Source organism: Chiroxiphia lanceolata, chromosome 24 (assembly GCF_009829145.1).
Source record: "Chiroxiphia lanceolata isolate bChiLan1 chromosome 24, bChiLan1.pri, whole genome shotgun sequence".
Taxonomy (NCBI): domain Eukaryota; kingdom Metazoa; phylum Chordata; class Aves; order Passeriformes; family Pipridae; genus Chiroxiphia; species Chiroxiphia lanceolata.
This window is the reverse complement of record NC_045660.1, coordinates 4453766-4521512: the sequence shown is the minus strand read 5'-3', so window position 1 is coordinate 4521512 and position 67747 is coordinate 4453766. Positions and strand designations below refer to the sequence as shown.

The window sequence follows — 67747 nt, the reverse complement described above, 5'->3', positions numbered from 1 at the left end:
ACAGAAGGTCCCTCCTCCTGCTTCCCCAGGCACTCCCTGATCACAAGCCACAGGATGTGTTTCTTCTCCCATTTTGCTCAGCTTTATGCAGGAAGAAGCCTGGGGAGGGCAGGACAGGCCAGACAGGGGGGTGCAAACCCGAGGGGCTCCGTGATGCTGCTCTGAGCTGGGGCATGAGGCTCTGTGCTGTGAGAAGTCACCCTGTCCCCCTGCAGGTGCTCCCCTTGTCCCCCCAAACAAAGAAATATTGCAGGTGAAACATCTGTTGTACCAACAGCCAGAGTGATGTGAGGGTTTGACACACAGAGAGAACTCACAGAACCTGTTTGACAGATGCCCTGACAGCCAGGGGTGCTTTAACAGCCTTTACACTGCAAACATGCTCTTTTTCAGTCTTTCAAATCTTCAAAAATAATATTGTAAAATATGAACCAGCCTGGCTGGGCAAGGAGCTGGTGGTGAGAACTCCAGTGCTGCTGTTGCTGCTGTGTGGCCCTTGGGGTGACATTGGACATCTAAGGGTGTCAGGAGACACCCTGCTCTGACCTTGGAAGGATTTAGACACTTGGTGTCATCACAAACCTTCTGTCCCCTGTTCACAAAAGTTCCCACATCCCACCTGCTGCTGAATTAAACACCTTGGCTTGTCCTCAGGTGTCCACGTGGCCTTTGCTCATCTCTGCTCCATCTTTTCCTGCTGGGGGGGCAGAAGGGCTGTTCAGCCCCATTTGTGGTTTGCTGTCTCTAGTAGTGAGAAATACTCCAGAACTGTTCTTGGTTTTACCAGAGAGCCCTTCCTGTGTTCCATGTTCTGTCTCTCTGCTTTAGAGACACTTTGTGTCCACAGGGTGACACAGCCCAGGCAAAGGAGGATCTTTGAGAGGTGGGATGGCTGGAGCAGAGAGAGCCCAGGTGAGAGAAAAAGAGATTTAAGGAACTTGTCCCACATGGGTGAGGGTTTATGCCTGGATATAAAAGCTGTGGTTTCTGTTGAGTGCCCTGGGGAAGTGGATTCTTAATCCTCCTAAGCCCAGACTTTTGGGAAACAATCTGCAGAAAAAGGGGCCCAGTTGAAGTGCTATGTTTATTTTACAATTTATTTTACAATGTTTATTGTAAAATACGTGGATTTGCAGTGGTCCAGCCCTGCAGACACATGCCAAGTGACTCCAGCTGGGGGTCCCTCCTGTTCTCTCCCACTGCCTGGATCAGGAGAGGGCACAGGCTCCAACCCCAGCAGTTGGGTGTGGAGTGTTTGTGTGTTTTCTGATAACACAGACTGCTGATCTTCTCCCCTCATATTTAATTTGCCCTTTCCTCCAGCCCTCTGTCCTTATCAAATGCCTCTTGGCATTGCTTCCCTCCCAGCCTGCAGCTTCCCCCTCTTTTACCAACCCCCTGTTACGAGATACAAGTGCTGAGAGATGTAGTAAAGATGTAGTAAAGATACCCCTGTTGGGTAAGGAGAGCCCTGGGCTTTCTCATGGGCTCATTTTTTTTGTTTTCCATGGTCAGGAATTTATTGTTGATCTTAATCTTAGGCCGGGCAACGTCACCACACAGGGACAGCAAACGCTCTTGAACAATCTGCTGATGGATTTATTTGTCTTCTCATGGGGATTCTGAGGGGCAGGAGGGCTTGGGAGAGGGGAGTTTCCATTGGTGCCTTTCCATCTCTGAAACAGTGGTGGGATGGAACACGTGGGAATGGCAGTTCTGGCTCAAAGGAAGCACTTGAGACTTTCACAGGCCTCTCTCCAGCTCTAATTCCCAGCCCCAGGTTTTACCCTGGTTCCTTGGCATGCTGGGCAGCCACGAGTATCCCTTGCCATTCCTGCCCAGTGGTTCCCAGCTTCGAGTCTTTATGCCCAGTGTGTTCCTCTGGGGGTGAGTTCAGGCACAAAACAAACACAGCCTAAATGTCTCAAGCCCCTGCTTGGGATATGAGGGATCTTTTTCCAGGTCGTGTGTGCTGTGGCTTCTTCCTCCGTGCAGTGGGGATAAGAAATTGCTCCCACATCCCCAGGTGGTGCAGGATTTAATTACTGTTTGTACATGTCTGGGGCCCCTGATCCACTGCTCCAGGCTGTTGCCAACCCACACTCCCCTTCCAGGCACCTCAGAGCCAGTGCCTGTGGAGCTGTGGCAGTGACCCCCCCCTTGGAGCAGGATGGACAGTGGGACACTCTGGGATGACTCTGCTGTCTGATGGGTTTTCATCCATCCCATCAAAGTGGTGTCTCCCAGGCTGGACTCGCCTGGAAGGAGCTTTCTTTGATTTTTGGGAGGTTTGTGTGGCTGAGAGGTCGCAGGCTCTGGAATAACTCTTAGTCCCTGGTTGGGTGGGAAGTCTCAGACTTGCAGCAGGGTGTTATTCCCTTGGAAGACAATCAGTGTTGGAGTGACCTACAGGACAAAGAGGGAAGGGATGCAAACACCAAACCAGGCACTGAGAGAGGAGAGTGCATCCATCAGGGAAGGTGAGAGAGGAAAAGGAACCGGTGTGACAGGACTGTGTGGGGAAGCTGCTGCTGGATTTAAAAGTGCTGTCCCGGGCAGAGCTGATTTCCAGGGACACTGATAAGGCAACACTAAACTCTGTCCTGAGCACAGAACAAATGGATCATTAGCAGTGTCAAAGAATCAAACAGGAGGAGAACTCCCACGTGGTGGAAGTTGTGAGATAAACTCTGTGCCCTCACGCTGCAGGTCCCAAACCTCAGCAGGCAGTGGGCCAGCAGCACATGTTGGGTGCATTATGCACTAATGTGGCTTCTCCTGAAGCCTCTGGCTTTCACAGCGAGCTGTGGGGTGTTCTAGTGATTCCTTAAGGCTGCTCTGAACTTCCAGGGTGGTTTCCAGGTGGTTTTCTCAGCAGAGCTTCGAAGGGACCTTCCCAGAGCTCACAGAAGGGAGACCCACCAGTGTCTGTGGCACTGAAGTCAGACATGCCCTGAGAAAGCTCTGAGGGAGCTGGATTTGTGTGTTAAGGTGCTCTGAACCACGGAGGATCAGAACCAAAATCACCAGCAACACCTTCCCTCCCAGCTCAAGGCTCACGGGTCTGGAGAAGGCCGTTTTCCAAATGTTTCCAAATTAAATCCTCTTGTGGTTTGGGACATAAACACTGCCTGGCCAGAACTGGTGTTGCTTTGCTTGCAGAAACGCACAAAGGTTTGTTTCAGAAAGAAAAAGGGCTTTGTGTGGACGCCTTTGAATTGCCTTTTCCTGTGGGTAATGACCAACAAAGGAAAACCCACATTTAAAATCCAGTTGTCTCTGCTGTGAGTGGTTCTAATGGCAGGGCTGTTGGCAGCACCAGGCCTAAAATCTGGGAGAGCTTCCCAAGTGTGGGTAGGTCTCTCTGTGCCTGCCCAAGATGCAAAGGTTGCATTCACACAGGCACTGAGGGTTTGAGTCTCTGGCAGAAAATGTGTCTCTGTGTGTAGCTGTCACACCCAGAATTCTCCCTCAGCTCCAGGTGTCCAGTTTTGTTCAGAGCACCAACTGAGCATGGATTTTGAGACCCTGAACTAATTAACTTAGAGATTGAAACAAAAAACCATGATGCTTTTTCCCTGGTTTTTTTTTTCCCTTATGTTTCCTATGCTGAGCTGGTGAAATGCCTCCAATCTGTCATATTTAACTGCCTCTGTTTTAACAAAGGATTTGGTCCCAGAGCTGAAGATGACTTTGAGGACAGCTTGGGACACTATTTTCTTGCTTCTCACTCCTTTTTTTCCCCTCCCAAATTCGTCACTTTTCAGCTGTCACTGCCTCAAAAGCAGAACCTCCAGCTTCCAGACAGAAGTTCCTTTTTGCTGAGGGAGAGCAGTGACCATGAAAATTGCAGGATCTGTCCACTCCTTCTTCTCAGATGTCTCTTTGTCTATAGTCATAAATTATCAGCCACTGCCATCTTTTAAATAGATAGTTTCCTGTTCTGCCTCTTGTAGGTTAGATATTATCTCCCCCAGTAAATCATGAGTCAGTGATTAATTCAAGAAGGCCGTTCCCAGGAGCAAATTCTTACAATGTTAAAATTAATACGATGCGAAGCCATTATACTGTGATATAGAAAATAATTATGGCCTGCAAACCAGTTTAATCAACTCAGAACATGCTGGGGCAGGTGCTCAGCCAGAGTGAGTCATTGTAAGAAAGTTCACAGTCTCAGTGTAAGGGCTGTGTGAGCAAACAGGATTATCCCCTGTCAGCTGAGCCTGGTACCTCGACGTGTGTTCTCTGCACACCCAAACTGTGAGGTAAGACACCTCTGCTGATGTTTCAGCTGTATCAAATGACTGTAAAACCATGAATTGCTTCAAGAGCATGCATGCAGCCAGTTAAGATGTCTCAGCTGATGAGTGGCAGCTTATTAAGCTTATTAAGCTGTGTCTTCACCCTGCCTTAAACAGCTCTGCAGAGTCATCAGATACCAGAGAGTGAACAGGCTCTGCCTCAGCACGGGGATGTGTCTGCACTGTCTGAAAGGGGACAAATCACTGGGAAGCAGCTGCTGTGCACAAAGGGAGAAAAACTCCTTGTAAAATAACAAAACCTCCTAAAAGCAGTGACAGATCCAGCAAGACGCCGTGGAAGGGACGAGTAAGTCCACGAGCAGTGTGTGTGTCACTGTGAACCATCTGACGGTGGGTAATTAATAACACTGCGCCTCATTAACAGCTCCTGTGTCTGAGAACACTGAATTGCTGTGGGTTAGAGCTGACAGCACCCCCGTGGAGCCTGGCAGGGGTGGGGAGCAGCAGGCACAGGACAGTTCAGTGCCTTGCACAAGGGTGAATCAGCAGGACTTGAGGAACTGAACCCCAAGGCAGGTCCTCGCTGACAGGAGCTGGCACAGCTCCACGGGCAGGGCCAGCACGTGGGCACAGAGCTGATCCCCAGCTCTGGGGGTGAACCTCAAAGGCAGGACCTGTTAAAGATGTGACTCTGACCTGCCTTGAGCTCCCCCTCTAACCCACCCAGGCAGGGGGGATGTTGTCAGGGCAGGGGAAAGATCCCACCTGGACCATCAATGGTAATGGGATGGCTGCAGTATGTCCCTGCTTTTCATCCTTCACAGGCCAAGACAAACCAATTTTTATAGGAATTACTCTGAGAACAGTAATGCTGGAGCACAACAATGGTCCATCTAGTCCATACATGTTCATATGTATATAAACAATTTTTAAACTTTGCTTACTGTGAGTTCCACAAACGAACTACTATTAATTACTATTTTATTTCCCTACCTGTTGCTCCCAACAGCTTTCATGGTAAATGATCATCCCAGTTTACACATGGAGAATGAACGTTGTTTGTACAATTACTTCCTTCTTTCAAGTTTAAATGTACTGGGGTTTAAGTTTATGCTGATATCCCTCTGGTTTATGTGGTGTGGGAGAAGCTCATTATTTCACTTTTCTCAGTTATCTCACATACACCTTACTTGCCTTCTCTATAAATTAAACATCTTCAATGTTTTCAGTCTTTACAGGGACTCCAATATCTCTTATTTATAAATTAAGTCTATTTGTGCCATTGCCTTTTAGGGTTAGTGTGGCCAGAACTAAACACAACATTCCAGCTGAAGATGTACCAGCACCACCACTGATGGTATTATTGTATTTCCTCTATTGTTCTCCAAGTCACATGAATTTTAGGCTTTGGTTTTAACTGTGTCTTCATAATTTCAAAATTATAATCTTTTAATGCAAATCTCCATGTTGCATGGAAATCTGGATATTTCTGGGCATGAGGAGGATCAAATTTCTCTGTTTACATGGCAGTTTGTACAGACTGGGAGCCAAGGCAGATCTAAAATCTCACTGTAACATCTGAGTTGGGCCTAATTAATTCAGCATGTGGGCAGAAGGCATTATTTGCAGTACCACACCTTTCCTGCCTCTCTTCTCTTCCTGGGCTTTTCAAAAAGAGGACTGGGCAGGATTCTATTTATAGAGCCAAATAAATCCCAGCCTGTCTCTGCTGTGTGGGATACCTCCAGCTTTTCAGACCTGGTCCCATGAAGTGCTGAATGCCCTTGGTAGCCTGTCCTACTTCTGCCAGTCCCAGAAAAAAAAAGCTGGGTTGGAAGGTCTGGGATCATGCAAGGTGAAAGCAGCAGCTTTGCACTAATGTAAATGTGAAATTATTCCAGTTTGGAGGATGGGGAGAACTGGAGTTCCTGATCTTTAAGAGCATCCTGTGGACTTTATTAATTGTCTTGTCTGCCAGTTGCCAAGGGAAAATGTTCTGGAAGGGACTCAGCTCCTGTTCTGAAGGCTTGAGAGCTGGATTCTGGCAGGGATCTGATGCCCCCTCCCCAAAACAGCACGTGTGTGACAGCGAGGGAGGGAGAACAGGATGCCTGGGACTGGAGAACAAGGAAAAGTGCAGTTGAGAGGGGAAAATAAAGTAGTTTGGGCATTACTGCACTCATGGATGAGGGGATTTAACTGTGTGGAAGGTTTTGCAGGATCAACCAGGATGGCGCAGGGTTCAAAGGGGGAAAATGGAAGCCTGCATAGGATGAGCAAGGGCTTGATTAAAAACACCATCCAGGCAGGACCTGTGCTGGTATCCACAGCAGCAGCAGCTCTGGAATGACTTGATCCCCCTCAGGAAACAACGAGGAATGGCAGGGAGAGGAATGGAGGCTCCTGCTCTGCTTGGTCTTGGAAAATTCTGAAGGGAAGAGGAGCTGGGAGTGAGCAGGCAGTGCTCCTGCTGGAGAAGGTGCTGATTTATGGTGACATCACAGGCAAATCACTTCCCAGGCTGTTTTCCTGAGCTGTTCCTGCTGCGTGCACGGACAAGTGGAACAGTGCTAAAAATAATAAACCCCAAATATGTGCCACCTCCATGAAAGCTGGAAGAGCTTTGCAAGGAATCAGATCCTGAGGAACCAGCCTCCAGTTCTCATGTGCATGCACAATTCCTGTGGATTCAGCCCTTCTGGTAAAAATGCCACTTACCAAGCAGGTGGACACGAATAATCCTTTCCACTTTAATTTTTCTTTGTAGGAAAAATTCCTCAGGACAGACCAAAGTTTGAGGTGTGTGATACAAGTGGGAAATTTCTGCAGGGCTGTGCTTCCCTTTAAGCACATGGGACACTCCTGAGGTGCCAAAGTGACAGGGGGAGGTTTCTGGCTGTGGTGTGAGGAGCAGGGATCCTGAGCCAGCTATTCCTTATCAACCCCCAGAAGAAGAACAGCCCCTGCCCCTGGTTGTGGGCTCCCATCCCTGCCATGTGGGAGCCCTGCCACGTGCCTGAGGTTCTCCACCCTGGACAGGAGGCTTGTGCTGAGGGAAGTAAGAGCAGCCCAGTGTGCTGGAACTGGCTGTTAAAATCGCAGCAGGTTTCCACAGCAGCTGATAAAAAACTGCATCTGCAAGCTCCGTTCCCTGGCGTTGCCAGACTTGGCTGCTCCTGCTGACCAGCCTGCTGAGGCTGGGATGCAGCTCCATGCCCAGCCCTGCCCTGCAAGGGGAGTTACTGCTCCGGCAGCACGTTCTTGATTAGCACCTTCCAGGACAGCACGTGTCAGGGAAGCAGCCACAGAGCCCTTCTCCCATCCAGTGCATCCAGCTCTGGGTTTGGCATGTCCATCATCACCTCAGTGCTGCTGGAAGTAATTGGAGATTAGGCATCTACACACCCTTGGAGGTTTTACTTCTTGCTAAAGTGGCTGCACCTCAAAGTGCCCTCAGAACGCCTGGAACTGTGTTTTGGTAACACAAGGGCCACTGTGCTGAGGGGTAAATCCCCCAGAAACAGCTTCCCCCCGTGTCCCCTGGGACCTGTAGGGATGGGAGAAAACAAGGCTAAACTGGCAGAGCTACAAAAGTGGGTCAACTCACCTGTTGGGTGTTCTAGGTCAGGGAGGGAGAAGCAAATAAGCTCCTTATGTTGCCTAAATTACCAGTGGCTGAACTCCATGTCCTGGCACCTATCCCTGACTAAAGGAATGTGCTCTGGAATGGTTCACGCTGGAGAGGACACAGCTTTTGGTGGAGGGAATTAAGTCAGCAGCCCCCAAAAGGTCTGGTGTTAATGGATCCAACCCTTCCCCTCCCCAAGCTGCTGCAGGAACCTTTCTCCAGGGACAAAGCCCACGAAGGAACCAGCCAAGCCCTTGTGTAGCTCGTGGTTTGGCTCCCTGCCCGCTCTGCCCTTCGAGCAGGAAATTCTCAAAGGGAAGGGAGTGCTTTGAGAAGCTGCCTCCAGACTCTGCCTCTTCTCTTTTAGTCACAGCTCAGCACCAGGTCACCTGGAACTGCTGGAAGCTGACCAGGCAGACTCACGGCGCCTGCAGAAGGGACTGAAGCAACTTCTCCACCTTGATCATTTTCCCTCATCTTTTGTCCTTTCCATCCTTGATTGCTGTTGTTCCATCCGGAGATAAAACACTCCTGATATCACTGAGATGGAAGAGACAAGCAAGGGGGAAGAGATCAAAGGAAGGAGAAGAAAGAGAAGATGCCAAAGGCAGAAGAAGAAAGAGGGAAGATGTCAAACACACTTCCTTGATTCACCTGCTTTACATACCCGGTGCAAAGTTTCAGAAATTCTTAATGTACGTGATTTTTGGAGTTCTGGGGTTACCACGTAGTCACCAGACAGCAGGAGGCCGGGGAAGGGCATCCTCCTTCCACCAGCTGAGGAAGTAGCTTGAAAGGTGGATCCAGAAAGCCCAGGAGGCCCTTGGCACCTGTGAGCCTTGGCTGGACTTGAAAAGGAACCCGGGCGAGGGCAGGCTGGGGAATCGCGGGGGTTTGAAAGTGTCTTTCTGCTTCCCTCTGCTGGTCAGACAGAGCCGTGCCCAGGGAATTCCTGAAAATCGGGGATCAGCGGGAAGGAGAGCAAGAGATAGGAGGGGTTACTTTGTGCTGTCAGCGCACAAGCATCAACTCCACCGATTTCTTTGAATGTGCTCCTGAAGAAACGCAACGTGTGCGTGTGTGTGATTGTGTGCGTGTGTGGGTGGGAGATGGGGAGATGGCACAAATGAACAAAAATTATTGAATTACCATTTTTCTCATCCTGTTATCAGCCGTGATTACAAAGTTAACTTAACGACCTTAACTTAGTTGCTGTTCTTGTTACAAACCAGGATCATTGTCAGTGGCAAAAAAACCTCCAAACAAAGGCTTAAACTTCAAACATTTTTGTTACTCACTTGGTTATACTGAAATCTCTTTGACTGAGACTTAAATCCCTTTTTTTCCCCTAGTTTGAGATCACTTTCCTGTGGTGTTTATAAGGACTGGAGGAAATCTTGAAACCCCAAAGGAACAGCCAATGATGACGAGACTCTGAATATGGAGATAAAGGAAAATGCAAATCCAAGCCCAGCTTTCATTTTAAATGGGAGGTGCAAGAGAAAGGCAAATCTAACATTAGCACAGTATTCCAGCCAGGAAATCAGCAGTCACTTCTGCATTTCATTTCCCTGTTTTATTTAAGAAGCAAACTGGGGGGGGGAGTGGGAGGATAAAGAGCCCTTGGAAGCTCTGCTGCTGCTGAATGGGCTGTGACTCAGTGCTCTAAATCACTTTTGCAGATTGTCCTCATTTAGTGAGTCAGGGACTTGAAGAACCACGGGGATGACCCTCCCCAAACTGGAAAGCTGAGGGGAGATGCTGAACACCCCAGATCCTGCCCAGAGAAGCCGTGGCTGTCCCATCCCTGGAAGTGTCCAGGTTGGAACAACCTGGGATAGTGGAAGGTGGATGATCTTTAGTGTCTCTTCTAATCCATGGAAATGTAAGTGGGATTGTGCCCAAGGACAGCACAGGCCTTCAGCTGAGCCCTGCAACTGCAGGGCAGAGGTTTGAGTCACTGCTGGGACAGGGGAGGTGGTGGGACGAGGAGCTGGGCAGTGCCACAGGGCACATTTGATTGCATTTCTTAGTCCCTTGTGCTGATTTGACTCCAAAGAGAGAAATTTAGGACCTGAAACAGCTCTAACCTGCTGTGGATATACACAGTATCAGGTATTATTTAATTTGTTCCATTAATGGACCCTCTGCTGTGCTTTGAGTGAAAAACCTTCATATGGTTGGGGCTTTTACTGCTCAGCTGTGCTCTAAGTGCTGTTTATTTTGGGGACGTGTCACCAAGAGTTGCGTTTGTGCTTCACGTGCCTCGTCCTCCGGGACATCCCCGAGCACCCGTGGGAAGGCAGGAATCCAGTTCAGATCCCGTTCCAGTGTCCCTGCTCAGTGTGGCACCGGGATTTTTAGTTCTAAAACCAGCCCCAGGCGCTCAGGGTCTGCAGGGCAGGGGTTGAAGGGCTGGTTTGACAGAGATGGGACAGGGCAGCCTGAGAGCTGCCAGCACACGGGGTGATGGCTCAGGGGCCAGAGGGGTCAGGTGAAGCCTCAGGAGAAGCCCCAAGCGGAACCGCAGGTGCAGCCCAAGGTGAGGCCCTGGGTGGCGATACCGGAAGTCCGCTCGGGGCCGCGCCCCGCCCAGGTGAGGTGCCGCAGTGAATGCCGGGAAGGGCGCCGCTGGGAGCGGCGGTACCTGAGCGACTGAGGCAGCGCGGGGAGCACCGCGCACACCCCATTGCCCCGCCCCGGTGAGGTGTAGGGTCGCTATCTGCCGGTACCGCCCGGTACCTGCTGGTGCATCCCCGGCCCATCCCCGTCCCCCGGCGGGGCCGGCGCGGAGGGAATGCGGACACCCCGTTGCCGTGACAACCTCCGCCCCCGCTCTCCTCCAATCACCGCGCCCGTTACTTTGGGAACGGAATTAGACGCCCAATCACAGGCGAGCTCTCAGAGCCGCCGCGGCTGATTTAAGGTGGCTCGGCGGAGGAGCTTCGCGCATGCGCCTTAAGGCGGCTGTGGCTGCGCCACTGGACCCACCGCTGTCGCTGTGCCCAAGACGCACGGGAGGGACGGGCCGCACCGGAGGAGGGCGGGAGTCCCCGCCTGTCCCTGCGGCCCTGGACCAGGGAGCTCCCCCGGAGCCCCGGGAGGGGCCCGCGGGGCCTCCCCACCCCAACCGTGCGGCGGAACGCGTCTCCTTCCGCCCCGCACCTCGGAGCTCTGCGCCCATTGGCTGGGCTGGGTCCCGCCCCCGCACGGCAGCCAATCCCCGCGCACAGTTGGGGCCCGGCCGTGGATTGACAGCGCTGGCGGCCAATCGGAGGAGCCGGGCGGGGACCGCCCGCGGCGCTGACTGGGACCCGGAGTTGTGGCCGTGGCCGGGGGCGGCGGGGGAAGGACGGGCCGCACCTGAGGGACAGGTGAGGGACAGGTGAGTGGCGGGGCCGTCCCGCAGTGCCCGGAACTCCGGAGGGTTCGGTGGGGAACAACCCGGGGCTGTGTTGGGCAGGGCGGCCCAGCCCGGGGGTATATGGGGACACCCCCTGCCCGGCCCGGGCTCTGCGCTGTGGGTTCGCTCACACCGTGAGGGGGATTTGCCCCCCACCTCCCCTCACAGAGGGAGTCTTTGCTGTTTCCTGGCCAGGCTGAGGTGCTGCCCCTGTTCCCCCCGCGCTGGAGGCTCGGGGCGGGTTAAAGGCGCCAGGGTGGGCTCAGGGGGGTTGCGGTGCCCAGCCCAGCACCGGGCGGTCTCACTTTCCAGGGTCGCGGGCTGGGATGCTCAGTCTGCAGCATTCCCGGGGGTCTGATGGCCTGAGGACGTGTCACGGGTGGGGATCACCCCCTCTCTGCCTGTAAACCTGCGTCTCCTTCCATACCAGGCAGGGGTGATGCCCGGTGCTCCCTGAGGGAGAAGGAGCCATCACGGTGTGCAGGGAGCTCAGACAGACTCTCTGTGGCGCTTGCCAGACATTTACAATGAGTTTGACTCCGGGGAATTCCGGCTCCGAGGAAATCCGGCTCCCCACTGCTCACAGGGAATGCACTGGGATGACCTCTGGGAGCAGCTCTGTCATCCCCAGCACGTGGGGATGGGGTGACTCATGTAGTGCTGGTCCTCAACAAACCCCAGGGGTACAGGCAGGAAGAGAATGAAAAGCAGCTCTTGCAGGACTTGAGAGACTTTGTGGTGCTGTTAAATGCCAGCTGAGTGTGTCACCCCTGGGGCCCAGCCAGCTCAGAGCTCTTGTAAAGCCAAGTCTGTAGGAGTTTCTGTCCAGGTTTGTAAGAAGACATTTAAAATCTGCTTTCTCTGCTGTGAGTTTGTTTCCAGGGGTGGTTTTTTTTTTCTGTGGCCGAACCTTCAGCAGGATTTCACTGCAGGATTTTGGACCACTGATTTAATTTGATCTAATTCTTTTTTTTTATTATTATTCTTTTTTTTTAGCTTAGTGTCACCTTGGAGGAATATAACCCTGCTGCCCCACTGACTGGTGGAAATAGTGGCCCTTCTGTCTGTTTTATCCCAGTGTGGGCTGGTGGGGAAGGAAAGCACTGACAGGCTGCAGAGAGTTTGTGCTTCACTGAACTGATTGTTGCTTGGCCAAGGAAACAAGGATGGATGGGAAGGAGAGGTACCAAAAGCTGGTTCCAGCGAGGTCCACGTCTCATCTTTAAAGAGAAGTTCCAGCATCAGAGAGGCTGAAAAGCAAACACTCCAAAGAACCAAAATGGAAGGAGGCAACAGCCCAAATCTGCAACTCCAGCAGCTCCCCTTGGCCACAGCAGCAGTTTCTGTGCAGCCACACACAGACTCCTTCTCCTACAAGGTCAGATTCCCACCCCAGTCCATCCCTAGAAGGCCCTGACTGTTGGATTGAGCTGATAATGCTGCTCTGTTTGGGTTATTTTTTGCAGAAAGTGCTCTTGTCTTTGTATCCAGCCACTTCTGGGTGTTACATGCTGTGTATAGTGAGAGAAAGAAAGAGAAAGTCTGTGTGTGCAGAGCAGTCAAAGTGAAGGAAGGGCTGGCAGTTAAAAGATGTGGGTGTCTGAAGGTGTTTAAGTGCAGTAAATTCTGCCAGGTTGTTCTGGTTTGCTGTGTATTCAGGGGCTTGAATTTTAGGTGGGTCAGCCCACAGCCCTGCAGAGCCTGCACTTGGGATGGGATGTGTTCTCCAGCTGGGAACAGGGCTGTTCCCAGCTCAGTTTCCTCTGAGTCTCTGCTTCTGAAGGTGCTCAGAAAACCTCAGCAAGAAGGGTTTTGTTTTTTTTTTTATTTCTGGACAAAGTACTCAGAGCCCACAGTCCTGGGTCCTTGTTGACCCAACTGCTGTTGACCTGTGGCTCTCACAGCCCAGAAAACTCTGATCACACAGTGACATCCTTGTGCCACCTTCACTGTGTGTGGGGGGAGATCTCCCAGGTGGGTTTGGGTGAGTCTTATTTTTGTACATCCCGATGAGGAGATTTTTGTTCCACTTGAGATCTGAAAGTTTCTTGTTTTTACAGTGTACGAGAAAATCAAGGTTCATACATTCACTGTGCAGGGAGGGATGTGAATGTGAGCTGGGTTATCCCAAATCAATCCAAGGGAGGGACTGGACTGTATTTTGGAGACCAGCACTGAGTGAACAGTGCTAAAGACATCTGATGAGATTTAGACAGTTGTTGGGAGCACACAAATGCTGAAAGACCTGGCTTAGCCTGAGGCTCCTCACTCCTACTCCACGTTTCCTTTGTGACTCAACCTGCTTTACATCTTGTTTTATTTCAAATTCCACCTTTATAGATCGTGGGAATTATTGCTGAGCTGGGAATGCCAGTGCAGAAGGAGCTGGGAGTTTGCTGGGAGCTGTTACCTGTGACTTTTGGAATAACTGGTTCATATAAACAGCATAAAATCTGTGACAGTTGAGCTGCCTCATCAGATGGGCTGAATTACTGAGTGAACCAGCAGCTGTTACAAGTGGAGAAGAGCAAAACAGTTTGGAAGCAGAGGTTCCTGATCCATAGTGTGGAATTCCAGGGCAATAAACATCCTCATGAAAGGAGTTTTCTCAAAGGGAATGAGTGACAGGGTCATTGTGTTTGGTTCTATCTTCCTCCCCTTTGAGAAACTGCAAACTAATTGAAGTCTCTTGGAGAAAGTGGCTGTTAGGGGTTTTCACCTGAGTTCACAGCTTTGGGACTGCCCCAGATCAGCAGAAAGGGAGGAAGATAAACAGATTTTATTGGACTAGATGACCTTCAGAGGTCCTTTCCAACCCAAACTAGGCTATGATTCAGGAACACTTTTAAAAGTCTTTCTTCCAGAGTGTGCAAAAAAGCCCTCCCAATCCCTTGGCTGAACTGAATGCCTGTGTGTTCCCTTTGTTTTTACAGGAGAACTTGATTGGGGCATTACTGGCTATTTTTGGGCACCTTGTCAGCAGCATTGCACTCAACCTGCAGGTGAGTGTCCTGAAGCAAATATTCATCCTGCACCAAAAACATCCACCACGACCAACCTGCTTGGCTTCTGTTCCGTTCTCTTTTCCAGAAGTACAGCCACATCAGGCTGGCAGGCTCCAAAGACCCCAGGGCCTACTTCAAAACCAAGACCTGGTGGTGTGGGTTCCTCCTGCTGCTGCTGGGAGAACTGGGAGTGTTTTCCTCCTATGCCTTTGCTCCTCTCTCCCTGATTGTGCCACTCAGTGCAGTGTCTGTCATAGGTAAGGAGGAATCTGGGTGTGTTCCAGTGGCACATTCCTGGTTGATCCCACAACTCACTGTTTCTCTTTCCTTTTTTTTTTCTTTTTTTTTTTTTTATAGCTAGTGCAATCATAGGGATTATATTTATTAAAGAAAAATGGAAGCCCAAGGAATTTTTGAGTAAGTTCTGCAATTCCTTTTCGGTTTTCCTCTCTGTTTGCAAGCCACTGAACACACACAGCATGGCCTCTCAAGAATTATACAGTCATTATTTTATATTATTATTAGAGGGATGACAAGGTCTCCATGGTGTCTGTTGGAATAAAGGTGTCATCTCATCCACTGTTGGTTAAAGATGGGTATTTTTTCTCAGACTTGTGCCAAATCACCTGAATCTCACAGATCTTAGAAATTCAAGGAATTGCAGGATTTGAGGATCCTGGCTGTCCAGGATGAAGCTGCAGCCCTAAATCTGAGGCACAGGGAAATCAGTGTTTGCAGAACTGGGGCATTCATCCCTGCATTTCCTAGGAAAAGGGCTGTGCAGGGCAGGATAAGCCCCACATACAGATTTGTAGCTCTGTTTGTTTAGCAGATCCTCTCTGGGATCTGTTTGTCCCAGCTCCCACACACCCACTGCCCAGGGCCTGATGGCTCTGATATTTTGGAAGTGGGGCACTGAGTCACCCCCAGGAATGTTCAGGGTGGTGTTAATTCCATCCATCCACACCAAACTCCTTAACTCTGCCCTCTCTCTCCTGTCCTGGCTGCAAGGACGTTACGTCCTGTCCTTTGTAGGCTGTGGCTTGGCAGTTGTGGGGACTTACCTGCTGGTGACATTTGGGCCCAACAGCCACGAGAAGATGACAGCAGAAAACATCACCAGGCATTTAGTGAGCTGGCCATTCCTGCTCTACATGGTAAGGTGGCCCAGGAAATGGGGGATGGTTTTCTCAACGTGCCTGATTTGGGAGTTTCCTTTCAAGGATTAGTTTTCCTTATGGTTGCTGCCAATGTTCCCTGTACTCACTGATGAACCTCAGGCACAAGTACCACTTAGAACTCTCCCACTCCTTCTCTGAATTATTCTGTTAGGGCTTCAAAGATATTTAATTTGGAAGTTACTGTGCTTGCAGCTGGGCTTTTTCTACACTGACTTTCTCACTGGAGCCATTACTTTCTCGCTGAAAATCTTATGAAATCTGTTATTTTATATTTGAGAGGAGCCTGGCCATTAACTGAGACTTGTGCTTCAGGGATCACTTACAGAACCTCATCACAGAAAGCAGGCTGAGATCCCTGATGGGAATATTCAGTCAGGATTATTTGATCTGCTGCTTTACCATAAATATAATGTCTAAAGTGTCCCATGTTTCCTGTTCTGCAAGAAGCCACTGAATATCTCATTTAACTGATTCTAAGATCATGCTAAATTTAATCTATAATTGTGGGGGATCCCCATTTTCCTTTGATTTGCCCTATTGTGTAATTCCAGTGTTTGTCTGGCTCAGAATCCCATTTACTGCCAACCCCATCCAATCTGCATTTTTAATATTCTCATTTCTGTCTTTTGTAGCTTGTGGAGATCATTGTTTTCTGCCTGCTGCTGTATTTTTACAAGGAGAAAAATGCAAACTACATTGTAGTTATTCTTCTGCTGGTGGCTTTGCTGGGTAAGTTTATGTGGAGTTGTAAGATCTTTAAACAGTAAACTACAGCAAACTGAGGCATCTCTGGCATTTAGGGGATTATGTTGACCTAATTAATGCCATAAAATGCACCAATCTGCTCCAGAACTGTTACTACAAATGCTGGACATCTTTGCAAATGACCTTTGAACAATTAAGGCTTATTTCCCATAAGGAGGAATAATCTGCCAAGCACAGAAAGTGCAAGTTATTTATTTAATTTTCATTTTAATCTGTGCACACAAAGCACAGTATTCAGTGGATAAGTGGGGCTGGTCCAGTGGAGGAAAGAGAGGATTTGACCTACAAAAGTCTTCTTGGCTCTGGGAAGATCTGCTGTGAGGGTAAGGAAATGAGAAATACTCTGCCCTGCCAGTGTGTCCCTGTTGAAACTGGGAGAGTCTCTGGGCTTGGAGTCAAATATATCCCCAAAATCTACACTGGGATCCTGCAGTGACTTTGGAAAGGGCAGCATTTCACTGGTACCTTTCTCCACATTAATCTGGGTTTGTTTTTAAAGAAACTGTACTCAATTAAACTTTAAAAAGGGTGAATAAAGCAAGGCAGTGACTCAGTCTGACACACTTAAATCTGTGTCTCAGTCCTCAGTGTTTGCTATTTATGCAGCTTCAGTGTCTTTTCTTTTACTCTTTTTTTCTTTTTTTTTTTTTGAACTGTTTGGGGCTGGATTTCAGTCACTGATACCTCAAAGGCTCTGTGAGTTACAGACAAAGCAACTACACTAATTCTGAATGGCTTCTAAAAGAGGGAGAGGAAGGTTCTTTCTGAATCTTGCTTTGAAAACTTCCTTGACTTTTATGAACCAAAACAGATGAAGATTTGTATCCTTCCATCATGTGACAGCACTTGGAAAAGAAACAGTAAATGCTCTGTAGACATGGGAATGGTGATACAGAAAGGTTCAGGGACTTGTTGAAGTTGTTGGGAATAAAAGTGGCAGAGCTGGTGCTAAAAGGGGCAGTTTGCACCCCTTGTTTGGCCTGGAAAAAGGGGGGGTCAGGTTTTTGTAGGTTGTTTGGAGCTTCCTTACCAGTGCTCCAGCTGAGTGGGGTGAACTTCCATGACCTTCCCCAGGTTCCATGACGGTGGTGACTGTGAAGGCTGTGGCAGGGATGATTGTTGTCTCCATCCAAGGGACCCTGCAGCTGGACTCCCCCATATTCTACATCATGTTGGTGTGTATGATTGCCACAGCCATCTACCAGGCCACGTAAGCCCTTCTCTCTTTGTGTGTCTGTCATTGTTCTGGTGCTTTGGGCTGCTTGTTACCCTTCCAAAAAGCTCTGATTAAAACTATCCATTCTTCTCTTCTGCGACCTGTCCTCAAATCCACCTCACAGGAATCTGGGATAATGGTGGGCTTGGCTTTTTCCATGCAGTTTTAATCCCAAATGTGGATATACATCGTCCAAGCATTTGCAAAACAATTTTAGGAATGAAATGGTGGTAAATCAGATCCAGTTATCTGTGCACTGGCTAAAATCAAAGTGTAGAATCAGTGTTGTTGACAATGTGTCTATCTTCAGCTTTTTTTTCTGCCCCTTTGTACTTGCAATAACATAAAAACCCAGTAGCAGCAGGGATAAAAAGCTTCTCAAAATGTGAGTGGCCCTGAGGTCACTCATTCCAAGGGATGCTGCTGCTGCTTTAGTGAGAAAAATGATTAATTCTCTAAATCTATGCATCACTTCTGCAAGGTGTTTCCAAAAAGAGTATCCCTGCAAATGAAGCCATGTTGTCTGTGACTGTGTTGCAGGTTTTTAGCTCAAGCCTCACAGCTCTATGACTCAGCTCAGATTGCCAGTGTTGGCTACATCCTGTCCACAGCAGCAGCAATCTCAGCAGGTAAAGGCACAAACCTTCCCAAAAGAAGGGCCAAAGATTTTGGAAAATAATCCTCACTCCCAGCTGAGGAAGGTGAACACTCAGCGAGATGACGACTTGTATTTTCTTGTCATCTTTGTTTGGTTTTTCCTTCAAAAAACATGAGTTATCCCTTTAGACTGTGTTAAAACTTTCTGTTAAGTGCTGTCACTTTATTAAAACTGCAGGGGATCTTTAGATTTGAGACTATTACTACTCATTCCATGCAGGGTGATGTGTGATCTTAGATGTGCAGTTTAGTACATGGCTCAGTTTTCTCCTGGTTGAATTTTATCCAGATTTTGTTCAAATGTGCCACACAGTGTACAAACCTGTTTGCTTCCTCTGCTCAAAGGTGTTGGGATCTCTCCCCAGTAGTCTTGTTATTGTATCCAGAGTGCAGCTGCTCAAAAGAGGCTTTTTTTCTTTGTGCATTTCTCCAGTTTCAGCCCTTGCCCACGGTAGCAAAGCTTTGTCTGCAGGAACAAAGATGAGCATTTCCAACCCCTGGGGCTCAGACCTGAGGAACAGCCTTTGTAAGGTTTTGTTCTCCTCACTTAAACATATGAGCAAAGCTGGGGGAAACAAACACACAAAAAACCAAAGCCCAGCACTCAAGACAGTGCATTTGTCTGGCAGTGCTGGATTACTCTGTGCACAGAGTAATTTATTCCTCTGCTTGGAATAGAAGGCAATAACTTCCCCCAGAAATTGCACAGTGCTTTTTAATGCCCCTCTTCAGTGTCATGAGAGACTCTGTCCTATTTATTTCCTGTCATGTCCCAGGTTCTCAGATCCATCAGCTTATTTACTTCAGTTAAAAATGCAAAGAGTAGGACCCAGAACATGTGTCCTGCTGACACCCAGGACACCAAGGATGTTTATCTTGAGAGGTTTGAGCTGTATCTTATTGTTTGGGGTGGAGAGTTTGTATCCTGTTGCAGTTAGATCCAGTTACAGCTGTTTTGGGAGCGAAACTCCTTAAAAGATTCATCAATAATTTTGTGTTAAAACAGAAATCAGGCCACCTTTTTATATTTCGAGATCATTAACAAAACAAAGGTGCTGACTATAAAAATAGGGAGCTTGCCTGATGTGGCTTCTGGAGGGATTAGTGCTGGAGGGTGTAACTGGGGGGGGGAAGATGTAATGAATTATTTTCTTTTGAAGGGGCGACTTTTTACTTGGACTTCACGGGTGAAGATGTTCTCCACATATGTATGTTTGCACTGGGGTAAGTGCTTCGAGTTTCCTTGAGAGAAAACTGGACAGTATATTGCTTCATGTGACTCAAACTTTAAAAATACATCTCTATTTTAAAAATATGTCCCTGCTGGAGGTACAAAACTGTCTTGGAGGAGGACAGACTGCAAACACTTTCTCTGGCAGAGCTCAGTGTCGTGTCTGGGTGATGCTGGAAGCTCTAGAAAGGTTGTATAAAACTCAGTGATACACAATTACAGCATTAATCACTAAATCTTTTACTGGCTGTCCTGGAGATCAGCTCAGATGTTGGGTCATATGGGCTGCTTTTCGAGCTACCTGCTCAAGAATCTGGAAGAACTGTAGAATAACTAAAAGAAACCATCTGTGGGGAGTCTGTTTGAGGGTTTGCACCTTCACTGAACTGTGACTGACTTCTGGAGTCTGGTTCTTGGGGCACGTAGATCAGTTAGAACATTTCCTGTGTCTTGATGTAATTAGCTCTCCATAATCAGGGGACATTCTGAAATGGCTTTTAGATAAGGAAAGAAAAAAACAAACACACAATTGGGAGATTATTGTTTTGAACTGCACCTTCCTCTGTGGACCCACTGGAAAAATCCAGATCAGTGGTTGTTACTGTGTTTACCTTTCAAAGGTCAGGCTGCTAAATCCTGGAATTTCATCAAAGGAAACCAAATGTTGATATGCTGCCTTTCCCCTTCAGTTAGTCAAGGTTAATTCATTAATTAACATGAAAAATTTCCCTGTGTTCTGATAAAGAAAAGGGGACATTGTGCTGAGTGCTGGGTGGGTTTCAGTGCTGGTGAAGGGGGCTCAGCTGGGACAGTGCCCTGGAATTCTGACTTTGCAGTTCTTGAACTTCAGCTCTGAATCCTCTCTGGAGCTACAGAGTAGGCACTCTGGAAAAGCAACTTGCAATATTGTGTGCCCTCCCTTTTCAGTCATCTCAGTAATGCTGTCCTTCTCCCTCAGGTGCCTCATAGCATTCCTGGGTGTTTTCCTGATCACAAGAAACAGGAAGAAGCCTGTGCCCTTTGAGCCATACATATCCATGGATGCCATGCCAGGTAACAGCAAAAATCCAGGGGTTCCTCACTCTTTGGAAGTGTTGGGTGCCCAGTGAGAGCTCAGGCTCTGGGCTCTGTTCAGTGTCAGAGGGATCAGAGAGTTGTGGTGTTTTCTGTGTTTTTCCTTCTGGCTTTTTTTGTGCCTCGTGAAGGGTTTGTGCATGTTTTGCACAGAGCAGGCAGGAGATGATGATGTGCCACTGGGGTGCCACTGGGTCCCTGGCACCAGGGGATGTCCTGTCAGAACAGCCTTATCCAGTGGCTGCTCTCCAGGAAGATTTCACTATTTTTGAGCATATGCTTGGGATTGGGATTGGTCCAGCAGGAAGAGCTGGTTATTGGGGAAGGCTGAGATACTGCAAGAGGCAGAGGCTGGGGGGAGCAGGAATTTCCTTTGGGAAGCACAGCTAAACTCTCTGGTGAGCTGTATGAGAGAGATGCAGCACTTGATGGATAACTGACTGCCATCCCTCATTTCCTTGGAGCTCATTTCCCCATTAGCTGCTCCAGTGCTGAGCACAAAACCATCCTGTCTTTCATTTAACACTCGAGGAACTGATGAGCTGGAAAACAGGGAGACCTGATAATTCACTGATGTAACAGAGCACAGGGAAGATGCATTTTTGTCCCTAAGCACTGAATCTCTGCTCTCTCCAGGCATGCAGAACATGCATGACAAAGGGATTGCAGTGCAGCCTGACCTCAAAGCTTCCTTTTCCTATGGAGCCCTGGAGAACAACGACACCATGCCTGAGATTTACACTCCAGCCACGCTGCCCATCGTGCAGGAGCAACACGGTTCCAAAGGAGTCTCTGCCCCACCCTACCGGGTGCTGGAGCACAGCAAAAAGGAGTGAGTGACCTTTAAAAGGACTGATTTGAATCCTCAGAAGTCTGACCTTTTATTTATTTACCCACTAAAATACAAGCAAGTTGTAAAGCCAACCCTGACGGAGCTGAAAGCTCGTCTCCAGCTGAACTTTCCAGGCTGATTATTAAAATAAGCAACTCTTTATAGCTGTGAAGTTGAAAGCACTCGTCTTAGCAAGGAGTAAATCCCAGTTCTGCATGGAATTGTGCTGGCTGGAAGTGTGAAATGGGGAGTGCAGCACCATGGAATTGATGAGAGAGCAGATGCTGTGGGAAGAGAAGTGACTGTGCAATTTTTAGTCCTGCTGAGAGTGGGTTTATCTCCAGCCAGAAGTTTTCAGGAGTGGCTCACAGAGAGAGAGAGAGAGAAGAGCAGGATTTAATCTTTCATTTATAGAGACTGTGATGGATTTGCAGGAAGGCTGTAAATCCTCTCGTGTCTGGTGTGACCACTGACTTAACACGGCAATAAATGGAATTGTTTTTGAGCACCAACACTGGAACTTACTGTGGTTTTAGAGCAGCACAACTGCTCAGAGTGAACAAGCTGCTTGATTCCTTCAAACCATGAATTTTTGGGCACTTCCTGTACAACTGTTCTCTGGCTGGTGTTGAACACAAGCACTGAGGATGTGAGTTGTTTTTAGAGCACCACTGGATTATATCTCGGCTTAGAACAAAGATTATTTGCCAGTTTTCTGTTCCACAGCAGGAGCTTCAAGTTGGATTAACTGGTGCAGAGGGAACACTGTGAGGTACAAGGGTGAGGAGAAATGAGGATAATGTGACTGGATCTGGTGGGGAATTTTATATAATTTTTGATGATGTCTTAATTATTTATCACGTTTATTTTTGTTCTGTTGAAGGCAGCATGTCCAACTTCAGTGGTCCCAAATACTTACAGGTGGTGACATTCCTTAGTTCAAAAGCTCAGTCTGGGTCTTATAAACAGGGATTTTCCCCCCCCTTTTTTTTTTTCTTTTAAAAAAAGGAAGAAAATACTTGTCTACTCTTATGGATGACCTAAGGAGAAAAGAGAGGTGTGCACAGGACTGTAACAATAACTGAGCTTTGTGTACTTGTGATATTTATCTTTCCAGCTTCCAACAGATGGCCAGGAGCTGATAGGGAGGGAGAATAGACAGGAGGGGGGAGGAGGGGGACTTGTCAAGTGAAAAAGGACAAAGTACAGCGTTTACTGGTATAGGCAAGTTATCCTGGCACTTTGGGAGCCTTGTCCTCTCTAAAAGTTGTTTGTTTGTTTGTTTGTTTTCTGTGGAACTCAATTTTAGGTCTCTTTGGTGTGTCTTGGGCTGTAAGCACAGTGAGGTGTCTCCAGGACCTTGGAAGACTGTATTTGAAAGGAATTGTGCATTTTTAAGTGGTTACTCTAATACCAAAGGGTTTGGGAGGATCCCGGACTTGGGACAGTTTCTTTCTGCCTTTATTTATTTTTATGTCTTAAATTGACTCGTGGCCAGTTTCTGTTCCCACTACCAAAAATCCCCTGCAACTCCACTGACTTGTACATAGTTATTCCAGGTTCTTGTTGTTGTGTAGGACAACAGACCTGTTCTTTTGCAGAGATTTGCCTTGTCAGCTCTGAAGACTAAATTAACCTGCACATACTTTTGCTCTGGCATTTTTGTGCAGCTTAGAAGAATTAAAACCTTCCCCCCTGCACAGAGGAGGTGCCCAGGGGCTGCACCTGGGCAAAGTCTGACAATTCAGATCTTATCAGTGGCATCCCCCACACTGCAACCTTATGAAACCTGGAGAAATAACAGCTTTTCTTTTCCCCTCAATCCTTTTCTGTGTTTAAGCAAGATCAGGATGTTGATGGGCTGATGCTGCCAGAGCATTCATTCATCTGCTGGAGCTGCAGTGACACTGATTTACTGATCCTGGTAATCAATGGTGAATTTATGGGCAGCTTTTGTTCATTAACAATGCCAAATGAAGTCATGCAGGGAGCCTGAATGAATGGGAAGGGCACAGGAATGCTGCCTTTCCTTATCTTTTCCCTTTTAATCAACCAGGCAGTGGCTGTTTTGACCTATTAGTTCTGCCACCACAGAACACAGCTTGAACACAGGCTGTGCTAAACCACTGACAGCTACAAACACCTTTAATGTGGCAATATTCTGTGTTTAATTATTACAGATGCTGCTGTGGTATAAAATAATTCATCAGAAGGGCCTAAATGTTTTGCTGTTGACATCTGTCTCAGGATGGTCCTGTGTGTAACAGAATGGTTTCTCAGTATTTTGCAGCAATAAATGATTGCTTTGGGGTTTTTTTTTCTCCTCATGACAGGCCCTGACATCCTGAGAGGTGGGCACAGAGTGCTCTGCCAGGGGACACAGCTGCTCTGCCTGGCTTGTGCTTCTCCTGCAAGCTGCTCTCTGGCCTGAATCAGGGATTTCTTTTTCTGTAAACTCCCCAATTTCCCCAGCCCTGACTGACTCCTGACCTTCCCCTCTGCACAGAGCCCTCAGGTGTGTCAGCACTTCTGCTCTGAGTGAAATTTCCTCCAGCCATAACTTGAGCTTTTGTGTCATTGTGTGGTTTTGGCCCTTTTGCCTTTAGAATCTTTGAAAGAAGAGTCTTGCTCCAAAGCTTTACATAACCATGTTTTATTTACACAGTCTCTGTGTGTTCAAATAATTCTGCTTAATAATGACAGTTCCATTTACCTGCAGCCACAGGGAAAAACTCCCTTTATCAGCCTTTGGAAACTTCCTGACAAAGGACTCCAGGGGAGGTGGTATCTGTTTCTACAGCACATAAATCACAATATTTTTGATTCTCTTGCCACATCAGTAGAGCCTGAGGTGCTCCTTGGGCCTCAACTGCAGGCACTGAGGGAGGGGTTGCATTGTGGGACTGATGGATTGCACCTCACTCCTGTTTGCTGCTGGTGTTCAGCACTTGAATTTTAAAATGTTGGGGGTTGTTTTTTTGGGTTTTTTTTATATTATGTACTTCCCCCTTTCTTGCTTTTTCTCCCAGGCTTCCAAAAAATCTTATTTTCTGCTCTCTAGCCCAGTCTTACAGCTGAGAAGGCACGAGCAGGGCCCTGAGAGGCCAAGGATCTTATTTAAACCTGACTTGTAGGAGTCCTGTGCTCTTTCTGACAGTGGCAGGGTGGAGCTCAGGATTGAATTAAACTCCTCACCTCCCCTCTGGTTCAGAGAAGCTGAAACAGGGAAGGTATTTGTACCTTCAGGTCTGAACTTTTTACAGAGTATTGGTTAGTCTGAGGTGACAATGGCCATGCCCAGGATTGCAGCAAATATTTACAGCTGAGCAGCACAGGGAGGCTCAAAGGAGAGTGAAAAATAATAAAACTGGGGCACAGCACATTTTAACATGTGAATGCCAGCCCTGCAGTGTGACCCCCAGGGAGGCAGGGCCCTGCTCACAGCACAGCACCCACAGATTCCCAAAGGTGAAGGAGTTTTCAGCACCAGGAGCTGTTTCCTTCACTGAACTGTGGAACAGCTCCTTGGCTCTGTCTCTGGCTTCTTCATCCAGTGTGAACTGTCATCTCTTTGCCTCCACACTGTGTGGCTTCTCAATGCACCAGAGCACTTAATACACTCTCAGTGTGTATTTTTTGTGTAATTTAATGCTGTGCAGCACAGCTCCTCTGCTGGCTGAATGTATAAAATGACCTGCCTTCAGTGTTGTCTCGTCCACATAAAAATGTGTAAATAAATCAAGCTTTACAGTATTGCACTATCAGGATAACTGCTTCATTTTTCACAGGCAATGTTGCATGTCTGTTTTAATTCTGTTTGTCTTTTAGGTGAGGCCTTTGGAAATGAAACTTTCAATAAAAAGGTTGTGGTAAAATGAAACTTTGAATAAAAGGTTGTTGTAAAACTGATAGAATTCTGGCTTGCTCCATGCTCTGGGAATAGCTTTAATTGGCCCTAAATGTCTTGAGAGAAGTTAAGGCAGAATTTATTTTACTAAAATGTGTATTGAAAGGCCTGTCTGTCTGGTTTTTAACAGGACACTCATAAATGAAATGCAGATTGATGTGTTTTGGGGCTGCAGCTTTACATGAGTGTCCAAGTATTTGGTGTCAGCTGTAGGAATTGGGCAATTTACTTAAAAAACTTCGTTTTACAGGGCTTAAAAAAAAATAAATTAGCATTTATTATTTTGGAGAAGAGCCTGAAAATGTGATCCAAGGATAATCTAAAGGAGTGGGGGAGACACAACCCCAAAATCATTGGTGGCTTGACTGATGAGTTTTTTACTGAAATTGTTCTCTGAGACAGCCAAGCCCTCTGATACAAGCTGGGAATGCTCTGCTGGAGGAGTTGTCATCCTTCAGCTCCAGGGCACCATGTCTTTGATACAGGAGCAGCTTCACTGCCATTTAGAGACCTAGAGACAGTCGTAAATAAATTTAGAATAGTGGGGACGCAGCTTAATCGACTGCTTGCCAACTTAATTAACACTTAACAGATGGGGTTTAGTCCGGGGGGATAAGAGGATAACCCTCAGGATACTCTTAATTAAATGTATCTCTTGGGGTCCCAAACCACAAAGGGAAAAAAACCCGAAAACAATCCAAGAGCAGCCTCAGCTGCTTTGGTGTTAAAGAGCTGCACTTGATTGAATCCCTGGACAATGCTGGCAGAAGCAGCTTCCCCAAGCCCCAGAATTTCTGATAAATGTGGTAATAATTTGTTGACATCAATCATTTAAGGGTTAGTGTTTTATAAAACAGACAAGTGTTTTAAGTGCTAATATCAAGTGATGGCAATTGAGCCAGATGTCAGGAGCATTACAGAAACACGTGCTACTAAGGAGGTGTTATTTCAAATAAGACAGAAGTATTTAAAATGCCTCTGAAATGGCCATAAACGTTGGGAGTTTGTGGTATTAAAGCAGAACATATTGCTGGCCAGGGAGGAAGAATGTGGTATTGGAACAATATAGTATGTGACTGCAGCAAGGGAGGGCTGAGGTAACTGAGAGTAACCAGCTACCACCTGAATTTGCACGGCATCCAAATCACAGAATCCCTTTATCTGGGCAGGTGAGACTGATCTTACCTTTCTAAAGTGAGTTCTGCTCTGCTGTTTTCTTATGAGGGAAAGGCCTGCCCTGTGCACAAATAAATCACCAGCCTGGTGGAGAAGACCAGCTGAGAGCCGCTTTCTCCCTTTTTTTTTTTACCGTACCTGAAATTTAGGATAAAAAGCATTTCAACCGCAGAAATTCATAGCGTTCGTGTCAAAAGCCCACACTGTCTTCTGGCTTTCCAAGCGAGGACAAAGCCGTTGAACTCAATGTTTGTGTCGCCGAAATCCGATAGCCAAACGCGGCCGAACAAAGGAACGCTGCTTTGTGTTTGGAGAGGCAAAGGGACGCAGGCATCGATTTATCAGCCGGCTCAGATGACTGGGCTGCCTCAAACCGCCTCACGGCTGGGATTAAAGCCGAGATTTACTCCCACTGTCACTGTTCCCACCTGGCAGCTGGCCAGGGCTGCCCATAAATCCCCCCTGGAGGAGCAGCGTCTGTCCTGGCACACGGAGCACCCCGCGGGGCCCCCGAGCCCCCGCCCTGCCCACGGTCACCCACGGCCCTGCCGGCACAACCCCCGGCGCTCCCCGGACCTCCGGCAACAGGTGACTGAACTGTGGAATCACAGAATCGTGGGATGGTTTGGGCTGGAAAGGACCTTAGAGATCATCCGGTTCCACAGGCAGGGACACCTCCCGCTATCCCAGGATCGTGGGATGGTTTGGGCTGGAAAGGACCTAAAAGATGATCCAGTTCCAGGGGCAGGGACACCTTTCACTATCCCAGAATCGTGGGATGGTTTGGGCTGGAAGGGACCTTAGAGATGACCCGGTTCCAGGGGCAGGGACAGCTCCCGCTATCCCAGAATCGTGGGATGGTTTGGGCTGGAAGGGACCTTAGCGATGACCCGGTTCCAGGGGCAGGGACAGCTCCCGCTATCCGGGGCTGCTCCGACCTGGCCTCGGGCGCTCCCAGGGGGGAGGCGGCCGCAGCTCCTCTGGGCAGCTCTGAAGCGGCTCCTCCCTCCGTGCTCGGCCCTGCCAGAGCCGCCGGCTCTTCTCCCGATGCAGCTCCGAGGGCGGTGTGCGGAATTTTTAAATAAATTTAAATAAATTCCCCGCCACCGCCTCCCCGGCCTCAGCCATCGCCGAGCCCACGTGACCCGCCCGGCGCGACCCCTCAGCGGGGCCGGGGCATGCGCGGGGCCGCCCCTCCCTCCGTTCCCCTCCCTATCCCTCCCTCCCCTCCCTTTCTCCCTCTCCCTCCTCTTCTCCCTCTCCCTCCCTCTCCCCCTCCCTCCATCCGGGTCACCGACCCTCTCCCCGCCGCTCCCGGAGGCGCGGGGGGGGGGAGGAGAGGTGGGAGTGGGTGGCGCGCGCAGGCGCGTTCCCGCCTCTCCCGCCGCTCCCGCCGCTCCCGCGCCGTGCCCGTGCGCGCTCCCGCCGCCCCGGCCCCACACGGACACCGCGCCTCGGTCGGTGCGCGCTCCCGCCGCCCCACAACAGGGACACCGCCGTGCGCGCTCCCGCCGCTCCAGCCCCACAACAGGGACACCGCCGTGCGCGCTCCCGCCGCCCCGCCCGCAGGTGAGGTGAGGCCCGGCCCGGGCCGAGCGCTCCGAGCCGCGGGTGGGGAAGTTGTTGTTTTGTTGATGTGTTTTTGTTTTTTTTTTCTCTCCCTTAGGGCGGATCCCGAGGGTTTGGGGGGGTTTTTAATTAAAGAATATCCCCAGCGAGGGCTCCGGCCCGGGAGGGGGGTGACCCCCCCCGGGCCCCTGCGCTCGCCCGGGGCAGCTCCACGGGGTGTGGGATCGTGGGGTGGGGTGGGAAGGGACCTCAAAGATCACCCAGTGCCACCCCCTGCCACGGGCAGGGACACCTTCCACCAGCCCAGGTTGCTCCAAGCCCCGTCCAACCTGGCCTTGGACACTCCCAGGGATGGGGCAGCCACAGCTTCTCTGGGCAAACCTGTGCCAGGGCCTCCCCACCCTCCCAGGGAAGGATTTCTGCCCCTCAGCTCCTCGGGGAGGATTCTGTTGCTGTGGGAGTCGCCGCGTGCAGCCCTCACGTTGAGGGTTTTCGGGAGGGTGGGATGTGACTGTGAGGGAGCTGCTCCTGCTCAGCTGCTGCTCCAGAGGATGCCCAGGAAAAACCCCCCCGGTGCTGCCTGTGCCGGGGAAGAACTGAAGCCCCCGGTGGCAGAAGCTGCTTCGCTTAAATTTCAGATTTTTTTAGCTCTGCGTGAACTTGGAGAGTTTGCTTTCGAGTGTTTGAGCGGCCCCTGTCACCCGGTGTTTAAGTGGTAAGCAGGTATTAATTCCCAGAAGAAAGGGCTTAGTGAAAGGTCTGATCCCAGTGGCTTTAGTTCTTGGGATCCTCTCAGTCGAGCTGTGTGAGGGTGTTAAATATGAAATGAGCAAATAGTTTGCTAATGAGTATTGCAATGAAATCGCTTTTAATTTGTTTATTGCACTTAATACTCTTGTAAGAATTAGCTGATCGTAATAGGAATTAGCTGGTTGTAATTTGCATTTGCATATCTCCATTCATAGATAAGTAGGAACCTCTCACCTTTCCAGGGAGGTAAGTGAAGAAATTCCCTTTTTTCCTGGGGAAGCTGAATCAGAGTGTTTTGGCTGTTGCACTGATAATCACATTCCTGTACCTGTCAAGCTTGGAGTGCCCTTCTTCTGGTTTATTAATTGCATAATCAAATAATTCTGCCTGATCTCTTTAAAATATCACTTCTCACAGGGCTGTTTGTCACTGGACTTGTTAATTAACGTTCACACATCAGTCTTACCTGTCTCATCTGATGCCAGGGAAGGTGTTGGATATTCTTGCACTGCTCAGTAACCAGGTGCTTTGATACTGATTTGGATGAAGTCATGAAAAATGAGTAATATGAGAAAAAAACCACCCAGAATTAACCCTGTAGGTTTATGATTAAAAAGAATAGAACTATGATGCATTCTTAATGAAGGAAGAACCACAGCATAATTGAAGTAGCTTTTATGGCTCAGTGTTCTCTACAGAAGCTTTTCAGATTTTGGTTTTACAGCAGGAAATGCTGTGCTGGAAATTACACAGAGCTGTTGATGTTGCTGCTGAAATGTTCCCTTAACTTAGGCCAAAATTGATTCTATTAAATCCCTTCTCCCTGCAAGCTGCAGGAATTCAAGGGAATAACTGCACTGTGTTCTGCAGCTTAACCATGTCCACGTTTCCCCTCTTGCTCTTTAAAGCAATGAGATGATTTCTGGGGATTTGTGTTACTGGCTGAGGAAGGAATTTAATCTGCTTCCTGGCACGGGGAGGGTTAAACTGCCCCAGCTCTCTGGTGTCATTTACACTCAGCACTGGAGACCTGCTGCCTTTTCACAGGGCAGAAAATTTAACCCAGTCAGGTGTTTTCCTGCTGTGTTTAAATCTTAAAACGTGATGGTTTTGCATCTAACCAAGAGCTGGGGACAGGGTGTTTTCCATCAGGATTCTTAAACTCTACAGACCTGCAGAGCATCTCCTCAGTGCAACAGTTCCCCTGCAGGATCTGATGTGTGCCGTGATGCCACACGTTGTCTGGTCAGCAAAAATTGGGATTTTCCAAGTATGAGAGGCATTTACATGGGAAAATGACACAGTGGTGAGCAGAGGGCAGGCCTGCAGTGCAGGGACACCAGGGCTGTCCCCTCAGCTCTGTGCCCAGAACCCAGATGTGCATTTGGTTTAATCCCCGTGTGTTTTGGAGGTGGGAGGGCAGAGGTGGTGGTTGGTTGCCTGTTTTTCCACAGGGAGCTGGATGAAGCGAATCAGGACACAGAATGAAGGTGCAGGGGCTGCCAGCTGAATTTGTTCAGTGTTAAGATGATAACTGGGCAGGTTTGTGTGCATCTCTTGACAGTCACAGTGACTGTGCAACCATCACTTTCTGTCCACTTCACAGGGAACTTGAATTGTTCAGTGGTACAGAAATTAATTGTAAAGAAGCTGGGTGCTCTGACTCTTTTCTTGGCTTTTTTTCCCCTTTCCTTTTTCATCCCTCCTCTCTGACTGTGTGTGTGCTGTCTGGGATATCTGAGCTCCTGGCACTTGTCTGCAAACACTTTTGTTTGTTATTGATCCCTCTCCTGCTCCTGAGTCGATTTGGCAAAGACCTTTCCTTAATTGTGTTGCCTGCCCTACCATCAGTCTTGCCTTTTACTTTTCCATTTGTCACCTTTTTCTTTACAAAACTGCCCTGTTCTGTTCCACCCCAAGACGTGGCAATAACATGGATGTCTTCTTCTTTTTTTTTTTTTCCCAAAATGCAAAAGGAGTTTCAGAGTTTTAGAACCTCCTCGTGCTGGAACTTTGAACTTAATTATAATTCTCTGAATCACTTCAACCAAATTCAGAAAAAGAAGGAAAAACTGAATTTTTTTTTTTTTCCTCCCCCACAGTGGTCTTTTAAGCTGGTGTTTTAGAACCAAAGGCAATCCAGGGCTGGAATGTTGCTCTCAGTTCCACCTTGGCTGGACTGGAGGAGTGTCTGTGTCCTGCTGCCCTGTTTGCTGAGCCCAGATTTCTCCCAGACCAGATGGTGCCTTTTGTTCTTTCCCTTGTTGGTGCATTTTTGTTCCCTTTTCTCTCCCCTCCTTGTGTGAATCAGCGAGCACAAAAAAGGAGGTTTCCACCAGCAAACTCATTTTCTTGCATTTCCATCCTTTCTGTGACACTGAGGAGCTTCTCCTGGGGAAATTCAGGAAACGTTCCCAGGTCTGTGCCCGAGTTTGTGGTGGTTTGGCTGAAGGGGTGACAGGGACTGGGGCAGTTACAGGAGCACAGGATCCTTCCAACAGCTCTTGTTCCCCTGATTTAACTCATTTAATGGAGCATCACACCTTGGGTGTGTCCCAGAGCAGTTTGGAAATACTTAAAACCATTTATCCTAAATATTTTTCCCTCATTTTTACGTGATTTTTCGCCTTAAGTCCAAAGTGTTTGTGTGTTGTTAATTAGAAATCTTGTCTTAATGTTTTCCCATGAGTGAGAGTGGGTTTATTCTGCATTTTTAATGTGGTTTTGTTTCAGTTCATGGCATTTCTCAGTGTCTGCTTCAAAAGAATAAGCTGATATTCCAAATGAGACCATTGCCAATGAAACACCAATATATTTACCTATCTTTTTTTAGTGTTATGTGATAAATTAACACTCTTTCCAAAGGTAGATCCAGTGCAGTTCCATGTTTTCTCTCATTTGCAGTGTGATAACCTCAAGATTATTGCAGCCATAGGTGGCAGAAGGTACACTCCTTTAAAATCTTTTTTTACTGTATAAAAACTAGTCTCCCTAAACTCTTTTATTTAGTCTTTTGCTTTTTTTTGCATTTTTTTTTTAATCCCTTGATGTGTTTACTCACAGCTGTAGATACTCTTCCCCATGGGAAGGAAAGGTATTTTCCAGTGCTCAGGAGAAGGAAATTTCCCTCCATTAGGAGATTTTAGATTTTGTTCCACATGTGCCTGGAGAGGCTTTGGAGAGGTGGTTTGACTTTGCTGTGTACCTGAGGAAATAAAGTTATTTCCTCAACTATCAGAAGACCCCTCTGATGACTCGGGAAGGGGTTTTAATTGTTAAATAAGAAATGGCTGTTCAGTGCAAAGTGTGTCATGGAGGAAAGCTTCTAGAGCAGTGTTGTCATTTTGGATTTCTGTCAGGGCAAAGGGAGGAGGAATTTCAGCTCCTTGACAGGAAAGGAACTTTAATTTCCTTTTGACTGAGCAGCAGAGTCCTCGCTCCCCTTGCAGGGCTGGGATGTGATGCTGCTCATTTGGGGGTGACAACAAATGTCAGGGTGACTTCTCTTCTTTGTTTCTGTAAAATTCTTTGCCTCCCCAGCCAGGGCAGGGTGGTGTGGTGCCCTCCCACTGAGTTTGGGTTGTGTTTTTTGGGATGGCAGAGCCCTGGTGGAAGCTGGCCCGTGCCCAGGAGCTGCAGTGGGTGAAGGATGCTGAGGGACCCCATGAAGTCCTGGAGCGACAGCCAGTCAGACCTGTACAGCAGCGACCAGGAGGAGGAGGAGCAGATGATTTTTGGGGAAAATGAAGATGATTTGGAAGAGATGATGGATTTAAGTGACTTGCCTACCTCCCTCTTTGCTTGCAGTGTCCACGAAGCTGTGTTTGAGGTGCAGGAGGAAAAGGTAAGGCAGGAGGAGGGGGTGGGGTTGGAAGTGCAGCTGCAGCTATTGAACGTTTTTGTCTGGATTTTCAGTGTATTAATGCTTGTTATAACTGGGGGAACAACCCAACCCAAAGTGTTTTCCTGGGAAGCTCAGAGCAGCATGAGTAGAGTTACCAAAGAGCAGATAATACCACTCTTCCCTGGCCTTTGAAGTTGTTAGTGGATACACAGTGCTGCTCCCACGGAAATCCTTGTGGAAGGTGAACTTTTGGAGATCTGCACTTCGAGTTTCTCTCACTAGGTGGCAGTTTGTGTATTCCGAGCTTTTGGTCTCTGTCCACATCCAGGTGCTCTTGGAATTCAGATTTAGCTCTGGGACAAAGCTGCTGCACTGAACACGGGTTTACAGGGGAACTGAGGGAGGTGTGGAATGGGCAGGTTGAGGAGATGAAGGAATTGGATGGGATTTGGGAGGGGAAGGTGAAAGGGCAGTGTGTTTTCCCAGAGAGAAAATGTTCATTTTGTGTCTGGAGAATGTTTTTACTTCATCTCTAGGAGAGGTTTGAGGCCCTTTTCACAGTCTATGATGACCAAGTGACTTTCCAGTTGTTTAAGAGCTTCAGAAGGGTGAGGATAAACTTCAGCAATCCCGAGGCAGCAGCGAGAGCACGGATAGAGCTGCACGAAACAGACTTCAGTGGGAAGAAGCTGAAGCTTTACTTTGCACAGGTGTGAGGGAACAAAGATGTTGTGCCTGTGTCCCTGTCCCTTTATTCCTCCTTTGTCCCAGAGTTCCATTTGTGGTACCATCAGAAGTCACCTCCAACCTCATTGTCCTGCACTGAGCTGTGTCAGGGAGTCACTGACAGGGATAAAATTCACCCTTTAGGGGCAGTTTTGCTGTTCCTACCCGAACAGAAATGTGCTGAAAGGAAAGGAGTGGATGCAAAATGTTCCACATGACAGATGCTTTGCAGGGATGTTGTTGCTGGATCAGCACTGGCAGCACTTGCACAGGCCAAGTTCTGAACTGCAGCGTTTCCCTGGGGGAAATTATGTTTAAAGCTGGGCTGAATGGAGCGTTGCTAAAGCAGAGGATGGAGAAGCATTAGTGGGGAAGGGACTAAATAAAGAGGGAATTAATATTTACCACCTGTGTCTCCTGGTTTTGCCTTCAGGTGCAGGTATCCAGCGAAATAGGTGACAAGTCCTACCTCCTCCCTCCCCAACCTGTCAAACAGTTCCTGATTTCCCCCCCTGCCTCTCCACCAGTTGGGTGGAAACAGAGTGAAGATGCAACTCCCCTGATAAACTATGACTTGCTGTGTGCTGTCTCCAAGCTGGGACCAGGTGGGAACACTGACCTGCTTTTGCTGTGATGCTTAACTTCAAAAATGGTTATAGAGGGATTTTTATCTCCTTATCTTTGTGTGAGAAGAAACTCGGCCTCTTTTATGTGATGTTTCTTCCTTGAATGAAATGATCCATCACTTTTTTTACTTAATTAGTTAATTGATTGAAAGAGTAGCACAGAGTGGCCTGTGTGGTACTGGCTCCATCACGTCCATATATTGAATTCTGTCAGAGTCTCAGCATTAAGGAACAAACTGTAAAAGAGGCATGAGAACTTCAGTCTCATGCAGCTCAAGTTACTGAGGATGTAGAGATGCTAATATGTACTTTTTGGGTTTAATCATCAACTTCTTTCTGAGCCTTCCTGGGAAACATGGTGTTTGCTTTCTGTGAAAAACAGGAAATATGGAGGCTTAACCTTTTCGAGTGCTTTTGTGGGTTTTCATTTGCAAGTGTCACACAAAATGTACAGCATAAATGATGCCACTTAAAAACGTGTGTGCTGCTTGTGCTTTGATGTCTTCAGTGGCTCCTGAGGGTTTTTAGCATCCCTTCCTTGCTTTAAATACCAGCTGAAAGGCTGATGGTATTCGAAGGACGATGGAACTATTTTAAAGAGGTTCAGTGAAGTGTGGAGGTTGAGCAAACCGAGGATGAATATCTGGTTGTGCCGCTGGGGATACTGAGGAGCTTTTGAGGTTAAATGCTTTGCCCTGGGGGGTGTTTTAGCCCGGTTTTTGTTTGCTGCTCCCAGGGGAGAAGTACGAGCTGCACGCGGGGACAGACTCCACCCCCAGCGTCGTCGTCCACGTGTGCGAGAGCGAGACGGAGGAGGAGGAGGAGATCAAAAACCCCAAACGGAAGATCCTGCAGACCCGGCGCCCAGACCCCCCCCCGACGATCCTGGGCGACTCCAAGGCCTTCGAGTGTGCCCTGGAGGTGGGGGGGACCATGCACTGCTAGAGCTGAGCTGCTCCAGGGGGTACCAACACCAGACACTCCTGAGTCCGTGTGTCGATGTCTGTGCTGCTGCTGTAGCGACAACAGATCTGACTTGTAGTTGTCTCTCATGCTCAAGAGTCTGGATGCCAATGCTCTGAAAAGCACTTTAATTTTAGGGACTAGTCCCATCCCCACCCCCCCCCGAGTGTAGCAAATCCACCTGACTTGAAATAGTGACAATTAGGGAGTCTGGTTGTGGTTTGGGTTTGGTTTTTTTTTTTTTTAAGATGTTACTCTTTTTTGTTTCTGTTGTACAGTGTGATGTACCAAGTGCTGAAATAATCTCTTGCTGTCGTGACTGGGTTCCAGAAAGCTCCTTGCACAGCAACTTAAAGCTGATCTGTGCTGGTCCAACAGCTTCCAGTTAACACAGTGTTAAACACAAGTGAAATGCACTCTTTGTGCTAAAACTCCTTCCCAGCTGAGGTGAGGATTAACCTTTGCTTTCCTCAGAAACGCCAAGTACGTGTTTGTGATTTGACATGAGGCACAAACACAGGGATGGAGCTGAACCCAGCTGGGTTTGGTGGCTGCACTGGGAAAGAGCCACACACTGAGTCTGTCACCAACACTCCTGCTCTGAGCTCTGGGTGGTGCACTGCTGGTTTGCACTGACACCTCATTAGGAGTTAATTACAGTAGGTAGATTAAAATATGGGTCCAGCTGCTGAATGGGTTGTCTCTGATCCTCTCTGAACATGTCCAGTCCTGGGCCAGATAATGCAGTGACTGTTAGGTCATGTCAGGAGATAAGATGCTGAGGGTTAATTTTTAACTTCTCCAGTCTGTTTTGTATTCTCAAAGACAATCAGTTGCCTGGCTTAGCCAGTTCTTATGCAGTTTCAGCCCTTGTTTGCTGTTTTCCTGTGTGGCATCCTGCGTGTCTGGCAGAGCATCTGCTGCCTCTGAGAGCAGGGTGCATCTTTTAGAACACAGATCTTTGATTTTGTGATCTTTGTGTTAAGTGTTTTTTAGTAGGAGGAAAATATGCCTTGGTATAACAACACCTGCTCCTGTGCTTTTATGCTATTTTATAGCCAAACTTTTTTAGTCTAGACAGATTCTTCTTTTTTTTTTTTTCTATTTCAGAGGATAGAATGATTTGTGAACAAACCAGGCTGCTGATGTTTGTGTGTAGAAATCATTTGAGTCGTTCAGAAACTCGGATTTTTCGGGTTCATTTTAGTGTGATTCAGTCTTTCATGACTTGCTTATTGAACTTTCCAAAGTGTTCTCACTTGGCTGACAGCAGAGAGAAAAGGAATGGTCAGGGATTCACATGGATGGAGCTGGAGTTTCCAGCTCTTGTGTTGTCCTGGATTGTGATCCCTCCCACCACCAGCTCCATGATGCAAAGTGGGATCCTGCAGGCAGGTCCTTCCAGAGGCAGGAATAGTAGAGATTAAAAAGGTAGGAAAATGGGATTTGTTCACCTTGCCTCCACAGGTGTGATATTTATGTATCTCTTCAGGTATTAAAATCACTCAAAGACCAACTTCTCTGTCTCACTGTTCTGTGGTACCGAAACAAAGGGGAAAAACCCAACAAAAACCTGTATCACCCATCAGGCTTGTGGATTTTTAAAACTCCAGAAGGCCTGTCTGGATTCTCTGTGTTGTTTATATTTTGTGAGCTGTTTGATTTCTACCCCACTGTAGAAGGTGCTGTGAGTAGGAATAAGTGGAAAACCCTCAGAAACAGTTTTCTAAGGCAAAGCAAGTGTGATGTTGTCGATGTGTAAACGTGTAAAATGTGGAACATTCCAGCACTTCTCACTGTGTAAAGACACTCAAAATAAAACAATGCAGTGCCATTCACACTTGGGATTTTAGCTGTTTTCCAGAGGTTGGACCAAGTTTGATATATAAGATTTTTCACGGTGGTGTCTGCCTGGAGCGAACGCTCCCGGTAACTGTTTGTGGTTTTCCATGTGGAAATTATCAGGGAAGTGAAGAAGCTGGGGGTTTCAGCAGAAATATCCTGGGAGCTGCTGGGCTGCAGGAGGGACTGAGGGTGTTTTTGGTGGGTTTGGGGGCCTCTCCCAGCCCAGGTCAGTCCTCGGGGGAGTTTGACACTTGGGCCAGTCCTGAGCTCTGCGAAGGTTTTGTTGCAATTAAGAGAAATATTTCCTTGCTTTCAAAAAATCTCCCCCAAGACCCATTTCCACAGGAGAGAAAGGGCCAGACTCTACAGAAATAATGTGGGGTGCACTGATCCACAAAACTAAACCATGGGCTTTTGTCCTGGATGACATCAGGAGCAGGTGAGTCCTGGCCATGGGTCGGTACCAGAAGTGGCTCTGGTCACTCCAGGGTGACACCCCTGCCTTGGGAGTGAATGAACTTCAACTCTGCTTTATTTACTGCATGCCATGACTCGGTAACAACCACCAGAACCTGTTTCTCTGAATCACTGACCTGCTGTTGGGTGCTATTTTTAGCAGCAGGGCTGGCACAGGGGCACCAACTCGAGCCCTTTCTGAGCCTGCACTTTGTATAAATAAATACCCCAGATAAATAAATACCCCAGATCCCTTTAAAGCTTCCTCTGGAAGCAGCTGAAATGTGTGGTGTTTCTCTGGGCCTGTGTCTTCTGGATTTACAGTTGCTGGGGGTGGTTTGGTTTTATTTCCCAATAGCTGAGAACAAGCCCTGTTTTTGCAAACATGTGATTACAGCTCCTCGTTCTACCTCTTTGCTGAACTGCTTCCCCTGGAAAGGCCTCATGGATAAAATGCCTATTGCTTCATTTATTCCTTGAAAGGTTTCACTTCCATTTTTGTCTGCTTTTGGATTATTTAGCCCAGAACAGAAGACTGTTATGTTCATCTTGCCAGGCTTTGTTTACTTGCTCTGCTCTGAGTGGAAAACTTGCTAGGAGAGATTTATGGTCCAGTGTGTGTTTAATGTGGAAGGAGACCCCAGCCAAGCCTCATGCCTTGGAGAAAATGCAGAGCAGGATAAAACACTCCTCCTCCTGTAGGTATTGCCCCTGCAGCCCCGTGGGGTGTGACACAGGGCTGGCCCTGACCTCACACTCAGCTCCAGGAAGATTTCACAGGCTCTGTTTAATTGTCTCAGTTAAAAAAGACCAGGACTGGAGTTGTGTCCTGCCATGTGCCCATCTGAGTGGAGGGATGGGTGGGCCCCTGGGCTGTATTTGTGCTGAGTCCCACTAAAAACACTCCGTGTTCCAATGTTAACTGATGTGTTAAAATCCTCCCCTGAACTTGGGCTCTCTCATTTTTAACACCTTGGCCTGTTCAGGCTTGTGGAAGGGAAAGTTTGATTTCCCTGCTGCACTGAACATATCCCAGCTATCAGCAGTCCCAGGGTGAGGCAGTGGGAAGGACACTCCTGGTTTGCTGGTACATAAAATACCAAAATGCCAAACTGTGTGTCCTTTGTGACTGTGCAGGACCATGTCCCTGTCCCAGGCAGGGCCTGGACTGTGCTCTCCTGCTGGGACAGGTCCCCTCAGCTCAGCTCCAGCCCTTGCAGGGCTGTCTGGGAATGGCTTTTGAGGCTGTGGGGATGTGTAGAGTGCTGAGGTCCCGGTTTCATAACACAATTCCAGACTGTAATAATGAATTTCTGGTCAGTCTGTTGCAATATCTCTGCTCTGCCTTTGTTCTCACTAAGACAGTCCCAGGCCCTGCCCTGCTCAGTGCAGGAAATGTAACCAGTGGTGCTGTGAACTGCCCTGGTGTTCCAGGAGGGGTCCAGACCTTCTCCATGGATAAATTCAGGGAATTTATCTTCTTTAGGGCTTCTGTAAGGCTGTAGCAGCCCTTGTAGTTAATTGAGAGTCCTGTTACGTCTTTCAGCATTCACTGACTCTGTCAGGATTGTTCTGGAGCATCCCAGTGTGTCCTTTTGTCCTCCTCTAACAGGAATAGATCAGGACTGGTGGCTGAGGAGCTGTAAACTGGGTAACTGGTGTTGGCAGCAGAGCTTTATACACAACAGTGTATAAACATTTATAAGTATTTACACATTTAACGGTGTACAAACCCAGTGTGTGGGTTTATTGCTGTAGCTAATGGTAAAGGGCTACAAATTTAGGACCTGGTGAGGGATTTCTTCTCAAGCAAACACTTGGGAAAGTCCCACCCTCCCTCTCTGCTGCCTCACATTTGCCTTCACCGGGCTCGTCCTTGGCGTCCCCGTGGATGTTCACAACCTCCTGAGCGTCGTGGCAGGGGCAGCACCTCATAAATCCAGGTGGGTTTTAGGGCTTAAAGGATGCTGAGCACACTGTGGTGCCTGGGAACAGTCACACTGGGCTGCTTCCAGCTGGGATTGCTGTGTGCCAGTTCCTCCCAGGGGGACCCCCTGAATTGGATGAGACTTCAAACAGAAGCTCCAGGGGGGTTTTCTCTAAAGCAAAGGGTCTTTCTTTCCTCAGGTACCTGTCCCAGAGGGAATGTCCTTAATCAGGACAGAGCAGTGGGAAGCAGGAGATCTGAATTCTCCTTTGGACTTTGATCTCTGCAAGGGAGGAACATCATCCAGCCAATGCTTGATAGCAACACAGAACGTTTTCTTCTTTCCACATCCACCCAACAGTCACAGAGGCTGGTTCCTTCTTTCTTATACTATTTAAATTGAGTTATTAATTACTTTCATTAACTTGCATTCATACCTCTTCCAAGTGATGGTTGCTCACTGTTGAAAGAAGCCCCTTGTGCTCTCCAGAGATGCAGCCCAGGGAAGGTACGTGGCTGGAAAACCACTCCTGTTCCCAGGAGAGCCTCATGTTCCTTCTTGTTCATGCAGGATGAGGCAGTAATTGAAAAGAAACCAATCAAGCAAAATGTATTCCCTTGAAAAGATGACTGGTGAGTAATCCCTGCTGAGGCTTCAGTCTCTGGTTTTAAGGAGCTGCACGGGGAGGGATTGAGGCAAAAGGATTGAGCTGGAAGTGACTAATGTGGGTCTTTGTAGTTGTACAGGAAAATTGCTGAATAATTGGATGTGGTTTCTGGTGAGAAAGCCTCTGTAGGGTTCAGCTTGGGGTGCAGTGTAGAAACCAGTCCATGGTGGGCACCAAACTGAGCATGACCCGTGTTGGGAACACAGAAGTTTCTGGAGGAGGTGAGTTCTCATTCCCTGTGATGGTCTGTGCTGGTCTGGTTGTTCTTTAAGTCTTCACTTGGACTTGAGCACCAGCTTCTCAAATGGGACATGTGGCTGTAGCTTTCTCTTTGGTGCAAGCACTGACTGGCACCAAGGCAAGTTTAGGTTTATAAATCCAGGTTTAGGTTTATAAATCCAGGTTTAGGTTTATAAATCCAGGTTTAGGTTTATAAATCCAGGTTCAGGTTTATAAATCCAGGTTCAGGTTTATAAATCCAGGTTCAGGTTTATAAGTGCAAGTTCAGGTTTATATTTGACATCTTTGTCAGTGGCTCCCCAAAGTGCTTTATGTGGTGAACCTACAGATCAGAGTGCACAGACCCAGAGTGAACATTTCTCACCCAGGAAGAAGCAGAGAGCTGTGAGGTAAGGAAGCACCTCCTTCCTCATCCCAGCTTTTCAGGCTGTGCCGTACTCTGGTCTTCCCAAGAAATCCACTGCAAATGTTTATGGACTGTTGGGATGCCCCTGTTGCTGCCTTTGCATGTGGAGGCAGGACTTTGTAAGGGGCAGGTTCCATCCCTGTGTTTCAGGTGGGTTGTTGCAGGGATGGTGGCTCTGGTTGCAGCTGGGGAAGCTGAACTGGAGGATGGGGGGGGGGGGGGAAACATCCGCACAACAATCCTAAACCACGAGCTGAGCCTGGGCTGAGGGCTGTGGCTTGTTCATGTGGTTTTCTGGTTTCCCGTGGGAGCAGCATCAGGTCTAGGCAGGGGACAGATCCCTTTTGTAAGTGGGATTTCCACAGGAAAAATCCAGACAGGGACTGTGGTCACACACTTCTTCCCCACTCTTTAGCGGGAAACACAGGATAAACCCGTCGAAGCACGGGTTAAAGGCAAGGATTCCTTTCCAGCTTGATCCTGACGAGTGGGCAGAACCACCTGGGATGGACGCGTTTGGGATCCTTCCCCCGAAGAGCCTGGAAGACCTTTGGGCACCGAAGCGCCGCGGGAGTCGGGCTGTTCCCAAACCTCCGGCGCTCTGGCTGTGAGCTTGGGAGGGGGAGAGTGGGTCGTATCCCAGAGCCTTCCATCATCCATCAGCCTTCCATCATCCATCATCCATCATCCATCCCCCTCCCAGCCGCAGCCCGGCCGTACCGGGGGCACCCGCGGAGGCGGCGCCGGGGGCCGGGCCGGGCTGGGCGGCCCCGGGGAGGCACCTGCGGGCGGCGGGGCCGTGCCGGGGCCGTGCCGGGGCTGCGGCGGCAGCGACAGCGGCACCGGGCTGTCCCCGGGCCGGGCAAGGGGCGGCGGGCGAGCCCCGGCCGGGGGAAGGAGCCGGAGCGGCCGCGGGAGCGCCCGGAGCCCGCAGCATCCTCCGTGAGTACCCGCGGCGGGGGAGTCGCTTTTCATTTACCACCGATTTCACCCTCCCTGTTTGCGCCCTTCTGCCGCTGCGAACACCCGTTTCTGGGCGCGGTTGCCCCGGGTTTGTGCTCCAGGTTACTCCGGGTTTGTGCTCGAGGTTGCCCCGGGTTTGTGCTCGAGGTTGCCCCGGGTTTGTGCTCGAGGTTGCCCCGGGTTTGTGCTCGAGGTTGCCCCGGGTTTGTGCTCGAGGTTGCCCCGGGTTTGTGCTCGAGGTTGCCCCGGGTTTGTGCTCGAGGTTGCCCCGGGTTTGTGCGCGGGTACCGCGGCAAGCGCGGAGCTCTTTATGGGCAGCTCTGAGCCGGAGAGAAACAGAGAGCAGATGCCCTCGCCCTGCTCTGCTGGTGCTCGAGCAGTTGTTCCATTAATCGGAAACCTCGAAGGGTCGGGACTGGGGCTGAGCTGTTGTTCCCTCCCCGGAGAGAACTCGGCGCGGCTGTTGAGCGGTTGTTCCCTAGCTGGCGGTGTCCTTTCATCGCTGGAAACGCTGGATCTCTGGTCTCCTGACTTATTCAACCCCAGCGTTTTAAATAAGGGTTTGTTGGTGGTTTTTTTGTTTGTGGTTTTGTTGTGTGTGTGTGGGTGGGTTTGGTTTTCTTTTTCTTTAATCTGTTGAGTGGCTGGAAAGGGCTGGCAAAGTGGTATTTAGCAGGAGAAGGACTAGAAAGCTCAGAGCATTGTGTTACAGCTCGCTGAGTGTCTCCAGCACAAAACTGAACTACAGTGCTTGCATTATTTGGGAACATGCTGAAGTTGCTGACAGGTTTAAACGGCAATTTCTGGTCTTTCCTGGTAATTTATGTATTTAATGCCCCAGGAAGTCCTTGCTAAAGGAAGCAGAGCATTTTGTAAACAGATTTCACTGCTGTGATACGCTGGGCTGGGCTGGAGTGTTTGGGCAGGAGGGTTTCGTTTAGTGCTTACAAACCAGGAGACAAAGGCAGAGCAGGGACCAGTGACTCCACAGCCTGTCAGAGCTTTTTGTCTCTCTGTAGGGACAGGTAACCAGGCTGTGGGTGCCAGGCTGGGCTTGAGGGATTCCCAGGCTGAAAACATGAGGTATCAACCACCTGTGTGTTTGTCTAAAGGGTTCCTGGGAGAGGGGAAGGTGCCTCACTGATTCAACAAGTTGGCATGTGCAAGAAATCCTGTGACTGCTTTCGTGCTGCTGTTTGCAAAGTGAAAGGAGCTGCATTTCCCTGCTGCAGACAGAGTTCCTTGTGTTGTGTATACAGAGTCTTTATGTCATAGAATGGTTTGAGTTGGGAAGGGACCTTAAAGTTCATCTTCTTCTAACCATGGGTAGGGACACTTTCCACCAGCCCAGGTTGCTCCAAGCCCTGTCCATCCTGGCCTTGGACACTTCCAGGGATGGGGCAGCCACAGCTTCTCTGGGCAACCTGTGCCAGGGCTTCCCCACCCTCCCAGGGAAGAGTGTTTTCCTAATATCCCATCTAACCCTGCCCCCTGACAGTGTGATATTCCATCCAGGAGTCTCTGTACTCCATCCAGGAGTCTCTCTGTAGTTTTTAATACGGAAAAACCTGAAGGATGTGAAGCTCTCAGAGGTTCTCACAAAAGGATTGGGATTTGCATTTTTCTGGTTGCTGAAGAGCTTCAGCTGCAGCAGGTCCAGCCCAGCAGCTGGGGAGCCTGTTGTGCCTCAGGCTGAGCTGCTGAGCAAGGACAACACTCCCAAAGCTCTGGCCCACAGCTGGCAGGAGGCTTGGCTGCCTTGTTGGCAGGAATTCCTGAAGCTTTCCTGTCCAGCCCAGCTCCTCTCTGTCTGCTGCTCCTGCAAGCATGACTTTTATCAGTTACACTGAATTCTTCTCCTCACCTGTGGCAATGGAGAGTGAATCAGTCAGGATTTAGTGCCCAGGGCAGCTGGAGAAGCCCATGGGTGACACAGGGCTCTCAGATCAGCAGCTCCTGTGCTCTGAGGGCAAATCCCCCAATCCTGAACACCCTGTGGGGTGCTGGGGCCTGCCCAGAGCAGCCCCTGCTCCTCTGGGTGACATCCCACACCCTGGGTTCCTGTGCCCTCGTGCCAGGCTGGGATCAGGGTCACTGTGTCAGGAGGGGCCAGAGGGTGAGCCCTGCCCTGGCCTGGCCTGGTTTGGTGTTGGGCACGTGGGAGAGGGAAGGAATGTGGTGGGGGGTGACTGTGCTGCTTTCATGGAGAGCCACAAACCCCAGGAAACGCAGCTCAAACCTATAGCCCTGGTCAGGCCTCTTGCAGGGAGGGATGATGTGAGGCATGAATGGAGATCACAGAGGAGGGAAAGAGCTGCAGGGATGTCTGAGTCACCCGGTTTCCCACTGACACAGCTGGGTGTTTTCACAACCACCTCCACGGAGCAACCAAGTTACAACCCAATTCCAGAGGCCCTGGAGTCCTCCCTTGCTGTCAGGTGCTCGGGGCAGACACCAGCCAGGGGTGCCCCTGCCCAGCCACGAGGCTGAAGGTGCAGCTGCTTCAAGTGCCAGGCTGGGTGGGAGGGCAGGGGAAGGGGCTCTGCCTGTACCACAGTCCCACTTGGATGGGGCAGCCCCCAGAGCAAACAAACCCCCACATTCATCCCACAGCACTGAACCACTCAGCTCTGGGCTTGCTGGGAAGGTGCTCTTTGGTGGGATCTGGCAGTGCTTGGGGTGAGGAGGGTGAAGGAGGCCATGAATCAGTCCCAGGGGGCTGCCCACGGTGCCAACCCAGAGCATCACACAGGCTCTGCTGTGTTCCTGCAGAAACCCAAAGAATCCCTTGGAAAGGCATATTCCCTCTTGATATATCAACCTGTAAGGGAAGCCTCAAAACCCTTGGCCCAGCAGATGTGCCTGTCTTTAGGAAAAGCAGCCCACGGGAGCCGTGTGGGGTCACACGTGTTTGTGCCAATCTGCTCTCCAAAGGAAACACAGCTCGGGCTGGGGGAGCTCCAAATTCAGCCCTAACCCCCTCTCTTCTGCTGTGGAGCATTTATGGGGTTTGCCTGGAGTAAAGCAGATGCTCTGATGGAAAATGGCAGGTGAGAGAGGATTTCCACAACCTCCTGAGCTGCTCCACCCGCTCGGGAAATGGCAGATCCGGGGAGGTGCAGAGCCTGGGAAGCATTTCTGCAAACACATTGCTGGGTCTGCAGTGTTTTTTTTTTTTTAAACTCTCTCCTCCAGCAATCTGAAAAGCTGTGGGGACTTTTCCAGAGCAGTGGCAGGGCCTTTTCTAGGTGGTTACGTGCTCAAAGTGGGGTTGACTTTCCGCTGTGGGAAATGTCCTCGTGGACGAGACGCATTTTTGTGCTTTATTTGTCCAGAACTTGCCACCAACAGGCACTTTACTGGAACTTCTTTGAACAGCAGAGAGAAACTGTTGGCTGGTGGGATTTGGGGGTGCTTGGCATGATGCCACTGACCCCTGCCAGGCTCTAACTGAGGGCTCAGCTTGGATTAATCCTCTTGCTTTCTGTTTGAGTGCCCACACTGATGGTCTCCAACATCTGTCCCCTCGAGTCTCACTGACCATCCCCCAGGAGCCACTCCTGCCTTGAGAGATTCCTGCAGGTGCCTGGAGGCATTTTTCTCCTCTCTGAATCAGTTTTTTCTCTGGGTAATATTTAACTGCTGATTACATGTCCTTCCCTCCCATGCCCCCCACCCGATGACCATTCCCAGGAACGCTCCCGGAGTGTGGGATGTGAGCAGTGGGCAGAACTGCCTTGCTGCAAGCAAAAAAGTCTGGGTTGTGTCATGTTTTTGGGCTCCTGTGCTGTGTTTTGGGGGTCCTGTGATGTGTTCTGGGGCTCCTGTGGTGCTTTGCACCTGCTCTAACAACCATCACCTTCACGTGCACGACTGCAGGTGGATTTTCTTCCCCCGTTGCTGTGGTGGGTCTTGCAACCCACTAGACCCTGTTTTTCATCCCCAAATCCCAGGTTAATTGTGCTGCAGGCACTGGTGGGAGCTGCTGCTCACAGATATGGTTCTGTGGAGCTCTTTGTGCATGGAATGATCTCCCAGCTCCCGCTGAGTCCGGGTGAGCTGGGAATGAGCCTCGGGCCTCGTCCTGTACAGTGAATTCTCTCCCTCCTGCTGACTTCCCTGGCTGAATTGTTTGCTCATGAGCTGCCTCCAGCACAGGAGCTGCATTTCTGGGATGTGCTGGTGTATCCAAACCCATCTGGTGTAACATGTAGTGTAGAAGTGCCTCCAGTCCCTTCCAGAAGGCACAGGACTTGCTGCAGGGGGGATGTATCCCAGATTTCCAGATGAGCACCTGTGATCTGAGCTGTTGAATCTGTGCAGGGATGGCTGAACCCTTAAGGATTCCTAGGGAATATGTCTGGGGACATGGCTCAGTGTTGTTGGACAGGAATCTCTTCTCCCAAAACCAGATCATTTCATCTTTTCCTCTTTGTTGTAGTGAGTTGGATCCCGTGAGAGTTCTCATTTGCCAGCTCTTGGTTACATCACTTGGAGTTGGTTAATTTGGTGTCTGTGTGTAGAGTCATAAGCTAAAAATGTAGAATAAGAGCTTTCTAATAGTCATTTTAAAAAAGCTGCCAACAAAAGACAACCTCTAGCATTCCTTTCAGGAATAAGCTTCAAATTTGCTCCCAGCTCTCTCTTGATTTATCATCTGTGCACTGCATGTAAATGGGAATTTGGGTTTGAAATCTTATTCCATTTCCTCTTAATGAATTATTTCAAACCTAAATAACAGAGTAATTCCACCTCCTGCAAATGCAGCCACGGGACCAAATGATTTATTGCAAATGTCTTTTAAGGACCTCACTAAGTAACCACAGCAGGTTAAACAGACCTTTTTTCTCTTGGATGATGTATTAGTTTGAAAAATTGGGGTCTGTTTGGCATCTCTGGATGGGGAGGGGGGTTTATGCATCCCAATTTCCTGCCTGGAAGCTCAGACAAACAGTAAATCCTGCCTGGGTCCAGGGTGGGAAGCTCTAGGTGACACATAGGATATTTGTCAGGGGAAAAGGGGTGATTTAGGGGGTTTAAAAGGCACAAAAATTAAGAACAGGCATCTGAGCCCAACCCAGCAGCCCCCCCTGGGCAGTTCTGTGCCCAGCTGGAGGCTCAGAGCTGCAGGAGCTCCAGCAGGGTGGTGGTGCTTGCTGAGGTTTTTTCCATTCTAACTTCAAACCCTGGTTCTGTTGGATATTTCACAAGCCTTCTGATCCCAGTGTGCCTCAGATCCTGGCCTGTAACCAGTGGTAAAATACCTCTGGCTTGTTTTGCTTCCACATCCTGGCTTGCCTGCATGGGCAGCCCCACCCTGAAGGGTCTGGGGTGGTTTTTTAGGGTCTGAATGCACTTTGCTGCACATGGTGGAGTTGCTGTCCTTCCCATGAATAAGTCCATTCACCCAGAGGGAGAGGAGAAATGTGTGTGGCCCTGAATTTTAAAGCAAAAAAAGAGGTTTAGAACTGGGAAATGTGCAGTTCACAGCCTGGTTTATGCACTGCTCCTGGGCAAGTCAGAGACAAAAAAAGCCTGTTGGGTTCATATTCCCAGGTGTGGCTCTGGAAATGAGGGGGTTTCTTCCCAGGGATTTGGTCTCCCTCCCTCAGCTCTTGTCACCTGTGTGAGCTGAGGGCTTTGAGCCCCTCTCACCACAGGAGCCAGGGAGGGTGACTGAGCTCCCCTCCTTGGTGCTGCTGCTGCACAGAGCTGCTGCAGTTTGCAGAGCTTTCTCTGGCCTGGCGAGGGAATGGAGAGCTTTTAGTGTGTGTTTTGACAACAGCTAAACCTGGGGAGCTCGTGCCAGACCCCGAGACAAACACACGAAGGTGCTGCTCTGACCTGGGGACACGAAGGGGGTCACACAGACCCCTGAGGCCACAGCTCTGCCCCAGCTGCCCCCCCCCCAGCAGTTTGAACTCGGGGTTTTCTTCCCTCCTTCCTCCCTGTTTAGAGCCCCTCAGGGTGGATCTGGGCACATTCAGGTCCCACTGAAGCACGTGGTGTTTTTATCTCTGTCTGAAATCACCGTTTGTCCCAATCCCCGCTGATGTTCCCGGGGGTGCTGGGAAGGCGCTCGATGCAAACCCCACCTTTCTCTAGGTGGCCAAGCACTGAATTTGGGTGCATTCCTCACCAGCACCTGCCTTCCCTGGCAGGGAGTTGGTTCTCCAAGCCCAGCTCTCCTGGATAAAGACTCAAACGGAGCCCTCTGTTCCCTGTCCCCCCTCTCCTGTAATTGTCCAGGAGCTGCTGATGGGTGAGCTCTGATCCCCATCCCCTCCTGAAGGAACAGGGGGGGCCCCCCCAGCTGAAATTGGGCAGGGTAGGGGGGGCAAGAGGGCTGTACCAACGGGGGCATCGCTCCCACGGGCCAAAACAACCTACACACTGTGTCTGCCAAGGTGTTTTACATGGAAAGGGGCCCGAAGCTGAACTTCATGGAAACATTTGCAGCTCTGTAAAACGACCAGCAGTGTGAGCCTCCACCCCCAGGCTGGGTGAGTTAGAGGCTCTCAAAGGCCAGGCAGGTGTGTGTGCACAGGGGGAAGTGCAGGGGTGTGTCACGGAGAAGGAATGTCCCGTGATTGCTTTATCAAAGTCCATTTCTTCTCCCCTGCTGAACGGCTTTTGTCCAGCACTCTTGACTTTCCATGTGCTTTCCCGTACAGAGTGGGATCCAGGCTGCAATGCCCCAAAAGCAGTGGGTTCTCATGGATTTTGCTGGGCTCTGCTGGGTCCCTGAGTCTCGCAGCAGAGGCTTGGTCAGGTGGAACCTGCTGATTCACGGGGCAGGGACTTGCTGCAGGTAAAGGACAGGCCCCTCCTGCCCTGGCTGGAGACACAGACCTTGGAGACACAGGCCTTGGACCTCTTGACTTGCTGCACCATTGAGAAAAAACCTGACCTGATGCATTTTTCCAATTGTTTGTTCCCACCCTGGTGGATCAATTAATCCTTTTCGTAAACAGGAGGTTTCGCTGACGACAATAAAAATCCTTTGGGTTTGGGTGACTCATGCTCAAACAGCTCAACCCTTCTCAAGGTGGTTTGAACCAGGTGGAAGGTAGGAAGCAGGAGTATTACTTGGCTTAATATCAAACTATTCAGTCTTATTTATTTGGGGGTTTTTATTTTAGCAGCCAGAGGAGGGGCAGAACGCTCCTGTGAGCCTGGGGTTTGAGCTCTTCTGGTCAGGAGCCACAAGGTGACAGTTGGTCATGTTTTTTTTCTGAATTTTCTGAATTTGCCCATGCCCAGCTTTCCCCAGCCTGCAGAGGGATGGAGAGGCTCTTCAGCCTCTGCTGCCAATGTACAACCCCCGTCCCCACAGTTTTGAGTGGTGGGGAGGGGCAGGGACAGCTCTTCCCTGAGCTCTGGTACCTCTCAGGTGCCCCCAGGTGTGTGTGAACCCTTTCCCTGTGCTGCACAACAAGGCTGGGCAAGCTCCAAACACAAAATATTTCCGTGTTGAAAGATCTGCAGCTGCTGTTCGTGCTGCTGAATTAACGTGGCCTGGGCTGAACAAAGGCATCATTCAGCCAGAGGAGAACGACCCAGTTACAGGCTCGGGACAGAGTTATTTTGGGGGTTTAGATTAAAAGAAGGAACTCAAACTTTTTACCTTTGGGGGATTGAAGTATTTGGTGAAATGGACCTTGCAGTCCTGATCCCACATCCCCAGGCAAACCCTGACTGCTTCCCTTCCTGCTGGTTCTTGATCCCTCTCATTCCTGCCACGGAGCCTCCCAAGGACACACCGTGTGTTGGCTCAGCTGGTGCCCTCCCCAGACAACCCCCTGCCTGTCACTGTCCATCCCATTGTGTCCTCCTGCCTCCCAAATCTGTGCCCTGCCACCGTGTGTCGTGTTGGGTAGAGGCTACTTTGCAGAAACCTTTGGGAAAGCCTCCCCAGGGGGAAGGGAGGACAGGCTGCCTGTCAGATTCCCAGTTATTTTTCTTACCAGCTGATTTCCATCTGCTGAATTATTCCTGGCTGTCGTGTATCTTGTGCTGTGCAAAATTACCTGCACCAAGAACATGCCACAGGGCCACAATATCCCAGTGGAGTATAACAGAGCCCTGCCTGGTTGTACTGGGAAGCATCTGAAATGGGAAACTCAATTCCATATCGAGTGTTGAAGAATAATTTACTTTTCAAAGGATAGTTGGAGTGTCCCAGCTCTCTGGAGCTGGGAGCTGAAGTGGTTCCAGAGGGCTGTTGGAAGTGGTGCTCACATCCCTCTCGGGCTGAAGGAGCCCTTTGACGGCTCAGCTTACCAGGTACACTGAGAAAACATTTGGAAAAGGCTTAAAAAAATCAGTAAACATCCAGGCTGCTTTTTCTAGATCTAGTTTTACCCTAACCCAAACCCAGGAACAGGCATATTTTCAGCTGTCCACTTGGAAGCTTGTCCACTTCCAACAACAGAGCTGAGGTGACACCGGGGTGAGGGAGGTGCTGGGCTGAACTCACACCAACCCTCTGTCACAGCAGTGACCCTGTCCTGGGGTGGCTCTTGTTTGCCATGGAGCTTCTGGAGCTTCAAATCAGGCTTCTTCACATCAGATGAATGAAGCTGCTCTAAATTCTATTTTAGAATGGGGTTTTTAAACCTTTCTGTGCTGACTTTTCCCCTTCCCTCAAGACACGTTGCTGAATTCTGGGTACAGAACTGTATCTCAGCCTGAGATGATAATCTAAAAATCCTAAAGCTTTTAAAATATATATTATTCCAAACAGCAATGGTACATAGCAACAATGCATTGTTGTGTTTGTCTTATTTTATCCTTTTAATACCAAACAGGGGATATTTTAAAGCAAACTGCTCAAGATTGGGGCGAAATTTCCATTCCAGATTTTCACCACAGTGAAAAACATTAAGAACCCCAGCTCGGTGAACCCTCACTTAGTAGGTTCTGACCCTTTAATGGACAGTTGCTTAATTATCACTGTCAAACTTGGGTTGATAATTCATTAATGTTTTATGAACTCACTGCCCTGTTTCCCCCTGCAGCTGAATCAAGATGACGACGGCCACACCACTGAGCAACAACACTCAGCTCTCAGGGAACGTGACCACAAAGTCTCAAGAACAAAGTCTCTATCAAAGTAAGAAAAGGAATGGGCTGGTGGCTTTTTTTTTATTGTTATTTTATTTTTTAAGCGGACCTTGTACTTACCAAACTTCAAGGAGTACAGTGACAACTTTGTAAATAAGGGGTTTTTTTTTATCCCCTCCCTGTTTCTCTCCCAGGTTCTGGAGCAATAGTTGCTGCCATCGTGGTAGGAGTGATCATCATTTTTACAGTGGTTCTGCTCATCTTGAAAACATACAACAGGTAGGTGGCCAAGTTCACCAAAATGGACCAAAGTCCCTCCTCTCATCCAGCAGAGCACTTCAGGATTTGTTGTTGACAGTTTCCAGAAGAATCTAAACCTCAGTGTGCTGCTGGAAGTGTCCTGATGGTCACAGTCAGTGCTCTGTGACTGGGTCGTTAGGAAGCAGAATTCCTTCATGGGGGATGCTTGGTGGAAGCCCTTCTTAGGGATTCCTGTGGATGCAGGGAAGGTGTGAGCGTGCAGCAAAGCTGCCAGAGGGGAGCTTGATTTCTCACTTCTCACGCTCTGGAAGCCATTTGGTACCTTTGGGATGAAATTGAAAAAAAACAAAACAAAACAGAACATTAAATTGCTGGGTGAACTGGCAAGTGGTGTGTTTGTTGTGAGCCACACAGCAGACTGCAGATATTATAAAGAGTTTTAAACAGGCTTAATCCTGTTAAGTGCCTGTGCCACAGGCAGTCTTTAGGATTCCCATGGTCTGGACTAGCAAATGGGAATGTCAGTAGTTTGTTCCCTTTCCATGTGTGATGACTTTGCAGCACGTCATGTTGCTAATTCCGGGTGGGAATTTGGTCCACTGACCAAAGTGGTTGGGGAGCTTAGAATTTTGAGGTTTTTTCTTTTTTGTTATCATTTGGTTCATTGAGAGCTGCTGTTATTGCTGGTGCTGAGCCCCTTCCTCCAGGCACAGGGAATGACATGGATTAAATTCCATGTTTTCCATCAGTCACATTGTTTTCCTGAATAAACCTCCCAGGCCGTGGGTTTGTTCTGAATCCTTAACAGCCCATCAGGGTTCGGATGTAGCTCTGCGCTTCCTCTGTCGATTCTTTGGGATGAAATCCTGGCTTTTACTGACTTTTAAATAACTGTACAGTGCAACCTGGCTCTGTGGGAACCCTCCCAACCCTCCCCACGGGAGCACCAGCCCCGCTGACGGTCCCACTGTTTCCTCTGCAGGCGCATGCGGGCGAAGCGGGAGCTGGAACCCAAACCCTCCAAGGCAGCGATGCCACCTCCTCTGGGGCACAACAGCCACGGGCTGTGCCAGCCTCCCACAGTGACCTTCATCCCTGTGGACATCCACCTGCACGACAGGTAACCGGGAACACTCGTCCTCCCCGGCAGCAAGAGGTGGAACTGTCGCTGCTCACACGGACCTGGGACTCCTCAGCAAAGCTTTCGGGACAGCAACAGGCTGTTGCTTTGCCTGTGGATTGTAATTAATCCCCATTTCTCTCTCTGGGAGGAAAAATAAGAGGTCTGGACACTCTTCCTGTGGCTGAAATCAGCTGGTGGAGGCACAGGACTCATCAGAGCCCTGGGTGTGGGGAGAGTGGATAAAGTGAGAAGGCGCCAGCTCAGATTTTGTGGAGCTTTTGCTCGCTCAGAGTTTGAACTTTCTCTGTTCTGCTGATAAAGAGGAAGAAAAATCTGGACGTGCCACAGCTCAGGCTGGAGCTGGGTTTGTTGTGAATTACATGGCACAGGTTTGTGGTGTGTTTTACACACGATGGATGGCACAGGAAGCATCACAATTGTATTTATTGTTACTCACCTGTCGTGTTTCTAAGGCCACGTGTGTAAGGGTTGAGATAAAACTGTACTTTTTATGTTAAAGTATTTTTAAACTGTTTCTATAAACCATGTAACTCTCCATTTCCAAAGGAGCTTGGGTGTCTGAGGGTTTTCACTCTTGAGAATCGCTTCGGGTCCAGGGCTGGAGCTGCCTGAGAATGTTTTGTCTTGCACAAAATGTGAGTTCTTTAACTGGAAAAATAAGCCTGGAAATAGAAGGAATAATCCTGTATAAAGCAAGCGAGGCTTTGCAGAGCCCCAGTGTGCCACTCCCCCCCTGCAAGGCTTTGTTCTCTGGTGCAGACCGGGCTCCAACTATTTTTAGAAATGTTTTTATCCTAGAAAGGAACTGAGAAAAACGATGTTGTTTTGTGAGTGTGATGGTTGTGGGTGTACAGCAATGCCACAAAGGAATTCCCAGGGAGATTCACAGCCCACTGAGTGGGAACACAGAGCAGCATTGTCAGTCAGTGGCTGATTGTCTGAGGGTGTGTCAGAGCAGCCCCCAACGGGCTGACAGAGACAGGAAGGATTTTAGGAAGGAGCTGAGGAGTTAAACCTCGTCTTAAAGGGAAGGACATGAGGCTCTGGGAACAGCTCCACTCCCTGACACACAGAGCTTAAATTTTATGGAATCACCCACTGGAATGGCTGGACAGAGGGGGAAGTTACTGTTGTCTGACTGAACTGATCAGAGAATCTCCAGCTTTAGAGCTTTTTGCCCTGCAGCTTCTTCCCAGCACGTCACCAACAGGTACATCCCTGAATCCCCCCGTCCTCAGGGGAGGGTGGGAGGGACTGGGGGACAACTTCATCTATTTTTTATATATTTTTTCCAAGAAGCCACTTCTTAAACAGGTCACTTTTACTAACTGGTGGTTTGTTGGTTTTGGTTTGGTGGGGGGTTTTTGGGATTTTTTTTTTTGTGCAGAAACTAAATTCAATTACTTTGCAATATTTTTTTTTTGTCTGAAACTGGAGCAGGGTTTGAATTCCAAGCTAAATATTGAGACAGCTGCTTGTGCAGTTTCTGAATCTCGCTGTAAATATTTTACTTGTCCTAGTTCTCTTATTTTTTGTGGCAGGGGTGATTGATTTAATCATTCAGAAGGGACAGCGGACGCAAATCTAATTTTTTTCCTAAAAAATATGAAGGAGTTGACTTTCTGTTGCTATCTCTGATCAGCTAAGGATGTTCTCTGGGCATGTATTGAAACCAAGACCTTTAGAAAAGATAAGCCCCATCCTACTGTTATGTTCAACATCACCAGCCAGACCTACTTCTAGCAAATTTTGTTTACTTTCCATTTACTTCATTTCAAACCACTGAAGTTCACGAGCAGAATAAGCAGAGCTACTGTGAGCAACTCTGCTTTTGCAGAATTGCTGTTCCTGGCAGGAAGAGTCACTGCTTTGGCCTCACCAGCATTTGCTCAGTCGAAAAAATTCCAATCCCAGTAAAAATTTGCCTCGTATTGGCCCATCCTGGGAGGCCCCCACGATCCCCTCCTGGCAGCAAAACCCTGGAGCTTGTGCTGAGCAAGCAAAAATCACCTTCCTAAGAAACAAAACCCCCCCCCTGTATTTCCACTTGTGTAATTTGCTGTGGATTTAAGTTTTCCAGGAACAATCCCACGCTCTCCCTCTGCTGCCTCAGTGCTGACTCGACCTGCCCTGTCTTGGCTCCCTGATTCCACTCCCAAAGGCCCAGATTTTGGGAAGGTCCCCCTTTAGCTGCCCCTGCTGCACTCCTGCCCCCAGGGAAACCAGCTGGTTAAAGAAACACTGAAAGCTGTGGAGAGAACAGGCAGTGTGAGTGCAACACCTTAATTGTGATCCACACAAGACTTGCTGGAGATTATCCATGAAACTCTGCAAATTAACAAGATTTGGGCACTCGTGGCCCCAGTGCCTTTCTCCCTGGGAGGAACAAGCAACATTTCCAGCCCCTTGCTCTGTGCTTTGGTTCAGCAGTGACAACGAGGACATTGGGGCTGCAGGGTAGAAAAAAAATATCCCTGCAAGTTTTTTTTCGATGGTCAGAGTTAACAGCTGGTCTTGCAAGACTCAGTGGTGGGGTTTCCTTTTGCTCTTCTGGAGCACCTTCAGCAGGTCGGGTCCTTCAGTCCCACAGCTGGCACCTCAGAGATGCAAATACGCTGGTAAAATGTTGAATTTTGTACCGCTGGGTAAGTCCCGACCCCAAAAACTCCTGCAGGGCGGCAGCTCTCGCCCCTCGTTTCATCCTCAACACCCCAGCAGAGAGCACGGAGCTCCACCTAGTGTCCTCCTCCCTCCCGGCCGCCTGGAACTCGCGTTTCCCAACAAAACCACAAAGCAATTCCAAGTGTAGCTGACAACTGAACTCCTGACACCTCCTTGACCCCCATCCCAGTCCTCCTTCCCCTCAATCCACCGTGCTGGAGCAGCTGAGCCCAGCACTCCCCCAGATCATGGCAGGTCTAAGCAGATAAAATACAAGAATGTTCTTTGGGTTTTATTCCTGAGTCCCATAAACAATTTATCTCTCAAAAACACAACCATAAACCCATGTGTCTCTCACATGGCTGCTGCTGAAGCAGCCGTGCTGCTTTGAGTAGCAATTAATTTCATTTATTAATTATTAATAATAATTTTTAATTTAAAGCAAACTATCCTTATTAAAGATGAAGGACATAAGAGTTACTTTTGGACAAAACCCAAGGCTGTCACTGTGGGTAAATTTGTATTGACCTGAGTGAGCTGTAACTTCACTCCCACATCTTTCAGCCCACATCTTCCAGCAGGTCACATTCGTGTGACCTGCACCAGTCACATCAGTTTGTGGTGGCACCAGTCACACCAGTTTGCTGTCCTGGACACTGGTGCCTGAGGTGTGGGGAGAGAACTCTCACAGCAGTGTCTCTGTCCAGTTTTGGGCTCCTCAGGACAAGAAGGATGAGGAGGTGCTGGGGAGGGTCCAGTGGAGGCTGCAGAGATGATTTGGGGTCTGGAGCATCTCTAAGATGAGGAGACACGACAAGAGCTGGGCCTGGTCAGTCTGGAGGAGGGAAGGTTGAGAAGGGACCCATAAATCCGCACAAATATCTCATCAATCCACACAAATATCTCCAAGGGGTGTCACAGGATGGTCCCAGATTCTCTTCAATGGTGCCCAGTGACAGGACGAGAAGTAATGGACATAAAGCAAAACATAACAAGTTCCACCTCAACATGAGGCAGAACTTCTTTCCGTGGAGGTGGCAGAGGCTGCCCAGGGAGGGCGTGGAGTCTCCTTCTCTGGAGACATTCCAGACCCTCCTGGGCGCGTTCCCGTGTCACCTGCTCCAAGTGACCCTGCCTCTGACTAGGTGATCTCCAGAACGCCTTTCCAACCCCAACCGTTCCGCCATTCTGTGATGGCTGCAGAGCCCCGTTTTCCGTCGCGAACCCCCCGTCATGTCGATCCGGGGGTTGTTCCCGCGGGCCGGAGCCGCTGCGCCCTCACGAACCGTCCGCGCCGCCATCGCTGCGGGATAGTCACAGCCCCCGCGAGGGCACGCGAGATCTCGCGAGACTCCGGCATCGCAACCAGCCGCGCGTGTCAACATCTCGCGAGAGCAGGAGTCACGCATTCACGCACGCACACCCCCCCGCGCGCGCGCGCGCGCCGCCGCGGGACGCTCTCTGATTGGCCCCCGTCCGACCCTCCAACCAATGGACAGGCACCTTGTGGCCCCGCCCCTTCCCTCGCGCTTTCCCCCCCGCCCCTTCTTCCTCCTCCGGCGCGGTTGGGGGGGGCGCGCGGTGCACGCCGGGACGGCAGCGCGCGCCGCGGCCGGGAGGAGGCGGAGGAGCCAAGATGGACGCCGGGTTCTTCCGCGTAAGTGCCGGGGCCCCGCCGAGGCCCTGAGGGCGGGCTGCGCTGCGGCCGCACCGCCACGGGGCGCGGGGAGGGGACAGGCCGAGCCCGCTGCGTGAGCCGCGCTGGGGCCGCGCTGCTTCGCGCGGCGGCCCGAGCAACCTCCCCCCCCTCCTCCTCCCCGCGCCCTGCGCAGGCTCCTCGCCGCGGAGAAAATGGCGGCGGCGCGGCCCGGGCGGGAGCGTGAGGGGAGCGAGGGGGCAGGGAAGGATCGGCGCTGGGAGATCCTCGCCTGAAGGATTGGCGCTGGGAGAACTCCCCTTTCCAGCGGGGAAGCTCCTTGGCCGTCCCCGGTCTCAGGGCCCGACCCACGCGGGGCCGTGTCACGGCTGCGACCCCCGAGCCCCCCGGGCTGTGGGAGGGGGGACCGGGCCGAGAGGCCGCGGGGAGCGAGCCCCGCTCTGCGCTGACCACGTTTTGCTGTGTCCGCGTTCGAAGCGACCAAACAAACCTGCCCCCGCCTTTTTTTTTTTTTTTCAAGAGAGGGATTTTTAAGGTTGTTAAGTGTATTCATGGCAAAACGAAGTTATGCCTTATTCTTAACCTTGATATCTTATTTTAATCATTGAGTTTTGTCTCTCCATTGCAGCTATGCTGCATTTTCTGCAGAGGCCATTAAACCTGCCTAGGTTTAATGCCTGCTTCTTTTCAGCTTTTTCTTCCATTGGAACGACCTTAGTTTTGGTTTTCCCTGGTAATTTTGAAAGCCAGTTTAAATTTTCAAGATTCATTCACTTGTTCTTTTCAATTTCTGCAACTAGGAGGCTTTTTAAAACACAGCACACACTTAACCCTTCCCTCCATTCAGTTTTGTGTTGAGAAAAATAATTACGAGTTAAATCTGTACTTGTTCCAGCGCAGCTGTTACAAAGTTTGCAAAGCAAGTGGTTGTAATTGACAGCACAATTACTGGGGCTGAAAACACTGAATTAGAAATCTAACGTTCTTTTAAACTGGCCTATGAAGGTGACATTTTATAAAAACAGAAGCAACGTGGCACTGAACTGGAGCTGTGAACAGTGTTCTGGCTTTAGTCTGGGTCCTGGAGGAACCAAAGTTCTTGTGAAACGACACAAGTGCAGCAGAGCAGCAGTTTGGACTCCCTGTCTCAGGAAAGCTCCTATTAATAGTTCTTTCAGTTCTTCACACGTGTGTGAAGTTTCAATGCAAACTGTTTTGTCTCTGTGTTTAAATTCCTGTAGCCCTCCAGCTCTGTCCCTTTGGTTCCCTTTGCCTCTTGCCACGTGTTAGAAACAGGGTACAAAAAACTTCCTTCCTTTCTGGGTTGTGAAAGAATTGAAAAAAAACCCCAAAAAGAACATTGAATTGCTGGGTGAACTGGCAAGTGGTGTGTTTGTTCTGAGCCCCACAGCAGACTGCAGATATTATAAAGAGTTTTAAACAGGCTTAATCCTGTTAAGTGCCTGTGCCACAGGCAGTCTTTAGGCTTCTCATGGTCTGGACTAGCAAATGGGAATGTCAGTAGTTTGTTCCCTTTCCATGTGTGATGACTTTGCAGCACGTCATGTTGCTCATTCCGGGTGGGAATTTGGTCCACTGACCAAAGTGGTTGGGGAGCTTAGAATTTTGAGGTTTTTTTCATTTGGTTCATTGACAGCTTCTATTATTGCTGGTGCTGAGCCCCTTCCTCCAGGCACAGGGAATGACATGGATTAAATTCCATGTTTTCCATCAGTCACATTGTTTTCCTGAATAAACTTCCCAGGCCGTGGGTTTGTTCTGAATCTTTAACAGCCCATCAGGGTTTGGCTGTAGCTCTGCACTTCCTCTTATTCCTGTCTGGTTCTGTTGACTTCTCTACAAGTAGGTTTTCCAGAACTGAACTTCCAGGCCTTTCCCTTCCAAATGAATTAACCTGCAGTGTCTGTCCATGCAAGTGGAATGAGTTGGTCAACTTTTAACAGAGGAGGATCAATAAAAGAATATTCTTTGTACCCTTCTGGCTCCCAGGGGGGTGGTTTGCCCCAGACAAGTCACCCAGGGGTTTCAGAGATAATCACTGTAAGCAAATAGGACATTTCTGTTCCTGGAATGAGGAAAAAGACTTTATTCCTTCTGGGAAGTTTGTGCATTCCAGCACAAACCCTTCTCCTGGCAGTTTGAGGCTCCTGTACTTTAATTTGTGAGCAGTTATGATTGAGGTGTCACTGTGGGGCTCTGCAGCTGCTCACCCCAAACCCCTCAGCAGCAGGGAAAGGCTGTTGTGCTGAACACACCTGGAAAGGCTTATTTTGCCTGAAATAATTAAAAAAAAAGGGCTTACAGGATGGTTTCACTGGTGCTGCTGTGCTCTATCCAGTGCAGATATGTGGGGAAATAATCCTTGGAGAGTGATTGAATGTCCTACAGGCTGAAACTGTTGTTTCCTGTGCTCCAGGGAACCAGTGCAGAGCAGGACAATCGCTTCAGCAACAAGCAGAAGAAGCTGTTGAAGCAGCTGAAATTTGCAGAATGCTTAGAAAAGAAGGTAAGTGGCTTGGGGTGAGGTGGGAAGTAAGACACACCAAGCAAAGAGGTTTTTCAGTGGATGAATTGGGTATCAGGTGGAACATATGGGAAGCTGAGGGATGTCTTCCCTAAAATCACCCTGGAGGATATTGGAGCATCAAAGACAGAGCAGTGCTATCCATGATCTGGTCACAGCACTAAATGCACCTTCAAAAGAAATCAGTTTTCCAGCAGATATTAACAATTTGGAATTCTGGGCGTCCTCAGATGCAGCCCCCCCCCCCCAATGCCCTTTTTTGGGGTGGTGTTTGTTGCTGTTGTTTCAGGTTTTCTGGAGCAGTGTGCTGAAGGGCACTGTGGTTGTGGGGACATTCCTGCAGTGACACAGAGCAGGGCAGCTGCAGAAACAGCTCAGGGTTCCTTGCTGAGCTGCAGAGCTTTGCCCTGTGGAATTCCCTGGGATTGTAGGGAGGGAGTGTCCCTCAGGTGGGTGGATGGGATGCTCCAGGGACAGCTGCTGTTGGGAGACCCCTGGTCATTCAGTGTTTTATTTCAGAGCACAGAGCTGGTCCTTCCTTGAGCTTCCCAAACGTGCCCAGGCAGCAGCTGATAAAGCTGCTGAGATACCTGTGGTGAGACCCAGCCAAGCTGAGAGCAGAGCTCAGCCTGGGAGGGTTTGGGTTTTGTAAATGACAAAAACTGATGCCTGGAAGAATTGCATTCCAAGGAATTCAAAGCCTTGTGTCATTCCTGCTGTTCCCCAAATGTGATAACGTGGTCATAGTTTCCGTGGATGGAGGCATGAATAAAACATCCACAAATGTTTATTTCTGTAGAGAAGTGGGCTGTGCTCCAATCTGGGGTGAGGATTTTGTAAATTAAGATATTTGGAATGGTTGAATTCTCTCCTGACGTTGAGTGCTTCATGATTTATGGGAAGTTGTTGAAGTCTGGGGGACAGGAGTCAGGGGAATGGGTGAGCTGAACTGAGATTTGCTTTATCACTGAGTAGGTTTCATTAACTTGCTGGAAACTGGATTGGATGAAGGCAGTGACCAGTACTCTCTCCTCTAGCTGGTACTTTACTAGAGTTTACTAGAAATTTGCTGTGTTTTGACTTCTCTTCCCATCTCTAGCTTCTAATTTTAGCTCTTCAGGAGATACAGGAAAATCTATATTAGGAAAAGTAAAGTCCTGGTGTCCAAAGGTGTCCTTTGATCAAACTGTAACCTCTGCTGAACAAGGGCAGAGTGGTTTGAAACAAAACTGGGCCGAGGTAATCATGTAGCAGCATAAAACTGAGTGTGTGCAGTGAAAGAATTCAAAGCACTGTGAGCTCCTGTGTTTAGTGAAGGGGCTTGTTGTGAAAATGTTGTTTCTTCTGGCTCTTTGCTGTAGGTGGACATGAGCAAAGTAAATCTGGAAGTAATCAAACCATGGATAACAAAACGAGTAACGGAAATCCTTGGGTTTGAAGATGATGTAGTAATTGAATTTATATTCAACCAGTTGGAAGTGAAGGTAACAGTTTTGTTGTGGCTATTGTTTCTAAATGTGTAACATAATTGTTATGAATTCTATTGAATCTGTGAATTTCTCAAGTACAGTTAGGAGGGGTTTTTGTTACTATGTATATTTTTGAAAGAAATTCACTGTGTAACAGCTGTAAGGCTGGAAGTTTAGTGAAGGTGCATAGTTTGCAAACTGCTCAGGTGAAAAAAAAAAAAAGAATCAAACTTACTGTTTTAATTTTGCTGTTACATGTTAAGTTACTTTGACAGCAATTTTCTAATGATGATGTGATTTATGATTTAAAAGGCCTGAACCAAAATGGAAGTTATTCCTTGCGTCTGAAGTATAGCACCATCACCTTATTAGGTCACAGCAGAGTGAGTGTCCAATGTCGCTCTGACCCAACTCCCTTGATGATGCAGTGGGTGTTTGGAGGTGAGTTGTGTAAAGTGGCCGAACCAAAACATCCAGGAAAGAGCAACTGGGCAAAGCTTTACACTGCTCTTGAAATTACTGTAAAGTAGATCAGGTTTTTTGTGTGCAGCATGAGGGGAATTCTGAAATTGGATGGTATTTTAATGGAGAGTGCTGGAGTCAGTTTAGAGGCCAGATCTGTAGATCTCTGTTAATTTTTTCCTGTTGTTAATTACTGGAGGCAATATATACAGATAGTATTTGTATTTGCTGTAGTTAATCTTCAGACTGATACAGTATGAACGTTATTGAGATCATTTAATGCAGTAAACTTCTTGTGAAGGGTATGAATAATATGAGGTGGTAATACACTCAGTTTTTCTTAATATCTGCCACTGTGCCACTGCAACCCAAGGGACAGTAAAAGATGTACAATATGAATTATTGGCAAACATTCTCATGCTGATGTACTTTACACTTAATCTTTCTTCCTAAGAGTTCAACCTTTGTGTTTTGAGAGAACAGTTGACATTTCAACTGATAAAGGTATTGCTGTTTTAAAAAAAACACCTTTAAATTTCACTTTATTCTGAAGAGATTAGTATCTGTTTCATGAATATTTAGATGCTTTTATATAGAGAGGACAAAAAGGGGAAATAAGTTTAAGTACTAAGCTAAACTAAAGCCAGGGTTGGTAATAGGAAATGTTTTCTTATCATGTGTTAGTGTAATACAATCTGAATACTCATTTTAATTCCCCTTGTACTGAGCATGATTAAAGTTTTTTAGAACTTTTTTTTAAAAAAAAAAAAAGCAATCTTTTCTTTTTTTGTGGTTGTGTACTCATTATTGCTTGTTCGTCTTTTGCAATTTAGATAAATGATATAACATTAAACTCAAGGTGGTTGAGTTGCAGTAGGGAGTCGGAAGCAAGCCAAGGGAACATCTTTCTCTACAGGGGACTTGGCGATTCCAAACCCCCCCAAGGTTCCAAGAAGAAACTGAAGACACCTGGAATCTGTACTTGCTTTGTGCTGTTGAGCTGTGCTTGTTATATGGACCTTGTTGCTTGACCAACAACCAACATTAGAATTTAAAAAGCCCACTTTAACCTTGAACCTCTTTGACCTCTTAACCCTTTGTGGCCATGACACGATGACTTTGAGGAGAACCTGTAAGGCACCTGTGTAGTGTGTGCTCCCTCAGGCAGGCAGAGTGTAGTTTTGGGAGGAAGTCAGAAAATGCATGCATGACTCTTGGCCTTTCACAGCAGGATGTGAGGGATTAGCAGGATGTCATCTCCAGTTCTTAGGCACTTAACACAGCTTCTGTCCGTTGTGCAGATATTAAGAAAGATTTCCAAGCAAACAGAGTCAAAACCATCAGGAAAAAAAAAAAATGTTTAGAGCATAGTTCTAAAATCTTGTAGCAGCACTGTAAGGGTGTGTTAAATTAAAGGCCCCCTGATTTCCTGTAGGGCAGCTACACGGTCCAAAATTACTTATGAAACCCACAAAGGATTAACAGGCCTTTCTGAATATTTATGGTAAGACACAAAAAGAAAAGAAAAAATATTAGTACAATAAACTTATATTGATGAGAAATCACTAGGGAAAGATTTAAAAAAAAAAAAAATAGTTCTTGAGTGTATATGTATTTTAGCCCCCATGGTAGTTTTAATTAAAGTTTGATATAGACTGACTGTTGTTTTTTCAGATAACCGGTTTGTCTTCCTGTCATATCTCTTTGCAGAACCCAGATTCCAAAATGATGCAAATCAACCTGACTGGTTTTTTGAATGGGAAAAATGCTAGGGAGTTCATGGGAGAACTGTGGCCACTGCTATTAAGTGCACAGGAAAACATTGCTGGTATTCCAACTGCATTTCTGGAACTGAAGAAAGAAGAAATAAAACAGCGACAGGTAGGATTTTTTTTTTTTAATGGAATTGTGGATGGGTCCTGTGAGCACTGGGCAGAATTTGATGACTGTTTCAGTAGACATTTTGAGTTCAGCAGAATTCTGCTGTCTGGGCAACATCTTCTAGTCCTGAAGCAGTTATTTGTTGGTGTTGGACATACATATTTGATAAGGTCTTTGTGCTGCCTCTGAGTTAAGTGGTGATATTTGGTTGCACAGATAGAGCAGGAGAAACTGGCTTCTATGAAGAAACAAGATGAAGACAAGGAGAAGAGAGATAAGGAAGACAAAGACAACAGAGAAAAAAGAGACAGATCCAGGAGTCCAAGAAGGTAATGAAAATGCACTGACAATGTATCAGGAATATGGTAGAACAGAGGAAGGACACGTGGCAGAGGAAAATTAATGGAACTTTGGAAATAGTCCCCTTAGCTATTGTAGCAGGCTGGCCTGACTTACTGCAGAACAGGAATTGCAAGTAAACTAAGACTGCTTTGCCATGGGTGTTGTTTGCACTGGGAGCTGTTTTTAATGGGTTATCTGTTCCAGGCTTTGTTGGTTTTGGTTTGGGGGGTTGGATTTTTGTTTGCACCTTAATTTGTGAGTTACCAGCAGAGAATGCAGTTTTCTGTGTGTGTGTTGGCTGCTGTAACCAGTGCTGAGAGTCTCCCTGGTCCAGAAGAGCTTCCAGCCCTGGCTGTCCCAGCGTTACTCAGTGGCTCTTCCCTTTGCCAGGCGCAAGTCCAGGTCTCCCTCCCCTCGGCGAAGGTCGTCGCCGGTGCGCAGGGAGCGGAAGCGGAGCCATTCCCGCTCCCCCCACCACCGGACCAAGAGCCGCAGTGCCACTCCTGCCCAGGAGAAGAAAGAGGCCACTCCTGAGCCAGAACCCTCCGTGAAACCAAAGGAGACCGTTGTTCAAGAGGCAACTTCAAACAGGTGAGTGGGAGAACTCTGGGTGTAGAACTGTGGATCACCTTTGAAAAATGAAAGTTAGCTCAATGCCTCACTGGGACTTGACTTGGGGTCATGCTTCTCCCTTGTGCCCCTGCAACAGCCAAAGAATTCATTTAATAGTCTTCACTTAGTAATCTTCTCTTAATAATCTTCGTTGAATAATCTTCATGTAATATTCTTCAGTAAGATTTATTTTCCCTGTGTAGAATTCTAAGGGCAGTGTGGCTTTGCTGCCACTCTGGTTTTATCCTGGTCATTATTTTCACTTCCTGACAGTATCACCTTATCTCCCAGCACTTAGCCTGTGTGTTACCTTTTCTCTTGGAATACTTGTATCATGTTCCAACTCTTTTTACAGTTTTGGAGCATCTTGTCAGAGGATGGGCAGGAGAATGTTTGTTGTAGGGGAATATCTGGATGCTCTCTGGGCTATGGTTTGTATGTGCTTATAAATAAAGTCTTTATTTTTAACAGTGATATCCCAAAAGCTCCTAAACCTGAACCTCCTGTACCAGAGACTAAGGAAACTTCACCAGAACGTAATTCAAAGAAGGAGAGAGAGAAGGAGAAAGAGAAGACTCGTCAAAGATCCCCAACTCGGTCCAAGTCAAGGTCAAGATCTCGATCCCGTTCTCCGTCTCATTCTCGACCCAGAAGGCGTCATAGATCACGGTCAAGGTAGGACTTCAAGTGACTGAAGGTTGAGGATGACTATTTTCTGCTGAAGGTGCCACTTATTGTTCTTGGTTAGTGATGTTTGTAGAGGTGTTGAGCTGTGGATGTTTTAGGCCGAATGAGAAAGATGCATTTGATGCGTAAACGTGTTTGGGAGTGTTTTCTTTCTATCAGTTAATGAGAAGCTGCTCACAGTGACCAACACTGACTGGAGAAGGAATTGGGCTACTTAATACTGAATATAGCATTTGATAGATAATGGGAATTGTGTAACCTTTCTTTAGGAGACAGGTTTGTTGCTGAAGATGTTGTAAAATACTTGTGTGTGAATGTACACTTTGCACCTTAACCTAACTGCTGTCTTAATATGATGCACTTGGAGAAAAGCAACTCAACACTCGGTGCCCTGAGGATAAATTTCCTCCAGTCTGTGAATTAGGTAGTTGCTTTTCATTGGAATTTCTGATCATGACAGGTCTTACTCCCCTAGAAGGCGACCGAGCCCGCGCCGACGGCCGTCCCCGCGGAGGAGGAGCCCACCCAGGCGAATGCCTCCCCCACCCAGGCACAGAAGAAGCAGGTCCCCCGTGAGGAGGTAAGATTCCTGCTTTTTGAGACAACTGGAAGTGTTAAACTTGGAAAGCTTGAAGGGAACACTAGTTGTGAGGAGGAGGTGTTAACAGAATGACCTCATTCATCTCACCTTCGTGCTGTCAGGTGTAGGATTAGAGGGACGGGAACGCTGCAGGGTCACATTTCCTGAGTGTGTGGTGGGGGAACACGACTGGAGCTGTGAAATGATTTCTTCTGACTGAGGTGGAGTTCTCATCACTGTTCTTTTTGAAAAGTGGCAGGTTCAGAACTGTTACTTCTTCAAATGGCTCTGGGTAGCTCCCAGCATAGATGGACATGACATCTCTTAAGACTTTTTTTGCTTGAGTCTTATACCTTTTTCCCCCTGCCTGGGGAAAAAAATGAGAACAAGTAACTGGATTTTAGTCTTGGAAGTTTTTTAATTGCGACTTAAATTTCCATCACATAAAATTGAAACCAAAATCAAATTTGGACTTGAATGTGTTTCTTCTTCATATTATTTTACTTAAAAAACCTTCAAGGTCTGCTCTCTGGTGTTGGAAGTTACAGTTTTGACAGCATGAGCAGTGGTTCTAGTAGCAAAGCTCTCAGTTGCCTTGCAGAGTAAATTATGTGGTTGTGGCAATGGCAAAATAGACATTTGTCTTCATGGGGAGAGAACAGATTCTTATCCTCCTCATAGGAAGAGAATTAAAGTGATGCTTCCTGTGTGCAGCAGTTGTTCTTTTTGAGGAAGGAACACTTCTTCCTTTTTGTGACAAGGTGTGACTATTTCCTGAGTTTGTCAATATGTTCATTTCACACAGTTACTGGGAGAACTGTGAACAGTATCAAACATGTATGTTGCAAGATGTACAAGAGCTCCCTTTCAGCAAATGTTTATCTCACTCAAGGTAGGGTTTCTTTTTTCCAGGTTCTCAGGAATTCTGCAGCCAAAGGTGGATTCTGCAGGTACACAATTGCAACAGAACTTGCCACAAATTTTGCCGCAGAATTCTGAGGCCCTACCTTTTAAAATTTGCAAAGTAAAGATGAAAGACTGAAACATCAGGATGGATAGATTGATTCTGAATTGTTAAGTCCTTAAGTTGTCTGAGATTTTTACCTCCTGGTATTAAGCCATTTCAGTGTACTTGCACACTAAACTCTTATACAGATCTGTCCTGAAGATCGTTAAATCACACGTGCTAACACAGAGAATTCTCTTAACCATCCAAAAGTTAGAGGGCCCAAACAAAACTAATTGTTCCCAGGGGAAAAGCTTAGTGGTAGCCTGTAGATTGACAGAAAGCCAGCGAAGGTGACACTAACAATTTTTAGCTCACTATGTAGTTTAAGAATAACTACGAAAGATTGGTTGTTATTCTCCTCTTCTACCAACCAAGTGTTGGAGGCTGCCCACCGTGTTTTGGAAGTGCTGTTGTCTGTGGCTCAATGTCTGTGCTTGCAAACAACTGCAGTTCTGTGTTCGTGCTGCAATGCCCACAGTCTGTCTGCCCGGGCTCTAACGTGGCCTTGGATTTGCAGGAGAAGACGCTCCTCGGCCTCCTTGTCCGGCAGCAGCTCTTCCTCCTCCTCCTCGCGCTCCCGGTCTCCGCCAAAGAAGCCTCCCAAAAGAACCGTGTCCAGCCCTCCTCGGAAAACCCGCCGGCTCTCCCCTTCCACCAGCCCTCCTCGGCGGAGGCACCGGCCATCGCCGCCCCCGAGCCCCCCGCCCAAACCCCGCCGGTCCCCGACGCCGCAGCAGTCGAACCGCGCCAGGAAGAGCCGCGGCTCTGTCTCGCCGAGCAGAGCTTCAGGTGAGGGGACGATGTTTGTGTTCTCCCGGCTCGACCACGTTCTGCCTTTGTGCAGTTTGCAAGGGCAGAAGAGCGTGGAAGGGTGCATTGAGTCGCAGCTGAGCGATTTGATTCTTGTCTTGTAGCACCCAAACATAAGAGTACTGAAAAAAGAGAGTCTCCCTCGCCAGCACCAAAGCCAAGGAAGGCAGAGCTGTCGGAATCAGGTAACGGCTCTCGCTTTTCAGCGCTGCTTTTGGGTGGGGTGTTTAGTCAAAAATGCACGATAGTGAAGGGCAGCGAGGTGCTGAACCCAACAGTCTGGCACTGAAAGCAAGAGTTTCCAGAAGGCTAAAGATAATCACTCACACTGCCTCATTCTAGATAAGATTTCTTGGAAAAAAGCTCACCCAAAGCGTATTCCAGCCTTAATGTTATCTTAAGATTTGGGGGGGGGAAACCCCGTGCTTGATGATCTGCTGTAGGTGACTTTGCTTCTGCCTGAATGAGGCACATTTGTGCCTTTTGGTTTAAATGTTCTGCCCATGTGTCTCCTTTCAGAAGAAGACAAAGGAGGTAAAATGGCTGCAGCAGATTCTGTCCAACAGAGGCGCCAGTACAGGAGGCAAAACCAACAGTCGTCATCTGGTATGGAGGACAGAAATTTCCTAAAACTGGACTGTAGTTTGCTTTTGCAGGAAGTAGTTAAGGTTAAGTTCAAACACCGATAAAAATTATCTACTGTGCACTCTGCAGTGCTACTGTAAATGTAATTATAGATTTGCCACTCATGGTGAGGTCCCTTTAATTGCTTCTCAGGAAGAATTAAAGTTTAAAGGTTGTTATGTATCTTTTGTTAACGGGTTTGCATCTTTAAAAGTTGCGCTTTTAAACTCTTAACATCACACACAAATATTGTGTGCTGTGGATTATTTTGTCTGTTCTTGTTGTAGGTTACTTCCTAATATTTCTAATGTTTGGGACCCTTTTATTTTCGAGATCACTAAATTCACTTGGGCCTGGTGTAGGTTTTTGTCCACTCAATAAGTGACTGCAGTTCACCTTCTAAATTACCTGGTTAATCAAATTTTCTGGGGACAGTTGGGTTGCTGCAAGTATTTTTACCCAGCTCTGATGGGTTTATTTATCACTTGACTTCAGCCCATGTTTTTCGTTGAGCCGCCTTTAGACAGCGGCTCCTTGTTTTGCGGGAGAGGAGGTCGGGGGCTGGCGTGTCAGTGACTGTGATGAGTGTAACGAGGATCACTTCCCAGAGAGTGATT

At 48.4% G+C, this 67747-nt stretch overlaps 4 protein-coding genes across 32 annotated transcripts in view; all 4 read left to right on the top strand.

Annotated features, from left to right (window-relative positions):
* Positions 1–10900: 10900 nt before the first annotated feature.
* Positions 10901–25168, top strand: NIPAL3 (NIPA like domain containing 3). Its single transcript, XM_032710073.1, has 12 exons — positions 10901–11275; positions 12295–12671; positions 14227–14295; positions 14384–14555; positions 14656–14715; positions 15310–15455; positions 16112–16208; positions 17319–17454; positions 18001–18089; positions 19278–19341; positions 20307–20401; positions 21059–25168. Exons 2-12 carry the CDS (start codon positions 12573–12575, stop codon positions 21256–21258), a joined length of 1227 nt encoding a protein of 408 aa, XP_032565964.1. The 5' UTR covers positions 10901–11275; positions 12295–12572; the 3' UTR covers positions 21259–25168.
* A 2688-nt stretch (positions 25169–27856) lies between these two features.
* RCAN3 (RCAN family member 3) lies at positions 27857–36655 on the top strand. Of its 5 annotated transcripts, none has more exons than XM_032710091.1 (6): positions 27868–27906; positions 31561–31601; positions 32258–32500; positions 33037–33210; positions 33660–33831; positions 34589–36655. In XM_032710091.1, the coding sequence occupies exons 3-6, from the start codon at positions 32306–32308 to the stop codon at positions 34795–34797; spliced, it is 750 nt and encodes a 249-aa protein (XP_032565982.1). In that variant the 5' UTR covers positions 27868–27906; positions 31561–31601; positions 32258–32305; the 3' UTR covers positions 34798–36655. The 5 variants fall into 5 exon arrangements, with proteins under 5 accessions (XP_032565984.1, XP_032565982.1, XP_032565981.1 ...); XM_032710092.1 differs by lacking the exon at positions 27868–27906 and adding an exon at positions 28874–28902; XM_032710093.1 differs by lacking the exon at positions 31561–31601 and having other exon boundaries at positions 27857–27906.
* Positions 36656–41232: 4577 nt separating this feature from the next.
* On the top strand, positions 41233–53359 carry NCMAP (non-compact myelin associated protein). 9 transcript variants are annotated; one of them, XM_032710099.1, is made up of 5 exons: positions 41244–41299; positions 48463–48530; positions 50341–50435; positions 50581–50665; positions 51630–53359. In XM_032710099.1, the coding sequence occupies exons 3-5, from the start codon at positions 50351–50353 to the stop codon at positions 51769–51771; spliced, it is 312 nt and encodes a 103-aa protein (XP_032565990.1). In that variant the 5' UTR covers positions 41244–41299; positions 48463–48530; positions 50341–50350; the 3' UTR covers positions 51772–53359. The 9 variants fall into 9 exon arrangements, with proteins under 9 accessions (XP_032565994.1, XP_032565990.1, XP_032565987.1 ...); XM_032710096.1 differs by having other exon boundaries at positions 41276–41299; positions 48295–48530; XM_032710100.1 differs by lacking the exon at positions 41244–41299 and adding an exon at positions 41705–41880.
* Positions 53360–56020: 2661 nt separating this feature from the next.
* SRRM1 (serine and arginine repetitive matrix 1) overlaps positions 56021–67747 on the top strand; it is an 18205-nt gene continuing 6478 nt past the window's right edge. For 7 of the 17 annotated variants that reach the window (XM_032709879.1, XM_032709882.1, XM_032709880.1 and 4 more), the window contains exons 1-11: positions 56026–56109; positions 58547–58636; positions 60016–60138; positions 62296–62466; positions 62683–62795; positions 63199–63399; positions 63892–64095; positions 64568–64687; positions 66214–66485; positions 66611–66691; positions 67026–67112. In XM_032709879.1, the coding sequence (XP_032565770.1) occupies positions 56089–56109; positions 58547–58636; positions 60016–60138; positions 62296–62466; positions 62683–62795; positions 63199–63399; positions 63892–64095; positions 64568–64687; positions 66214–66485; positions 66611–66691; positions 67026–67112 (1483 nt within the window). In that variant the 5' untranslated portion in view covers positions 56026–56088. Of the gene's footprint in view, positions 56110–58546; positions 58637–60015; positions 60139–60435; positions 62467–62682; positions 62796–63198; positions 63400–63891; positions 64096–64567; positions 64688–66213; positions 66486–66610; positions 66692–67025; positions 67113–67747 lie in introns of those variants that run through there. The other 10 variants (XM_032709884.1, XM_032709877.1, XM_032709883.1 and 7 more) reach the window with 8 other exon arrangements.

Excerpts from the sequence above, each read along its gene's own strand:
- NIPAL3 (XM_032710073.1), top strand. The coding sequence starts at position 12,573 with ATGGAAGGAGGCAACAGCCCAAATCTGCAACTCCAGCAGCTCCCCTTG. Across the intron at positions 12,672-14,226 it reads CAGACTCCTTCTCCTACAAG|GAGAACTTGATTGGGGCATT; the intron begins GTCAGATTCCCA and ends TTGTTTTTACAG. Across the intron at positions 16,209-17,318 it reads TCTGCTGGTGGCTTTGCTGG|GTTCCATGACGGTGGTGACT; the intron begins GTAAGTTTATGT and ends GACCTTCCCCAG.
- NCMAP (XM_032710103.1), top strand. The coding sequence starts at position 50,351 with ATGACGACGGCCACACCACTGAGCAACAACACTCAGCTCTCAGGGAAC. Across the intron at positions 50,436-50,580 it reads AGAACAAAGTCTCTATCAAA|GTTCTGGAGCAATAGTTGCT; the intron begins GTAAGAAAAGGA and ends TTTCTCTCCCAG. Across the intron at positions 50,666-51,629 it reads ATCTTGAAAACATACAACAG|GCGCATGCGGGCGAAGCGGG; the intron begins GTAGGTGGCCAA and ends TTTCCTCTGCAG.
- RCAN3 (XM_032710093.1), top strand. The coding sequence starts at position 32,306 with ATGCTGAGGGACCCCATGAAGTCCTGGAGCGACAGCCAGTCAGACCTG. Across the intron at positions 32,501-33,036 it reads TTGAGGTGCAGGAGGAAAAG|GAGAGGTTTGAGGCCCTTTT; the intron begins GTAAGGCAGGAG and ends CTTCATCTCTAG. Across the intron at positions 33,211-33,659 it reads TGAAGCTTTACTTTGCACAG|GTGCAGGTATCCAGCGAAAT; the intron begins GTGTGAGGGAAC and ends TTTTGCCTTCAG.